The sequence below is a fragment of the Candoia aspera genome, chromosome 4, assembly GCF_035149785.1.
Source record: "Candoia aspera isolate rCanAsp1 chromosome 4, rCanAsp1.hap2, whole genome shotgun sequence".
Lineage (NCBI taxonomy): Eukaryota > Metazoa > Chordata > Lepidosauria > Squamata > Boidae > Candoia > Candoia aspera.
In genome coordinates this window covers 103,628,795-103,698,810 of record NC_086156.1, presented here as the reverse complement: position 1 = coordinate 103,698,810, position 70,016 = coordinate 103,628,795, and the positions used below count along the sequence as shown (strand labels likewise).

The 70,016-nt window shown below is 45.4% G+C and overlaps 5 protein-coding genes across 7 annotated transcripts; 1 reads left to right on the top strand and 4 right to left on the bottom strand.

The window, feature by feature from the left end:
* The first annotated feature begins 9,540 nt into the window (after window positions 1-9,540).
* On the top strand, window positions 9,541-10,482 carry LOC134496793 (olfactory receptor 10AG1-like). The gene has a single exon (XM_063302505.1). The coding sequence runs from the start codon at window positions 9,541-9,543 to the stop codon at window positions 10,480-10,482; it is 942 nt and encodes a 313-aa protein (XP_063158575.1).
* Window positions 10,483-14,899: 4,417 nt separating this feature from the next.
* LOC134496792 (olfactory receptor 5V1-like) lies at window positions 14,900-21,543 on the bottom strand. The gene is made up of 2 exons (XM_063302503.1): window positions 21,520-21,543; window positions 14,900-15,853 (listed from the first exon to the last, which is right to left on the bottom strand). The coding sequence occupies exons 1-2, from the start codon at window positions 21,541-21,543 to the stop codon at window positions 14,900-14,902; spliced, it is 978 nt and encodes a 325-aa protein (XP_063158573.1).
* A 10,660-nt stretch (window positions 21,544-32,203) lies between these two features.
* LOC134495792 (olfactory receptor 10AG1-like) lies at window positions 32,204-33,831 on the bottom strand. Its single transcript, XM_063301448.1, has 2 exons — window positions 33,753-33,831; window positions 32,204-33,305 (listed from the first exon to the last, which is right to left on the bottom strand). The coding sequence occupies exon 2, from the start codon at window positions 33,279-33,281 to the stop codon at window positions 32,331-32,333; it is 951 nt and encodes a 316-aa protein (XP_063157518.1). The 5' UTR covers window positions 33,282-33,305; window positions 33,753-33,831; the 3' UTR covers window positions 32,204-32,330.
* A 446-nt stretch (window positions 33,832-34,277) lies between these two features.
* On the bottom strand, window positions 34,278-44,768 carry LOC134495791 (zinc-binding protein A33-like). 2 transcript variants are annotated; one of them, XM_063301447.1, is made up of 6 exons: window positions 43,948-44,768; window positions 41,040-41,135; window positions 39,694-39,930; window positions 38,882-38,904; window positions 37,774-37,835; window positions 34,278-35,717 (listed from the first exon to the last, which is right to left on the bottom strand). In XM_063301447.1, exons 1-6 carry the CDS (start codon window positions 44,380-44,382, stop codon window positions 35,167-35,169), a joined length of 1,404 nt encoding a protein of 467 aa, XP_063157517.1. In that variant the 5' UTR covers window positions 44,383-44,768; the 3' UTR covers window positions 34,278-35,166. The 2 variants fall into 2 exon arrangements, with proteins under 2 accessions (XP_063157517.1, XP_063157516.1); XM_063301446.1 differs by having other exon boundaries at window positions 37,711-37,835; window positions 43,948-44,625.
* Window positions 44,769-47,284: 2,516 nt separating this feature from the next.
* Window positions 47,285-65,399, bottom strand: MAPK7 (mitogen-activated protein kinase 7). Of its 2 annotated transcripts, XM_063301444.1 has the most exons (7): window positions 65,193-65,399; window positions 62,997-63,219; window positions 60,535-60,700; window positions 58,141-59,279; window positions 53,739-54,640; window positions 52,030-52,157; window positions 47,285-50,766 (listed from the first exon to the last, which is right to left on the bottom strand). In XM_063301444.1, exons 2-7 carry the CDS (start codon window positions 63,214-63,216, stop codon window positions 50,613-50,615), a joined length of 2,709 nt encoding a protein of 902 aa, XP_063157514.1. In that variant the 5' UTR covers window positions 63,217-63,219; window positions 65,193-65,399; the 3' UTR covers window positions 47,285-50,612. The 2 variants fall into 2 exon arrangements, with proteins under 2 accessions (XP_063157514.1, XP_063157515.1); XM_063301445.1 differs by lacking the exon at window positions 65,193-65,399 and having other exon boundaries at window positions 62,997-63,284.
* Between the last annotated feature and the right edge of the window lie 4,617 nt (window positions 65,400-70,016).

The following is a 70,016-nucleotide window of genomic DNA, read 5'->3' as shown; positions in this document are numbered from 1 at the left end:
AATTATGACTTCTGTTTCAAATTGGTTAATTATTTTAAAGACAATCAATCAGACTGGACATTTGTAAGCATATATTTATAAAGTTGCACCTTTTAGAGACAAGGTCACATGGATCTTGTGTGACGTGTGAATAACAGTATGGGGTGGGGGAAATGAAATTTGAGGGAGGGAAACTGCAACGGAAAATGGATATGTCCAGGGGAAATAAAATGTTTACCCTGCTACCTTTTCTTATCCTTTTTATTACCTCCCATACAGAGTCTTAAAACCATTTAATTTCAACTCATTCAGAAAGCATTGCTGTGCCCAGGACATATATCCGTGCATAGGGGTATCCTGTTCCATACATGTCACCCAAAAGTTAAAGACAGATCTTTTCCTGTGACTATTCTGCATCCTTTTCCAATGAAAATGGAAGATTCTTGTAGGAAACCATTTTGGTGGAAAGGAGAAGAGCCAGAATAGTTACAGTAATCCTGAGTTTAGAAATGTGATTGAAAACCTGGTGGGATGCCACAGTAGAGTAGTGGAGTTGCAACAAGGTAGAGTGAAAGTCAAGCTTCTGTGCAACAAGGCACTGAGGAAGGCGGTGAGCCATGTGCCTACAGCCAAATGAAGAAGGCAAACCTTTTCGTTCATGATGACCGAGTATCGCAGAGGCTTTCATAAAGCCAAAGAGAGATCACAGACAATGATGGCAACTAGGAAGTAGAACTGTAACAGCCAGCAAAGGAAATGGAACTCCGCTCCATTAAGAGATTCTCTAGCATTTCCAATAAAAAGAGATTTGTTAAAGATGGGAAAGCTTTAGGCAACAATAACAGAAGGCCATATAAGCATTCCAAGAGATAATTATTTTATCTATCTATCTATCAAATTTTTATCACCGCACATCTCCCCCACAGGGGAGACCCTGGGCAGTTCACAATAAAAACAATTAAAATTTCAATAAAATCATAAATAAAACCATTAATCAGTCAGCATGAAATGCAATAAAATCCAAGCCATGGCGGATCTAATTCAAACCATAAGAGCATAAAACTGGTTCCTGCAGAACTAGGCAATCAACCAGCCCCAAGAATGGCTCTTCCCCTCCCTATTCCAGGCAAGGTGACAAAACCAGGACTTCAGCTGTTTTCTGAAGTCCAGGAGGGAGGGGGCTAACCTCACTTCTGTGTCATGATCACCGTTGCGATGCTTGTGACATCGCAACGGCTCGCATGACAATGCAGGGAAATGGGTACCGGGCGGATTAAGGAAAAAGGCAACTAGCTAACAAAAGAGAGCAACAGGTGCTGGCAACAAAGTATCAACTCTAGCCAGAGGTGCAGAAAAGAGAGATACAATGTTGCAAAGAAGGTAATTGACAAGACCAGACCACGAGGCATGCCCAAGCTGTCAAAAGTTTACGAACCTGATCGCCCGGCAATGAGCCATCACCGGCCAAAGAAAACAATCAAGAAAACGCCCAGAGCACAGGAGGGGCTCCACGACCCCTCACCTACTGGCAACAGAACCAACGGGGCTCGGGGTGCACCCGAAGTAAGAAGGGGTGGAGCACTGACTGGTGTGGGCTATTTAAATCCCGTTCCGGCGCGCTCCACTCACTCTCAGCTTTTTCCAAAAGGCATTGCATTCTGTTCGATCAATAAAGCCAGAACCTAAGCCCACGCTAGCGTCTGTGTCTTTACTGGTTAGCAGGCAGAGCCTGACATAAAGCTGAGAGTCACCAAACCAAAGTCGCCAAGCTCCACCGGACGAAAATTTTTCCGTGGGAGAGACCAACTGGCGAAAAACGGAACCGGGGACAGCGATGGAGCCAGCACTTCACACCAGAGGCGTGAAGGATGGCCCACAAGAGGCAGAGGCAACCCGACAGCTGCGGGAGGCAGCACACCCGAAAGGGGACACGGACACCCTCCCTGCCCACACCGCGCCCCAGTTCCAGACCTGGAGCTCCAACCCAGATGGGAGTACCCCGACGGAAGACGAAGTTGGGGACCAGCAACTCCTCACTTGGGCCGGCGGAGCAGGACCCTGGACGGGAACACCCTACTCCACCTGGAGGCTCCGCCAGCCCCAAACGCCCGAGCAGGAAGGCGCAAGACTACGTACCGGACAGCATCTGGCAGCACCGACGTCGGATGACCAAGGCACGCCAGACAGGGTCACAGCCCTGGAAGTCAGGGTACGATACCTGGAACACCTGCTCCTGTCCCCGACATCGGCAGATGAGGACATGACCCTGAAAGCCAAGGTACAAGACCTGGAACATATGCTCCAGCCCCTAGCAACAATAGTCAGTGAGCGCTCTAAGACTGAGACAGCACAGGGGGCAAGAGGGAACCGGGGCAACATACGCACCCCACCAACAACCCCGAGCGGAAGGGGCCAAGCATGAGACTCTGTCGCAGGGCTTCACGGCCCCAGGCCAGTGGGAGCCATCCCTCACCACCCACAGGTAGGGGACCCGCAAATTGGGAGGTTCGCCAAAGACTTCCCCGTACAATTTGATGGAAACCCTATGAAACTGTCCTTCCTAACTAATGTGAGGGACTACATGGCCCAATACGGCCATTGCTTCAACAGAGAAGCTGCTAAAATCTCGGTGGTGGCCACCAAGCTCCAAGACAGGGCTGCGGACTGGTATGTGCAGATGTCCAAGTCCAGAGCCCCAGCCTTGGCCAATTTCCACGACTTCCTCGCCGAGTTGAAGCATTACTTTGAGGACCCCCTGGCGAAGGAAAGGGCCAAGTGCACACTTCAAGCGCTGCGCCAGGGGAGAAAAACGGTGGCTGACTATGCCCTCGAGTTCACGGTACTCGCAGGCAAAATCATGGAATGGTCTGAGGCCACCCTGATCGACATGTTCAAGCGTGGCCTCAACCGGGAGGTGCTTCAATGGGCACTCTACAGGGACGACCCAGCCTCCCTTCATGGGTGGATTTGCCTAGCCGGAAAAGCGGAGCACGCTCAGCGCACGTTCCTGCTTGCAACTGCAGAAGACAAAATCCCGCCCAGCGCAAGAGGACCAGTCCCACAACCGGGTCCAACCTGGCATGCAGACGAACAATGGAGGCTTGCCCGCAGGCAGTGTACCAGGTGTGGGAAAACGGGCCACCGAGCGGCGGACTGTCTCACAAACAGGACAACGGATCGCCCGCCCAGACCCACACCGAAGACGCTGCACAAGCCATCCAACCCCCCCAGATGGCTGACAGGAGTGTTAGCAACCCCGGACGAGGACGCGAACGCCTACCTCGCAGGGGACGTGATCGACGCCCAAGAACAGCCAGCGGAAAACACTCCCCACCTGCTCTAAGCAGCACCGCTGGGCAGGTGGTGAAGAAGGGGCGCAACAACCCCAGGGTGAGTGACAATTGCTCCATCCTGGCAGGGACAATTGAACTCTCTTATGGCCCTAGAGCCATTGCGGTCGAAGCTATGGTGGATTCTGGGTGCTCCAGAAATCTGATCCACCCGGACATTGTCGCCGCACTAAAACTGCCCTGTTCCCCCCTCCCTAAACCGCTGGCATTCCATCAACTAGACGGTTCTACAGCGGGGGGGAGACCGGCCACCCAGAGGACCGGAAAGGTCACCCTGACAATGGGCACCCACAAGGAAGCAATAAACTTTGTGGTAACCCAGATAGGGAAACCCATAGTAGTGCTGGGGATCCCCTGGCTAGCACGCCACAACCCACACATAGACTGGAGGACACGCTCCATCAAGTTCAAAGACGGGGTCTACCAGGCACCAACACCAGACAAATCATCTGCTCCGACGGTGGGGAGGGCAGAAGTCGTTGACCATACCCACGACCCCCCCACCCCCAGAAGGACTGCCGGAGCAATATGCAGACTTTGCAGATGTCTTCGGAGAAGAGGAGGCAGACCAATTACCCCCCCACCGCAAGACGGACTGCACAATTGAACTGCTCCCAGACATCCCATTACCCAAGCCCAAGATCTACCCCATGACCCAGAGAGAATTAGCAGTGCTGCGGGAATTCTTGGACAAAAACCTCTCCAGGGGCTTCATAGAACCAGCAAACTCGCTGGTTGGAGCACCCGTCCTATTTCGGGAAAAGGACGGCACCCTGAGACTATGCACCGATTACCGTGGATTAAATTCCGCTTCCCTATCCAACAAATTCCCCCTACCCCTCGTAAAGGACATGCTAGCACACCTGTCAAAGGGAAGGGTGTTTTCCAAACTCGACCTCCACAAGGCGTATTACAGAATCCGCATCAGGGAGGGGGACGAGTGGAAAACGGCATTCAACTGCCCCTTCGGCTACTTCCAATACAAGGTACTGCCATTTGGTCTTGCGGGGGCCCCGGGGTCTTCATGCAACTCATCAACAAGGTACTACATGAACACCTATTCAAGGGCGTACTGGTTTACCTGGATGATGTCCTCATCTACATGAGGACGCAGAGGGAACACGAGAGGTTAGTGAGGCAAGTCCTCACTAAGCTCCGGAAAGCCAAACTCTATGCTAAGCTGTCCAAGTGCGAATTCCACAAGTCACGCTTGGACTACCTAGGGTACAGAATCTCTGACAAAGGCATAGAAATGGACCCCACGAAGGTCCAGGCAGTTTTGAGCTGGGAACGCCCACGCACCAGGCGCCAGCTTCAAAGCTTCCTCGGGTTCACGAATTTCTATAGGTCATTTGTGAGGGGGTTCGCGGAAATTGCCCTACCCTTAACCGATTTGCTCAAGACCAAAGGCGTCAGGGAGACGCGCAAGGTAAAAAACCCGGGGGCCGTACTTAATTGGACTCCTGCCTGTCAATCCACGTTTGACAGGCTAAAAGCGCTGTTCACAGCGGAGCCAATTCTAGTGCACCCGGACCCCGAACGGCCTTTTGTGGTGCAGGTGGACACCTCTGACTTCTCAATAGGCGCCATCCTGCTGCAAAAGGATTCTGCGGGAATCCTGAAGCCATGCGCCTACCTCTTGAGGAAATTCTCGGAGACAGAGAGGCGTTGGCACGTATGGGAAAAGGAAGCATTTGCGGTCAAAGCAGCACTGGAGGCTTGGCATCACCTTTTGGAAGGGACGACTTGCCCGTTTGAGGTCTGGACAGACCACCACAACCTCGAGGCACTCCATACGCCCTGGCACCTCAGCCCCAAGCAAATACATTGGGCTCAGTTCTTCAGCCGGTTCAACTTCCAGCTGAAGTTCATACCAGGCAAAAAGAACTTCCTGGCAGACGCACTCTCCCGACTGCCTCAAGATGCAGAGCCTATCTCCGACATTGTAGGGACGGTGCTTTCCGATTCCCAGCTGCAGATGGCGGTGGTCACCCGGGGTCACACTCGGGGACAGCCTGCCCCCCCCCCGCAAACAAATACGATGCAACCCGCCCCTAGACGCAGGCAACCTCAAATACCAGGTGGACTACGGGCAGATTTTATAACGGCATTAAAATCTGACCCCTGGCTCCTCGCCAACCCCAACAAGGTCACCATGGACCAGGACCTCACATGGGCGGAGGGAAGGTTGTATGTACCCGACTCACAACGGCAGGCGATCCTCAACAGATCGCATGATAGCAAACAGGCTGGTCACTTCGGGTTCTTGAAAACCCTACACCTGACTCGGAGACAGTTTTGGTGGCCATCACTGAGGAAGGACGTCAAGATGTATGTGGCGTCCTGCCCAGTGTGCGCTATGCCCAAGCGACCGGCTGGCAAACCCCAGGGGCTGCTGCAACCCGTGGCTGAACCCTCTCGACCTTGGGATGAAATCTCAATGGACTTCATAGTCGACTTACCACCCAGCCAAAAGAAAACGGTCATTTGAGTGGTAAAAGACTACTTTTCAAAACAAGCGCATTTCATCCCCTGCACCTCGATCCCGTCAGCCCAACAGCTGGTGAAACTGTTCCTAGTCCACGTGTACCGCCTACACGGCTGCCCCTCCCGCTTGGTGACTGATAGGGGCACACAATTTACCTCGAGGTTTTGACGGGCTTTTTTGAAACTATAGGTACCCAGCAAGCCCTGTCAACCTCCTGGCATCCCCAGACGGATGGATCCACAGAGATCCTTAATGCCACACTGGAGCAATTCCTCCGCTCCTACGTAAACTATCACCAAGACGACTGGGTGGACCTCCTCCCGTTTGCAGAGGTCGCATACAACAATGCGATACACCAAAGCACGGGAAAAACCCCCTTTGGGGTGGTGTTGGGTCGGGGGTTCATCCCCATCCCTGAACTACCTCAGCCTCCGTCCCCAACCATGGCCGCCTATGATTGGGGTAAGAAAATCACCTATTCCTGGCCGGTCATCAAGGACACGCTTAAAGAAGCACAAACGGCATACAAATTACAAGCGGACAAACACCGGCACCAGCAACCAACATTTCAGGTGGGGGACATGGTCTATCTATCCACCAAATTCATAAAATCGCTGCAACCGTCGAAGAAGCTGGCCCCCAAGTTTATTTGACCATTCCAGGTGACACAAATCGTGAACCCAGTCACAGTGCACTTGGACCTGCCCCATAATTTAAAGAGACTGCACCCGGTATTTCACTGCAGCTTACTCAAGCCGGCAAGTGATCCCTCCCGGTGGCACCCACGCACGCCCCCTTCACCAGTGATGATAGACAGGCAGCAACACTTCGAAGTGAAGGAGGTACTTGACTCCCACAAGCGGCGGGGTTCCCTCCAATATCTCGTAAAGTGGAAACACTTTCCACACCCGGAATGGGTTGCTGCCCGTGACGTCCAGGCTCCCGACCTGATCCGCACCTTCCATACCGCCTACCCTTCCAAACCCACAGCTTAACCTTCCCAAAGGGGGGCAGTATGTCATGACCACCATTGCGATGCTTGTGACATCACAACGGTTCGCATGGCAATGCAGGGAAATGGGTAAAAGGTAAAGGTAAAGGTTTCCCTTGACGTAAAGTCCAGTCGAATCCGACTCTAGGGGGGCGGTGCTCATCTCCGTTTCTAAGCCTTGGAGCCGGCATTGTCATAGACACTTCCGGGTCATGTGGCCAGCATGACGACTCAGAACGCCGTTACCTTCCCGCCGAAGCGGTACCTATTGATCTACTCACATTTGCATGTTTTCGAACTGCTAGGTGAGCAGGAGCTGGGATTAACAACGGGAGCTCACCCCGCCGCGCGGTTTCGAACCGCCGACCTTCCGATCGACAGCTCAGCGGTTTAACCCGCAGCGCCACCGCGTTCCCAAAGGGGGGCAGTATGTCATGACCACCATTGCGATGCTTGTGACATCACAACGGTTCGCATGGCAATGCAGGGAAATGGGTACTGGGCGGATTAAGGAAAAAGGCAACTAGCTAACAAAAGAGAGCAACAGGTGCTGGCAACAAAATATCAACTCTAGCCAGAGGTGTGGAAAAGAGAGATACATTGTTGCAAAGAAGGTCATTGACAAGACCAGACCACGAGGCATGCCCAAGCTGTCAAAAGATTACGAACCTGATTGCCCGGCAATGAGCCATCACCGGCCAAAGAAAACAATCAAGAAAATGCCCAGAGCACAGGAGGGGCTCCACGACCCCTCACCTACCAGCAACGGAACCAACGGGGCTTGGGGTGCACCCGAAGTAAGAAGGGGTGGAGCACTGACTGGAGCGGGCTATTTAAATCCCATTCCGGCATGCTCCACTCACTCTCAGCTTTTTCCAAAAGGCATTGCATTCTGTTCGATCAATAAAGCCAGAACCTAAGCCCACGCTAGCATCTGTGGTTTTTACTGGGTAGCAGGCAGAGCCTGACATTCTGGGGGAAGGATGTTCCAAAGGGCAGGAGCTGTTGCAGAGTTCCCAAAACTTAGTTAGAACAAAATTAGTTCTGAATCATACTATATTTTATTAAATTTGGACAAAGATGGGCTAATTCCCAATCTGGCCTGCTCCCTATCCAGATGTTCCCAGTATCCATAGCCAGCATCACTAACTGGGTATTTCAAAGCAAATTTGAAATATAGATTGAATATTAATATTTCAAATAGATTGAAATCCCTGAATAGTTCATAATACTTCTGTCATTGAACAGGAAAAAATGGTCTAAACCTGATAAAATTTCATTTATTTATTTTTCATTTATTTGGCAAATTTATATGGCTCCCCATCTTAGCTGAATAAGTGTACAGCTAACACAGGATGAAACCCATAGGCAACACCAATTCAGAAAAAATAATTGAAGCTTCCTACAACATAAAACAAAAAACCCATATGAGGATCTACTAAGATCCTGCCCCAGAGAGTGAGGGAAGAACCAGGTCTTCAAGGCCTTCAGGAAGACCAAGAGGTTTTTCTTCCAGGTCCAGGTTGTCCTCTGGTATTCCATTACCAAATCCCCAGGATGAGTCCTTCGGCTTCTGTCATGAGACCTTGTTAGAGAAAAAGGTCTCCAGTCTCTCTGGAATTTAGGATCCTCTAGGAGTCCACTGGCTCCTTCAGAGTCTTTGATGTGGGTTGCTGTAAACACCCTCCATAATATCAACCTTTTTTTTTTCCAGAGGAGAGACTACATGAGGACTCTTCTTTGGTAGAGGAATCTCCGGGATCTTGAATTGCCAGTGAATATTACAGCATTTCAGGCTTCCCTTAAGAAGAAATAATCCCATCTTTCTAAAATAATCAGACAAGGATTGACAAAGTAAGATCAATACCTCATAATTCACTGAAGGTCATGTTTGATAGTATGGTTCCTCACATGGTGCAACTTCAGGAAAAGAAGTTTTATTTTCAAAGGATATTCAGTGGAACATTAATATGCTTTTTGTCAGAGAGAGTTTTTCGTCAGCTTTTCACTTATGCTTTAGCACTTAATTCTTTTGAGCCTTGGACACATCATGCCTGAAGTTTCTGCACATTTTGATGTCCTGACTAGATGGAAATGACAGTTTTTCATGTAAGAGGAATGGCTGATCATTGATGATATACAGTAGAATGGAAACGAATTGCATTTAATGGGAAATTAAGCTGCCTTTGGTCTAAATCCTTTTTTTCCAATCTACAATCCTTCACCTACATTAGCACTGCTGAATTGCCAGCTGGAATATTAGGGCAAAATTTCAGATATGAAAAGTATGTACTTCTAAGGAAATCTGTAAAAATGGTTCTAATTCTTATTGAATTTTCATTACTGATAGACTCCCTGAAATAGTAACAGAAATGATTAGACAGCAGACCAATTTAAAAAAGCGAAAACAAAAAACTCCTTCAGGGACCAACTGAAATTCTGAGGATTGAGGACACTTCAATTTTGAGAAGAGCTTCTAGAATGGTTGTGTGATTCACAAAGATGATACAATCATACATAAATTCACACAACACTGAATTAAAATTGCAGGCTTCCTTTCCTGCTTCCAGGGACCTAATCCAAGTTACTACTTCTGAGTAAATATAGAGGAAGCAAGATATAGGTATCTAGTTTGAGAAGCCTATATAATTGTTAATAATTTTTCAGGAGACTTTTTAAATCCTTTATTTAATGTTCCTTTTCTGTTTTCAGGCTACTATGTGGATGATACCATGAAAAAACACAACCAATCCTGTTTGACTGAATTTGTCCTGCTGGGCTTCTCAGATTTCCAGACTATGGAAGAACTTCTGTTTTGTCTGGTTCTCATATTCTACTTCATGGCCTTGATGGGCAACAGCTTGGTTTCGATCCTCGTCTTTCTCAGTCCCACCCTTCACACCCCAATGTACTTCTTCCTCTGGAACTTGTCCTTTCTGGAAATCGGCTACACCTCATCCATCAGCCCAAAGATGCTAGTGAATCTGTTATCAGAGAACCAAACTATATCCTTTTGGGGTTGTGGATGTCAAATGTGTTTCTTCCTTCTCTTTAGTGTCACAGAGTGTTGTCTTCTTTGTGCTATGGCGTATGACCGCTATGTTGCCATTTGCAAACCCCTGCAATACCCTTACATCATGAACTTCAGGGAATGTGCTAAGCTAGCTGCCATTTCATGGGTCTTTGGGATTTTCGTGGGTTTAGGAGAATCTATTTCAATCTTCACCCTTCCCTTCTGTGGGTCGAATAGAATCAGCCATTTCTTCTGTGATCTTATGCCTGTTCTGAGACTGGCTTCTACCAATACTTACAAAAATGAAGTGGCCAATGCCACACTAACTGTGGTATTTGGCCTGGTTCCCCTTTTGCTCATCCTTTTTTCCTACATCCTCATCATATCTACCATTCTCATGATGCCAATGGCCAAGAAGAGGCGCAAAGCATTTTCCACCTGTTCCTCACATCTCATTGTTGTTTGCATTTTCTTTGGAACCATCATTGTTACCTACATTCATCCCAACTCGGAGTTTTCTGTGGACAGTAACAGGATCCTTGCCCTGTTTTACACAGTAGTGACCCCAAGCTTGAACCCCATCATTTACAGCTTGAGGAATGAAGAGATAAAAGCTGCTTTCAAGAAATCAGTAGCAAGAAAATGGGTCTTCTTTAGTTAATAGTCCAATATAATAATCCAATAATAATTGATATAATCCAATTATATCAATCGGTTTAATTTCTTCAACAAATCACCATCTCACCCACATACTTATGGGATAGAATGAACTCTAGAAAATGCCAGTGGCTGATGTTACCCTTAACTCTGGAGTGACTCAGATCTGGAGAGAAATTTATTTGAAGAAGGGAAGAGCCCTGAAAGGAAGTCTAAATTTATTATTCTGGTAGAGTTCAAGTAAACGGTTGACTGTCAATTTCCTTAGAACAGCGGTGTCAAAATCAGATAGAAACAGGGGCCATAAGGGTCCCTGTGGGTCGTATATTGACTTTGAAAATCACACGTTTATATATTTCTTTTTTAATTATTGCATCAACACAACAATCAAATAGGAACTAGATATCACTAAAACATAGAAAAGAAACAAATGTGTATTATTATGAATCTGACAATTTGTTTTCAATATTTGGGTGTATTTATATATATTTGCATGTATACAGCATACACACACACACACCCAAATATATTTATTTTCCTCCCACCCCATTCTGAGCTTCCTCCTTGCCCTGCCACCAAATTATTGGGCAAACTACCTCCACACCTCCTATTCCTATTTATCACCTCCCTGCAATGCTTCCTCTAATTTCTGACATCCTATGTATGGAAAAAAATGTCTTGTGCAGCTTTTCCCAAACCAAATACAAATTAGTGTGCCACAATAGAAGAATATGAGTATTTTGCAAATACATATAATAGTGACATATTAAAATATTTATGTATTTCTTACTTCAAGTATAGAAACTAGAAAGTATGATAGTATGTCATATACATGCTTGAAAGTTGGGTTTTCAAGTCATTTGGACTCCTGGCCATTCCTCCCTGCACTTTTCTTAGCAGTGTCACTGATAACTGCAATCAATTATTTTTTAAGTTCCTCCCTCCCTCCTCTTTTGGAATTTGATACTGTAATGAAGGAAAAATTAAAAAGAAGAAAGAAAGAAAAGCATTACACAAAAAGCATTTCTTTTGTTTGAGCCAGTTTGGTCTAGTGGTGAAGGCAGCAGGCTAGAAACCAGGAGGCTGTGAGTTCTAGTCCTGCCTTACGCATGAAAGCTAGCTGGGTGACCTTGGGCCAGTCCCTCTCTCTCAGCCCAAGAGCCAATCAGGCGTGGTAGGAGAGTTCTAGTCCCGCCTTACGCGTGAAAGCCGGCTGGGTGACTCTGGGCCCAACTCACCTCACAGGGTTGTTGTTGTTGTGGGGAAAATAGGAGGAGGAAGGAGCATTAGGCATGTTCCCCACCTCAAGTAATTTATAGAAATAATAAAGGCGTAAAGGCCGGAAAATAAACAAATAAATAAATAATAAATAATTTTGAAACACCCCCTCTCTTTCATTTTCCCCCCATTCCTTCCTTCTTCTCTGGATGTATTCTGAACTTCTTTCAACGTTAATTATTATTAATTTTAAAACTGAAAATTTTATAAAGCTAGCAACTATCCATGGACCTTGTGCAGCCTGAAACTCAACAGAGATGGATTCAACCTTTTCTGAAGGGAGGAGAGAAATTGATACACCCAGCTTTGGAGCGAGGTGCTCCTTCGTGCGCCAGAGGCTGGTCAGCTGCCCATCTGCCGTCTGGGGAAAGGCACAGACACGCCGCCTCAGCCTGAGGCTGCTGTAGAGGCAACTGAGAAGGAACGCCTGTCTGTCACATGGTGCTCCGCTCAGCCTGCACCGGGCAGCCCCAAGCAGTCTTTGCTGCTGTGAGTAAGCCGAGGTGGCGAGCTTGCGGAGGACCCCTCGCAAATCATGAGCCCGGAGTTTTGGTGATTGGGGACTAAACGTATTATTCTTTAGTTTTAAAATGTGATAGTATCTATGTTTTGTTGTATTTTTATTTTCTTATTTTCTTAAATATTACCCAATTGCCTTTTAATCTGGTTCGGGCCACACTTGGGAGCGTTTGACACCGCTGCCTTAGAAGGAAGGCTGCCAGGCAGTTCAAGGTATTGCCGTCTCCAAAACGGGGTTTGATTCGTTTGTCCGGTGTGGCCGGGCCAATCGCCACGCGAGACAGGAGGATTCGAAGTAACTCATTTATTGAAGGCCTGCAACAAAGGAGGGCTCCCTCATGAAAAGAAGCTGAGCCCTGAACAAACAGGTTTCCAAGCTTTTATACCTGACTTTTGGCACGCTCTAAACTGATTGGCTATAAAGTCCTCCAGCTCTGCAAGGTGGTTGGTTATAAGGTATACACGTCATAAGGTGATTGGTTGCAAGATATAGACACATCGCAGGATGCCTAGGTACAGTTGGCCTCGCCTTGGAGTTATGATTTTTTTTTTTTTTTAAAGGTGGGCTAGTTACGTGTTTGCAGTTAGCTGTTCCTACCACCTTACATGTACTCAGTTTCAATTGCTACAGTTAACACATCTGCATTTGCCCTTATTCCCACCTGACTCCAATTCAGGATGTTCCCCCTTCCACTGCACATGTCCAGTTTTCCTGTCCTTCAGTATGCAGAGAAAAAGAGGCAGTGTGAGGATTAGGAGACTAAGGTCAGATGCAAGGAGGCTGAGGCCATAGAGGTCCACTACAATAACAATCCACAGGTGTCAACCGCTCCTCCCACTCTTGGTCCTTTGGGGTGAACAGGCAGCGGGACGAGGCCGAAGATCACGGCTGTGGGACAGCTACTATGTGCCCGTGGTATGAGACTTCCAGTCAGCAGCTGCCAGCGTCCTAGGAAATTATGAGACTTTCCTAGTATCTATAATAAATACGGTCTGGGTAAAACCTGACAGGCAGGTTGAAGGTTGGATGACATTAAAAAGAGAGAACGGAAAAGGAGATGATCAGTATCTATAGAAACCAGAAGGAAAGGGACTCTGCCAGCTCTTGTAATTAATCAAGCATTTGGAATAAAGCACAAAGGAGTCTGGATGGTGCGTTTCTTAAAGAAAAGAAAAAGGGCATTCCGTGTTCATACAATGTTATTCTTAATGTTTTAATTCTTCAGAAATAACTGACCCTCTGAATAAAGGTGATAGAATATAATAAGCCTTCCGCTCCACTCAGCTTCTCTGAGTTATTACGTTATTAGGAGTGGAACTGGGAAAACAGGAAATAGCAATATAAGATCCCTTTGCAGTATAATAATTTGTGTTTGGGGCATTGGGGTTTCTCAAGTATATCTATTCATCCCCAAAAGAGAGAAATTTGCTTTCATGAAATTATTATTATTAAAGATATGACTTTCCCCTCCATCAAGGCAAGTACAAATAACTAGTAACTTATCACCTTCTCTGATATTTCCACAAAAGATCTCTTCTTCCCATATCTAATCTCTTATCAATATGTAGATATAGGTATAGATATAGATATATATCCTCTTTACTTTTTTCTTTTCTCTGTGCACTTTTTGTCTTTTTGTCTTTTTCTTAGTTTGTATTAGTTTGTTTACCCTTGTATTCGCAGACTTGAATAAAAATTATTATTAAAAAAAAGAACAGTTTCATGTACCAAGTTCTAACATTTATTTCAAGTAAAAGAGATGAAAATGTACCCTCTCCCAATGCAAAAAAAAAAAAGCTACCATTAGAAAAGAAAACATGCAGTGGATTGGTCCCCAGGGCAACAATGTTCATCAGCACAGAAAGTACCAGACAGTCTTAAAATTCTGATGAGGAGGCAGGTTCATTACAGTGCGTTTTATGCTCTTGATGTGACCTGCTTATTATTTATTTATTTATTCTTATCAAATTTGTCACCACCCGTCTCCTCTCACCAGAGGGACTCTGGGCGGTTTACAACAAGAGTAATCAATTAAAAAATAAATATAAAATACAACACAATATATAAAAATGTAAACACCATTAATAAAAACTATGAAGATAGGAGTAAAAATAACATCCAAGTGGAACTTTATGCTTTCATTCCATTCAGGTTTAGTAATGTTGGTGGCCAGAATAGTTATGGTAATCCTGTCTAGAAATGTGACTTGTTGTATAGTTTACTAGACAACCCATGACCTGTTGGGTCGTCATTTCAGAGCGATTTCCTTACCAGATTCCTCAATGCCTTCAACAGTGGCAGAGCTTCTAACGTACTTCCTTCACTGGAAAAGTTCTTAAAAATTCAGGGAGACATTCAGAGATGTATCTGCCTTGAAAGTAGCCCATGTCGAACTATAGCCCAGTCAAACATCAGGAGTTGACCACAGGAAATGTTTTATGACGTTTTGTATTACGTCATGTTTTATGATAATTTTTATGTCATAAAATGCTTTATACAATTTGCCAAATTCTATTCCTCCTTGTCTCAGAATTCTTGACACATCTTAGGATCAGATAAACTAAACTAAGCTAAAAAAAAATACTTTTCTCTAACAATCTGATTAAATTAAATTCTTCCAGTGTTAATGGAATCGATGAACGATTAGACGCTCAAGGGCCCTTTTCACTTCTTTGTTTCTAAGGCTATAAATCAAGGGGTTTAACATGGGAGTAATCATCCCATAGAGCATGCTCACTAACCTATCCTGATCTGGATGGTGGCTGGAGGAAGGCCTTATGTATGTGAAGATAGTGGCTCCATAGAAAAGACAGACCACTATTAAGTGGGAGGCGCAGGTAGAAAAAGCTTTACGCTTCCCCTCGGCAGAACGGATCTTCAGAATGGTGGCAATAATGTGAGTATAGGAAATCAAGGTGATTAGAAAAGCCCCCATGCCAAATACACCACCCACAATGAGGACAACCATCTCAGCCACATAGGTGGAAGCACAAGATAAGGCCAACACTGGTGGGATGTCACAGTAGTATTGGTTGATTCTATTGGAGTTGCAGTAAGGTAGGGTGAAAGTCAAGGTTGTGTGCAACAAGGAGTTGAGGAAGCCGGTGATCCATGTTCCTGCAGTCATCTGAAGACAACGCTTTTTGTTCATGATGACCGTGTATCGCAAAGGGTTGCATATGGCCACATAGCGGTCGTAGGCCATGACAGCCAAGAGGAAGACCTCAGTCCCAGCCAGGGCCACCAGGAAGTAGAGTTGTAACACACAGCCAGCAAAGGAAATGGAACTGCATTCTGTCAAGAGATTCTCCAGCATCTTGGGCACTGTTGCTGTGGGGCAGAAGATGTCTAGCAAGGAAAGATTACTGAGGAAGAAATACATGGGGTTGTGCAACTGAGAGTTGGCTCCTATGGCAAGGAGGATGGTGCCATTGGCCAGTAGTGTGACTAGATAGATAAGCAAAATGATGAAAAACAAGGAGAAGCGGATGGCTGGGAGGTCCGAAAGTCCCATTAGAACAAATTCTGTCACTTTGGTCCTGTTCTCTGTTCCCTTGCTCAGAGAGGAACACTCTCCCTGTAAGAGATTGAAAGAAAAAGAGATGTACCGTATAAGACATGTGAAAAAGTAGGAGTCAAAGACAACAGAAGGCCATATTTCCATCCCAAGAAATAATTCTTTGTAAATCATGCTACCTTTTATCTATTTGAGAGAAAAATAGGCTGATCCCCAGTCAGACCCTCCCCAGATGTTCCCAATATCCATAGTTGGCAATACTACCTGGATATTAGAAAGCAAAAAGTAGAATAAATGCAAAATGTAGTAATTTAAAGCATCAAACTTTCTTTCTTGCAAGGACAGAACAATAAGCAGCTCAGATTTAAAACATATTCAAACAAGAGATTAATCCCAAGTAGATATTTGTTGAAAGGGTCTGAATGAATAAAACCATCCTTGCTTGAATCTGACATCCTTCTTTCAGGAACAAAAGCCAATTTGATGTATAGGTTTCTGTATCAGTGGCTTTAAATCTATTTGCAATAAGAGAACTAAATACAACTGAAATTACATGTTAAAGTTGTTGAGGTTTTCCTACTAACGATTAAGACTGCTATTGTAGCTAATCATTTTGGCCGGGTGAAGAGGTTGTATTTGATTGACTCCTTTCACGTGCTTGATGCAAATCGCCCGGGGGGAGGATCCTGCCCAGACTTGTTTCTTACTTCCTTTTTTTTCCTCTCTGCCGGCATGTAGCAAGCCAGGAGAGCTAAGTCCTTTAAATATGTTTTGCTTTTGTTTTGCTTTCTGTAAATAAATTATTTTTATAGAAATGCCTGGTGTGTGTGACTTTTCTGATCTCTCCTGGGCTAAAGGCTTTCCCAGCATTCTGCCAACAGGTTATGTCCCCAGTAAACAGCCCAGTAAAACCCAGAGAGAAAAGAGAGATCAGCTCCACACCTCATGCACTATTTAAAGGCAGGTAGCAAAGACCTGTGAAGATTTTCTTTGGAGCCGCCTGGAGATTTTCCAGCAACTGCCGGTCTACAGGACAAAAAAGCCAGGTGAGGTGACTTGCAAAAGAAGGAAGAAGCCATGGCTACCTCCCAGCCCTCAGCGATGCCTCTGGAGTGCCTATCAGAGACCAACTATTTGAATTGGGCCCTGAAGATGGAGATGTATCTTCGCAGAGAGAATCTTTGGCTGCCAATTGGTGAGCAAACCCCCAAAATCCCAGTGCTGAATGGCTGAGACAGGATGAGCGGGCTAGAGCCACCATTATCTTGGGAGTTGAGGACAATCAGCTAGTCCACGTGCGAGGCATGCAGTCTGCAAAGCAACTTTGGGATGCTTTGAGAGACTTATATGTAAAGGCAACAGCAGGGAGTAAAGTTACTCTGACGAAAAAGCTGTACAGAGCCTACCTTGCAGAAGGAGATAGCCTTCCTGAACACCTGCATTATATTCAGCAGCTCTTTGTTGAGTTGCAGGAGAGAGGAATGGAATTTACACCTCTCACAAAATCCTATATCCTCCTGTCCTCACTGAATGAAACGTGGGACACGCTGATTTGTACCCTGGAGGCTATGCCTGAAGCAGACCTCACCCCATCGTATGTTACACAGCGCTTACTCGCTGAATGGGAGAAGAGAGAGGAAAGATCCCCCCCCCATCTCTTCTGGAAAGCTGCAATACCAGAAAATGAGGGAAAAGAAGGGAAAGGAACCTGAGGCCACAGCGCAGCGATGCTTCACCTGTGGTTCAGCTGGACATTTGCAAAGAGACTGTGCCTTGAGAGCCAAGAGTAGAAAGACAGAGAAGAAGAACACAAGGGCAACACAGAAGAAGGCTCTTCAGACAACCCAAATTGCACAGGTTGCCGAGAAGGGTAATTCTGATGTATGGGTGTTAGATTCTGGGGCCAGTTGTCATTTAAGTAATTGTAAAAGCTCTTTTGTGTCACTGTCTAAAACTGAAAGACAAAGTGGATCTTTGGCTGATGGATCTGTCACCAAAATTATGGGACAAGGTGACTTGTATTTATCCTGCTTAGGAGAAACTGTAAAAGGAGTGTTGTATGTGCCAAATTTACAATCAAACCTTTTATCTGTGGCACAATTGGCTGCAACAGGGTATATCATAACATTTAAGAAAAATGGTTGTGAGTTACGAAAAAATGGGAAATTGTGTGCTACTGGTATGTTAAAAGACTCCTTGTACATTGTGCAAAATGCAAGGAAGCCAAGCTGCAAGGCTGCTGTTGGCAAGTCACCATATCATAACCAATGTGTACACCTGATGCACAGGAGATTTGGTCATGCTAATTTCAAGTATATAGCACAAATGCCACAGCTGTGTGCTGACCTAAAAACCCTGTGATAAATACTTAGACTGTGTAGTTTGCAAAGAATGCAAAACACTAAAAGCTCCTGTGAGTAAGCACAGTGACAGAGTTACAACTAGACCTTGATTGGTCCTTTTGCTCCAAGTCTTGGACAAGCAAGGTAAGCAATGACCACTGAGGATTTCTCAAGATACACATTTATCTACATCTTAAAACAAAGATGAGGCATTTGAGAAATTTAAAAGTTTTGTGACATGGGCAAATGGAAAATTCCCGAGGCCTGTATCTGCACTCCAATGTGATAGAGGAGGAGAATACCTTTCTCACAAATTCAGAAGGTTCCTAGTGGAAAAGGGGATAGAACAAATTCTTTTTAACCCTTACACCCCTCAGCAAAATGATGTTGCTGAAAGAAAGGGCAGAACCTTGCAAAATGCGATGGAATGCATGTTAAAAGATTCACGATTATGTTTTAAGTACTGGGGAGAGGCCATATCTACTGCCACTTATGTACAGAACAGGTTGTATAACTCTGTGATTCAGGACACTCCATTCCATTTGTTTTATGGTGTGAAACCAAAGGTAAACCATCTTAGAGTGTTTGGTAGCATTGCTTGGGTTCACATTCCAAAACAGCAGAGAAGGAAAGGAGGCCCCACAACAAAGAAAGCCATCTTTGTTGGCTATGAACAAAGCCAAAGGAGCTACAGGTTCATAATGGGAGAGAAATTAATAATTAGCAAAAGCGCTTCTTTTGCTGAACAAAACTGGGGGAGATTAAATTCTAGCTCTCCAGTTGAACTGACCACCACAAGAGAACAGCAAGGACTTGCTGATGGTGATCTTTTGCCTGATGAGGACATTAAACCAGAAAAGCAAACCGAAGATCTGTCTGATGAGACAGATGCTTCTCAGGAAAGTGATAGGAGTCAAAATTTAAGCCCTGTATTACCTCGCAGATCTCAGAGGAGTAATAAAGGCGTTCCTCCATCACGTTTTCAGGCTGAAACAGTAAAGGCTTTTCACATATTCACAGAACCTGAGTCTTTAGAACAAGTGAATGCTTTACCACCAGAGATTGCACAAAATTGGCATTCTGCCATGCAACAGGAATTAGCATCCTTGAAAGAAAATAAAACATGGAAACTGGTAAATCTACCTCCCAATGAACGCTGTCTGGGTTGTAGGTGGGTTTTCAAACTGAAAAGGGATGCTGATGGCAAAATCCAAAAATATAAAGCAAGGTTGGTTGCAAAAGGGTTCAGTCAAAGGAAAGATTTAGACTTTGACAAGACTTTTGCACCAGTTACTAAAGGTGAATCAATTAGATTACTGTTAAAAGTTGCTGCACTAAAAGGAATGTCAGTTAACCACTATGACATTCAGACTGCATTTCTCTATGGTGATTTAGACCACAAATTATACATGCAGCAACCCCCTGGCTATGAAAAAGGGGAGAATCTAGTCTGTGAACTGCAGAAGTCAATCTATCGGTTAAAACAAGCTGCTAGATCCTGGAACCAAAAAGTAGATGAAAAACTGCAGAGTTTTGGTTTTGAAAAAGGAAAAGCAGATCCCTGTGTATATATGAAGGAGGACAAACAAGGCTGTATGTATCTGTGCATTTATGTTGATGATTTGCTGCTGTTCACATCAACAGAAAAACAAAGGCTTGATTTTGAAGCCTGCATGAAAAGCCTTGGAATTATAACAACCTAGGTTTGGAAAAACACAGGAAGAAGAATGGTAGCTTTCTGTTAAACCAAAGGGGAGATAATGGTAAAGTAATGTGAATGGAAGACATATAAAGTTGTCAGAGAAGATTGGTTTGCATCTTAATCTATAGTGTAAAAAGGGGAGTGTTGAGGTTTTCCTACTAACGATTAAGACTGCTATTGTAGCTAATCATTTTGGCCAGGTGAAGAGGTGGTATTTGATTGACTCCTTTCACGTGCTTGATGCAAATCGCCTGGGGGGAGGATCCTGCCCAGACTTGTTTCTTACTTCCTTTTTTTTCCTCTCTGCCGGCATGTAGCAAGCCAGGAGAGCTAAGTCCTTTAAATATGTTTTGCTTTTGTTTTGCTTTCTGTAAATAAATTATTTTTATAGAAATGCCTGGTGTGTGTGACTTTTCTGATCTCTCCTGGGCTAAAGGCTTTCCCAGCATTCTGCTAACAAAAGTAAAATTGGAAAGACTCCACTTTCGTGGGTTCTTTTGAGAAGTGGGCGTTGGACTCATTAATTCCATGTTTGGAAAAACAATGCCCTTTCATTTTGACATGCTTAATCCGGTGGGATTATGAGAAGTTCTTAATAAAAGGAATAAAACCCTGTATTAAAACCATCAGGCAACCCTGGAGTCTTATGCACCCTCATAATTCAGATGGCAACCTCTGATTTCTCCATCTCTCTTGGTCTATTAAATCCCATCCCAATCTGTTCTGATCATGATTGCAGGTCAGTTTGTTCCAAAATCAGTCAAATTTTCATTTGGGAGCAGTACATCATTCAGTAGAAAAATAAAGTTTTATTTATTGGAGGATTTTTTCAACCTGTTACCTTTTATCTATTATGAAATATTTATTTCAGTCTGAACCAGTTGCTCCCATCTATGTTTCAGAATAACCCAGCATTAATGCATTGACCTCCAACAACTGGCTTAAGTCTTTGCATCTTATTCCCGGACTCGCGGGGGAGGGGGAGTATTCCTGAAGACAGTTTTGCAGAGGAGTTTGCTGGCAGGAGCAGGGGATCTGAATGAATTGCCCAATAAGGCAGCATGAAAGCTTTGAGAAAATTCCCCCTTTCAAAACCTTTGGGACTTTCTGACTCAGAAAAAGAGACCAGATAAGGAAATGCATGGTAGACGTATAGAAAATCATGAATGGTGCGTGGACGGTGCAAAATATAGTGAATGGGGTTGAGTAATTCAGCTACATTAAAAAGGAATGTGGTGTCTGGAAAGGTAGAAGGACGTTGGTACCACATGATGGCCATCGAGCTGGTGGACTTGCAAAGAGGATTGGGCAAACACTTGGAGGAGAAGGCTCTCACAACCACTAAATGTGAGCATTCTCTGCTACCTTTCACAGTTGAGGAGTAGAGGTGAAAAGAGCTTCTCAGAGGCTTTTGGTTAATCAAAACCAAACCCTGCAGTAAATAGACCTTGGTCAATTTCCGTGGTGGTCTTCTTCTATTTTGAATTCTGACCAAGATATCTGTGTCTGCAAGCTTCTGTTTCAGAACCTTCCTTGAACCTCTTCTGTTCCATCTGTTCCTGCTGGGCTTGGTTGGTCCTGGCTGGGCAAAATCCTAGCTGCCACATTTCCTCCCTTCCTCCTTCTCACTCAGCCCTAGCCCTCACAATGGATCCATAAGGTCAATACCCCCCAGTACTCACTCTCAACGGCTGCTGCTTATCCATCTCCTTAGCCCTGAAAGCCGAGAATTCTGTGGAGTCCTTGGTGCTCTCTGAGCTTGGTTGCTTGCTTGCAGACTTTTCATTACCCAACTACTGTAGGCAACATCAGCAGTGCTAGTGGGGTTTGCTCCCTGTTTATGTACAGTGGCTTGCCCTGCCAGTGTTGTTGGGGGTGTGGTTTTCTCCTTGATAGTTCCTTGAGTAGGGTATTGTTTTCTGCTTGGTTGTTTGTCTGGGGTTGATCCCTGCTTATCTGGGTCTAGGCACTGGAGAGGAAGTGTTCTGGCCTTTAGCTTTTTTACTGTCTCTTTTGAATGGTGTGTAAAGCTGGTTTATCCCTATGTGTCTATTGATGGCTGATTTGTCTGAGTGCCAAGCTTCCAGGAATTCCCTAGCATTTTTGGACTTAGCTTGGGCTAGGATGCTCACAGTTTCCCAGTTGAAACTCTGGTTGCGTCTGTCCATGTGTTGGGAGGTTAAGGAGTTTTCACTGTGTCTTCTGGCTGCCAGTTGCTGTCCGTGGATGCGCTCTGCTAGTCTTCTGCCTGTCTGTCCTACCTAGTGGCTCTTACAGTCCTTACACTGTATGTTGTAGATGACTCCTGTTGTTTCTGAAGCCAGTTCAGCGGCCTGCTAGAATCACTGAAATGAAGCAGAGCTTATAACACAGCTTAGAAGCTGGCACAGAAAAAGAAAATTATCTTAGATAGCTTCAATGACCATGCCAGAGAAACGCAGGTTATTGCTCTTACACATTCAGCCCTCCCAAGCGTAAAGAATCACACGCTTAGACATATTAGGTTAAGAAGTAAAAAGAAGCTTACTGACTTTATTCTTTGTTGTTCCTGCTACATCCATCTTGGTGGAAAAGATGAAGTTCTTTTGTTCTTCTTTTCTTTCTAATTACATAGTTTGCCCTAAACTCTCAGCCCTACAGCTGCCAAGAGCTGTGTGGAAGAAAGGGGCAGCATCCCTCATCAAGGCCCAAGCACATGGCCCTGATGAAGAGAGCAGCATCCATGCTGCCTCTCCCCGGGTGGAGAAGGGGGAAAAGGAGAGAGAAAGACGGAGTGGCAACAAACAGCTTTCTCAGAGTTGCTTTTGTGGGGCAACTTAATTTACATGTTAATGAGGCATGCTGGGTTTGCCAAAACTTCCAACAGTTTCTTCTTGGGCTACTGGATCTTTTGGTTTGCTTAAGATGTTCTGGAGGGCTTTGGTTGGTTTGTGTGCTACGGTGATGCCGTGTGGTTGTAACAGAATCCTGTGTGCTCTGAAAACACACAAGGGGGAGAGTCATCCTTTCTGGCACCAGCCAAATTTCCTCCGTGAAGTCTGCAGTGCAGTGGGAATTACAGAGGCTGGGGAAATGGAGACGCTAAAGCTTTGTCAGCAACTGTGTTCTTTCCAGAGCAAATCTCAGCCAAAGAACTATTTCTCAGAGCAGCAGGAGAAGGTCCTGAGTTCAGAATGATATTCCCCCTCGTGCCGCTCTTCCTGACATGGCAAAGTGCTGCAACAGAGAAGAAAGCAGAGCAAATCATGCCAAAGTTTAATCAGGCACAGTTGGGGTTTATCAGCAGCTGGTTCATACCATGGGCTAAACTATGGTTTATAGTTTATCAGTCATGATGCTTATAAGCCATGGAGGGCCCGATCAATTCCAGATCAAGATGAGGCCTTCTTTCGGTTTCCGATGGCCTCATCACTTTGCCGTTGAAGATTTGCTATGAAACAGGATTTGGAGTGGAAAAATGAAGCAAAACCCCGATATAAATTGGGGGTGTACAGCCAGTTTGGGGAAACAACAGCTTTTTCCTACAGACTAAAAGCAGGGTTAAGCGTTCTGTTTTTGTTTTGTTTTGTTACTGAACAGGGGCATCTGCAGGGTTGGTTAAAAAGGCAAGATGCAGCCATAACCACATGCTCTCGGCCCCTTTCTAACATCATGGGCACATAAAAGGGAGGCAGGGCTTTGTGCAGCCAGATCTTGACATTTTTTGCCCACTCCCCCATGAATGGAGTCTCTGCTATTGAACTATTTTAGTGAATAGGAGTGAGGTGTTGCGTTCACATAGGGCCCCAAGTGCTTCTCCCGAATCCCTTTTGAAGGAGGAAGAGCCTTTTTAAACAGAATGTTTTCCATTTCACCTACATAAATTAAGCTTGCACCAAGAGTTCTCTAGGGTATTAACTCTGCAATTGCTGTTTGTTTTTTCCCAGTTGAAATAGTAGAGCAATAATGCACCCAAATTCCACCACTATTTTGCATTTTGTACTCTGAAGACTATTTTTGTTTGCTTTGTTACTGTTATTTTGTCTACTTTATTGTATAAACTGTGGTGGACTGGAGAAGGTGCTGGACCAGGAGTGGCGGGGTCCATGTTCTAGTCCTACCTCAACCATGGAAGCTTCCTGGGTGACTGGGCCGGTCCATTTCTCTCGGTCCCAGGGGTGAGTAGTTCAGTGGTGAAGGTGCTGGACCAGGAGTGGCGGGGTCCATGTTCTAGTCCTACCTCAACCACGGAAGCTTCCTGGGTGACTGGGCCGGTCCATTTCTCTCGGTCCCAGAGGTGAGTAGTTCAGTGGTGAAGGTGCTGGACCAGGAGTGGCGGGGTCCATGTTCTAGTGCTACCTCAACCACGGAAGCTTCCTGGGTGACTGGGCCGGTCCATTTCTCTCGGTCCCAGAGGTGAGTAGTTCAGTGGTGAAGGTGCTGGACCAGGAGTGGCGGGGTCCATGTTCTAGTCCTACCTCAACCACGGAAGCTTCCTGGGTGACTGGGCCGGTCCATTTCTCTCGGTCCCAGAGGTGAGTAGTTCAGTGGTGAAGGTGCTGGACCAGGAGTGGCGGGGTCCATGTTCTAGTCCTACCTCAACCACGGAAGCTTCCTGGGTGACTGGGCCGGTCCATTTCTCTCGGTCCCAGAGGTGAGTAGTTCAGTGGTGAAGGTGCTGGACCAGGAGTGGCGGGGTCCATGTTCTAGTCCTACCTCAACCACGGAAGCTTCCTGGGTGACTGGGCCGGTCCATTTCTCTCGGTCCCAGAGGTGAGTAGTTCAGTGGTGAAGGTGCTGGACCAGGAGTCGCGAGGTCCATGTTCTAGTCCTACCTCAACCACGGAAGCTTCCTGGGTGACTGGGCCGGTCCATTTCTCTCGGTCCCAGAGGTGAGTAGTTCAGTGGTGAAGGTGCTGGACCAGGAGTGGCGGGGTCCATGTTCTAGTGCTACCTCAACCACGGAAGCTTCCTGGGTGACTGGGCCGGTCCATTTCTCTCGGTCCCAGAGGTGAGTAGTTCAGTGGTGAAGGTGCTGGACCAGGAGTGGCGGGGTCCATGTTCTAGTCCTACCTCAACCACGGAAGCTTCCTGGGTGACTGGGCCGGTCCATTTCTCTCGGTCCCAGAGGTGAGTAGTTCAGTGGTGAAGGTGCTGGACCAGGAGTGGCGGGGTCCATGTTCTAGTCCTACCTCAACCACGGAAGCTTCCTGGGTGACTGGGCCGGTCCATTTCTCTCGGTCCCAGAGGTGAGTAGTTCAGTGGTGAAGGTGCTGGACCAGGAGTGGCGGGGTCCATGTTCTAGTCCTACCTCAACCACGGAAGCTTCCTGGGTGACTGGGCCGGTCCATTTCTCTCGGTCCCAGAGGTGAGTAGTTCAGTGGTGAAGGTGCTGGACCAGGAGTGGCGGGGTCCATGTTCTAGTCCTACCTCAACCACGGAAGCTTCCTGGGTGACTGGGCCGGTCCATTTCTCTCGGTCCCAGAGGTGAGTAGTTCAGTGGTGAAGGTGCTGGACCAGGAGTGGCGGGGTCCACGTTCTAGTCCTACCTCAACCACGGAAGCTTCCTGGGTGACTGGGCCGGTCCATTTCTCTCGGTCCCAGAGGTGAGTAGTTCAGTGGTGAAGGTGCTGGACCAGGAGTGGCGGGGTCCACGTTCTAGTCCTACCTCAACCACGGAAGCTTCCTGGGTGACTGGGCCGGTCCATTTCTCTCGGTCCCAGAGGTGAGTAGTTCAGTGGCGAAGGTGCTGGACCAGGAGCAGGGAGTCCACCCTCAACCACAGAAGCTCTGTGGGGACTTTGGGCCAGTCCATCTTTCTCTCAACTTAACCTTTCTTCCAGGGTTGCTGTTGTTGGAGAAAAATGGGAGCCCTACAGATCCCATCTTTAGCTCCTCTATGTAGGATGGGCTATCCCAGATCCAACAAATAAATAATGTATTGTACATGCCAGCACAACTGTCAATAAACTCAATTCACTTTGTTTATTTGCTTTTCAATTTCTACATTCAACTCCCCGATTCTTTATTTGCAGTAGATGCTTCAGCAGCACTTTGGAATCGGTTCTGGATATAGCAACTGCCTCTGGTCCCACGGCTGCTGTTCTATTTTATTTTAGACTTTTAATTACATGGTGCCAGGCTGGTAAGAGACTTTCAAAGACTATGTTGCATCATTTTCAAAGTGTGCACAGCCCTGATATTAAACTATATGAACCGGGAAGTTTCAAAAAAAGGGACATATAGTAAAAGAAACCACAATGTTTTGGTTTTTTTCTCACATTCCCTTATTTTTATACATATACATCTAATTTACAGAGTTACATGAGCGAAAACAAGAGATGGGGCTATTCCCCCAAATGGCTGATCATATTAATTTTGATATGGAGGGAGGAAAGGATGAATGAAGGTCACATGGAAGAATGCAATGAGCAGAACCAAGGGCAATGATCCTGCATTAAGGATTGAAAGCCAGAAGGAGCCTGGCAGCACCTTTTCTGACTAGCAGATTTTATCAAAAGGTCAAAGCTTCTGTGAAATGCAGCTGACTTCATCAGATGCATCATCATCTTCGGCCTTTTAGTAAAACTTTCTAATTTGAAAAGGCACCACCCGACTCCTCCTGATTTTCTGCCACCATGGATGAACACAGTTCTTCTCCTTCAGGGACTCGCTTGGCCGGAAGAGTAAAGAGTTTATCACAGGAAGAGCTACTCCTGAGAGGAGGCAGGTGGATAGGTGAGGACTATAGAAATCAAACAAACAAACAAACTTGCTACAGTATGTTTTGTGCATTTGTTGAAATGCCTTCCAACAACAGTGATTTGGCTCCATTGTTAGTAACTTTTACTAATGGTAGAGTCCCTCTCACCCCATCCCCACCACCAAGCTCAGCTCCTGGTAGCTACAGGAACACACCCCTATCATTTTCTTGACAACAACACAGAAGTGTTTTGTCACTCTTTTTAGACTTTTTTTCACTTTCCCAGTCCATCTTATAGCCCAGCGATTTCCTAGTGGTCTCCCATCCAAGTACTAACCAGACCTGGCCCCATAGATTTACAAAATCAGTTCCCGTAGCCTAGGTGCTGCCTCCTGCTGTGCCCATTCACTTTTAGCCAGTTGGTAAAAACTCTACACTCCTCAACCAAACTTTCACACCACAACGTCATTCCCCGATTTCAGGAAGGTCCCTTGTTTTATTGTAATTTCTGCATTTAGTATTCAAACGTTTTTAGTATTTAGGCTAAAGTACCTTGAACAATGACAGAGTAGCAGGACAAGTCAAAATACATTAATTAGGTGCTGCTTTTCCTTGAATCAGAATTAGGGTTGCGTTGGGTATCCATGCAGTAGCAATTCCAAGGATGACTAAATTACATATCACAGAACGTAAAACAAAGCTTGCTGAACCCACCATTCCACCTAGAGCTATTTAGGAATTAACACCCTCTTCAAAGCTCCTTTCACTTCCTTGTTCCTAAGGCTATAGGTCAAGGGATTCAACATGGGGGTAATCACCCCGTAGAGCGTGCCCACCAGCCTGTCCTGGTCTGGATGGCGGCTGAGGAAGGCCTGGCGTAAGTGAAGATCGTCGTCCCATGAAAAAGACAGACCACTATTAGATGAGAGGCACAAGTGGAGAAGGCTTTGCGCTTCCCTTCAGCAGGACGGATCCTCAGAATCGAGGAGATAATATGAACGTAAGAGATCAGAGTGACCAGAAATGCCCCCACTCCAAAAATTCCCCCAAGGACAACCATCTCGGCTGCATAGGCAGAAGCACACGATAAAGCCAACACTGGTGGGATGTCACAATGATATTGGTTGACTTTATTCAGTTTGCAGTAAGGATGTGTGAAGGTCATCACAGTGTGCAACAAGAAGTTGAGGAAGCCGGTGATCCACGTGCCTGAAGCCATCTGCAGGCAAAGCTGGTCCTCCCAGAGAGATGCACTGGGGAGTTTTTTTCTGCATTTCTTTTCTCTACAGTCCCCAGCCAGATCCAAACCCTTTTCAAACTCAGACATTCTTTTGGATGTTTTCTTTCCCCAGGCCAAATTTGGTTCCATTCTGTTTTTGGAAAGTTAGTCTGCTGACTGACAGACCCTTGATCCTCCTTTACTAATATCTTTCCCGCGTTCCATTGAGTTGGAAAGAATAAAAATGATGAATGGCAGCAACTCAGTGCTTGTGGGGGAATTGTGTCCATCTTTCTGAGGAAATAAGCGGTGGAAATAGAAACATCCTGCAGGAAGAGGAGGTAGGATTATGTCTCCTTTTGTGGCCATTTTGTGACAGTCCCCACAACTTTCTAAACGTTCCCATTAGCCCAAAGGTTTGGGGAGATCTGTATACAGACGTAATGTGAGTTATTTGGTTTCAGATTGGCTTAGTGTATGACTCTATCTGTAATAGTTTCTAAACATGCTTTACAATTTTAAGTGCTGTGTGAATAATTATGGTGCATTAATTAAGCACAATTTAACAAAACATGGCTCAGTGCCATGTGTCCACTCTGTTTACATATAAAAGTTTTACAGCTAATGAACTCCAAGGGCTAAAGAACAATGAGGAAAGAAAACAAAGGTAAATGATGCAAGTTCTGTTTATCTTGGTGAACAAATCTCAGCAGGCATTATTAAGTATAATGAAATTAATGACAAGATCCTCATTTCCTCTGACATTGGAGAGTTTCCTGTAAGAGACTCAGAAGTGTAACAAGGTGAATAATGGTATCTCCTGAGCCCCAATGGCTCAAAGTCATAGATCTTCTCTTGGGCTCCATCAGAGAGAAGGAAGTGGTGTTCCTCCTCTATAGTCCCACCCGTACTGAAGTAGTACCTCCATGGCGAGGACTGGACTGCTCTTTGAGTACACCTTGGCCCGACTTGGGGGGTGGGCAACCCAAGGTCCTCGGGGTGCACGACTCCCCTCTGTTGCAACCCTTGGAGACCACACTGCCACATTTTGGCAGGAAAGCACCAAGCCCAAAAGTTTGGGGACATCTGTATTCAGACGTAATGTGAGTTATTTGGTTTCAGATTGGCTTAGCGTATGATTCTATCTGTAATAGCACCAGGAAACCATTGCCATTTTCCACCATTTTTCAAAGGAAAGCTGTATTCAAAAGAAGTGTAACCCGATTGTTTGGCTGAGCATTCCAGATGAAAAACCTCACTCCCCTTCCAAAACAGAATAAAAGTGGTCATGGGAGGCAGGTCAGACACACACGCACACACACATCCAGCGCACCCACTTGGTAGGTCATTTAAGAAGAACGAACAAACAGCTGCCAAAATATTGCTTGCCTGTCCCTGACATGACTGGATGGTCAACCTGCACAACTCGGAAGAGGTTCAGACCATTATTGCTTCAGGATGATCTGAATTAACAAGCAAAACTAAGTATCCCATTGACAAAGCGTCCACTTCAAGGGCAATTAAGCCAGTTGAAAGGAGATTTTCATTCATTCATTCATTCATTCATTCATTCATGCCCCCATGTAGTCTCTTCAGTTGGAGACCACAAAGCCCATCCGAAACCTGACACTAAATTGTAATCTTTTTATGTGACAGAAAGGAGAAATTACTAAATACATAGGAAGTCATTGCATTAGCTGTATGACATTACCTAAATGTCAAATCAATTTAAACCTCGGACCATGGCCTCTGGCAGATCATCCAAAGGCCAGGAACAGCCCTCAGCTCAAAAAAGGGACCCATCCATGAGTATTGGTAGATAGGTGGGTGATGAATGTGTTGACCGAATATATCTGGAACATCTACAGCCTTAGACCATTTTTTCCAGCTGGCCCTCCATAACTGGGATTATGCTGGGTGGTTACATCTTTCCCAGCTCCTTCACCTCCAAGCAAAATAACAGGGGGTGAACTACAAATCTTGAGTTATGTATTGGCTGATCTGGTTAAAGACAAAAATGTAACAGAGGACTGAGGGCTACACTCCTCCTAAATTTTGTAGGAAAACTGACAGCATGAGAATGAGGAAGTTTCTTTAAAATGAAGGATTGTAGGAGAAATTTCCCAGACATAGCTTTAAACCAGAAACCAGGACACAATGACATTGATGCACAAATTGGTTTATTGACAGCACTGGGGCAAAGACAGACATTAAGAGAGGATGGTTACAGTCCCCTTTCTGGACTTACAGAAATGAGAGTGACTGGGCACAACAACAAGCTTTTTGACTGGTAGAGCACATCATCTATCCAGTGAGGTCAAGGAGGCAGTTACAAAATAATGGGCAGGATTACCCAGACAGTGGGGGTTTTGAAAGAACACAAAGGCAGCATTCCAGGAACTGAGTTGATTTCTAGTGGGTTACTTGATCTCAGACTGTCCTTGTTTCCCAGGATATACTGTTCACCTCCTAGTATCTTTCCTCAGCCAATCAGCATTCCTTGGACTTCTAAACAGTTTGATGGCTGAGCTGAGAGTTTAGTTTCCCAGGAAAGTGTATTGGGGCACCAGGCAATTTAGTGGCCTAAAGAGCCACTGTATAGCTGAGTTAGCACTTTTCCCCCCCAAAAAGACGTTTTGGGGTCAGGGGATGTTTGGCTTGATCTGCAGCATTCTATGTCAGGATGCAATGCAACACCCAGTGTGATACACAAGGATTCTTTTAATTTTAGAAAGGTTCTTCTAATTTAAAAAATGCCTTATAGCAATCAGGGTTGAAAGTGTAGGTTGAGCAGATGAGGATCCAGTATCTATGCGCCCCTAAATAATGAAGACTCCCTCAAATCAACCTGAGCTCCTGATGATCACACACTTTAACGGATTTATACCCCACCGTTCTATCTATTTGACAGTCAAAGCAACTTACAGCTTTAAAGAAAATACACAACACTAATTGCCACATTAATACTGTTACAGTCCAGACTAAAACTAAGCATTAAAACAAATAGATGAAGTTTTCTTGGCTGTGAAACAGGAGTGGTGTGTCCCTGCTTTCTTTCAGGATTTCTTTTTTTTTTTTGGCTTCCCACTCCAGCCTACAGCCGAGACTTCCCAATGCTTCTCCATCCATAAGCTGATGGCTGATCCTTTAACTAGGTGGTGCCACCTGCCGGGGATACTTCCCTCCAGTGTTTCTGTAGACCACAATGTTTATACTACCATCTCCATTTGAACAAAGCTAAGAGAAAGAGTATGTGCATGGGGGTGCCTACAAGACCTTTCAAGAGTGCAAACTTAATATTCACTTCCATTCTGCAGAACAAGGGAAAAGACCTATGGAAGAAGAGGAAGAGGAAGAGGAAGAACCAAAGTACTTTCTTTCAGTCATTGACCAGCTTTACATAACCGAAAACATAGAAATAAAATGAGATACCAGCTAAAATAAGAGAAACAAAATGGAAGACAAAAGGTAAACTGAACACATGCAGCACAGGTGAAAGTCTCTCATTTCAGCTAAACTACGTTGAATCCTGAGGAGGACAAAGGAACATCCAGTTACTCTAAAATGCATCCTGTCTATTGGACAACAAATAAGCAGATGAAATGTTCACAAAAATCTACAATTTAGCCTAACGGGGCACTAAAGAGAGAGGATCATGCATTTTAACAAGGAATAATTGTCAACAGAAGTGGGATTATTCCAGGGTTGTGCTATTTCACAATCGATTTCAGAACAGGGATACAGAACTCAGGGCCTCCAGATAGTCTGCAACTCCTTCCTCACGATCTCACAGGGCTGGCCAATGGGCTACTAAGTGTAATTCAGAAACCTCTCAAGGATCACAGGTTCCCTATGCCTGTTTTAGACCCATGGGCTGGTGTTCATTGGCTGCTTTGCGACTGATTGACATCTGTGCAGATGTTAGCTCAACCACTCCGACAATTTACAGAAATGGGTTTCAAACAGCCATCCTTAAAAATTGCCTGGAACAACTCATACAAGGTTACTAACAGCAGATTAAATCCTTCTCTCAGAGGGCCAGTCTGGGCCTTTGTTCCTTTTTTGCCCACCACTAGGGCTAAAATCTCGTGTCCAAAAAGCTTTTGCCCACTACGGACACGATCGATTGGTGTGATAGCCTCGTTGTGATTATGGCGTGAGTACATACATTTGCAGAGGTAGCTCTCAGCCATTGATCAACAACCCTAAAACCCCAACCCCAACCCTAACTCCTGCTGGTTGGGGTGGGGAGTGGGGAGTGCCAGACAGCCAAAACAAGTACATGTAACTGATTGGTGTAAGAAACACTCACAGACAAAAACTTTTGGTGGACAAAAAAGGAACAAGGATCCCAACGTTCATAGCTAGATTACAATCATTCAGATTACTTTTCTTGCCGAGGAGTTAACAACTAACCAAGATTTATACTCTCTTCGATTGGTGTTATGTACTTGTCCCTTACTTGTCTCAGTAGAGACACAAAAATATAAAAATGTAGGTGATAACTAGTTTTTGTCAGGAAAAAATATTCAAGGAAGGATTATGTGGATAATTGCAGGAGGTCACAGGATGCCGAACCATTCCAATAACAATCACTTTTGTTCTTCCGAACAGCACAATTTGTTGCTCATCGTTCTTCTCAGAGCCACCTTCACCTCCTTGTTCCTCAGGCTGTAAATTATGGGGTTCAGCATGGATGTCACAACTGTATAGAACAGGGCCAACAGCTTGTCACTCCCAGCCGAATAGCTGGATTTGGGCCGAAGGTATGTGATAATGCCTGACCCATAAAATAGCGAGACCACAATGAGGTGAGAGGAACAGGTGGAGAAAGCTTTCTGACGGCCCTCAGCTGATGGCATCTTCAAAACAGAGATGACAATATAGACATAAGAGGTAAGGATCAGCAGGAAAGGTGCTGTAATAAAAAGGAGAGCTACCATATATACAGCAATTACATTTCTGGAGGTGTCACCACAAGCCAGTGTCAGGAGTGGGGGGATGTCACAAAAGAAGTGGTTGATCCTATTGGGGCCACAGAAGGTCAAGCTAAAGACATAGTTGGTCTGACCCAGCCCCACCATCAGTCCCACTGACCAGGAGGCTACTGAGAGCTGGACACAGACCGCTGGGTTCATGATGGTGGAGTAACGCAAGGGGTTACAGATAGCCACATAGCGGTCATAGGCCATGGCTGCAAGGAGACAGCATTCTGTAATTCCAAACAGGGTGAAGAAATACATCTGGGTAGCGCAGCCCCAGAGAGCTATCTTCTTCCCATGCTCTGACATCAGGCTTGCTAGCATCTTAGGAACAATGGCCGTCGTGTAGCATATTTCTAAGAGTGAAAGGTTGGTCAAGAAAAAGTACATGGGTGTATGAAGGGTCGGACTGAGCCTGATCACAGTGGTGATGACAGTATTTCCAGCAAGGGACACGGCATACATGGATAAAACCAGAACAAAGAGGATCGCCCGCAGTTGTGGCAGTTCAGAAAACCCAGCAAAGATGAACTCACTCACCAGCGAAGACTGATTGGACATAGTTCATATCAGATAATGACTCATCTGCAAACATGAGAGACAACAAAGAATCACCAATGATAAATTATCCATTTCTCTGTTTGCTGCCGCTGTTTAATACAAAGATGAACTTCTGTCTCCTTGCTGGTGACACGCTCTAACCTCTCACGCTACCTGTAGGGTAATGCATAGAAGTAAGAAAAAAGGAGAAAACAAGGGTGGTGCATGTATGCATGCACACAGACACACACACACACACACACACAGAGCCCAATTGTACTTTATTCACTATATTTTGTTTAAAAGAAACCATGGCTTGGTGCAACGTATGCATCTAGCCATGTCTGAACCTGAATAAACCTGAGCTTCATAAACCTCCCAGTTCTTTTTAAGTCCTAGGACCATATTTGGGGAATTCCTGCTAGTGACAAAAAGAAGACAAATTAAGCTTTAACTTCAGTTCATTCTACTGAATTTTGGAGGAAAACTTACCATAAACGATAAAGCCAAAAGTGCCAGCTTATAGATTCCACCATAGGCTTCTCTCAAAGTTCTTTGGAAGGAAGGACTTGGGTTACAGTCTAACTTTGGTCTAGAGTGGAAGATCTCTAGATTAAAACCATTAGACCATTAAGCAGAATTGGGTGGAGTAGAGGAAGATAGAAATGGTAGTAATAAATACATTTAAAATCTTAAGCTGATTATGTTTATTTGGGTACATAAAATATTAATGTAACTTATTCTATATAGCCAGTCACAATTTCCTACAAATTCCAAGTGAATCACTATGAGGTTCTCCAGATGCACCTCCGCATGGAATGTTTGCCATCACAAGCAGTGAAGTGCACAGAATTATTCCAGCCTCTTGGAAAGAAAAATTGATTGTTTTATCTGAGATTCTATCAAAGAAGCAACTCTCAAATTGGCCTTCACGAGCAACTGCAAACAACACAGCTAGAACCCGTTGGAACCCAAAATCCTTTTTCTAAGGATATTTTTAAATCTTGAAGTTATATAAAAAAAATTAAGACAACATCTCTCTGTTCAGGATCACAGAAAGTTGCTCTTACCTTTGAAAACATGATCCAATCTATTGTCGGAGAAGAAAATCCCAGGCTGACTCAACCGGTGTCTTCCTACATTGCTTCATTCCCCATGAGGCTTCATCAGTAAACAGGTGTCCTTCCTCTCCCAGAAGCAATCGGCTATGACATGCCCCCCACTCCCGCCTCTTGCTCCCTTAGATGCTTTTCAAAACACAAAGTCCATTGTCTTTTGGCAGTCAGAATGTTGTTATTGTTTTCTTATTGTTTGACTTACAGAGGTGGAAAAATCTACTTCTAGCATTTCCTTTCAAGGAGAATGAGCCACAGAAGTACCTGCTGCCTATGAGAAGCTTCTCCTTCTCAAAATGTCTTCCAAATGAAGACATACAATCTCCTAAACACAAATTTTAAGGCACTAAATACTCAGTGGGGGGAAAACATCTGCAAGGAATGCTGGTTCCATAAAATCAGAATGTGGAGGCATAGTTCACTGTCATAAGTGAGTAAGAGCACAGGGTTTTCAAACAAAATGCAGGCTGAAACCCGCCTGTTAGTATAGTCAAGAATTAGGAAATCTAGTCTGCAGAAGAGCATCCATTGTAGGTAGTCCTAATCTCAAAGCTTGCCACAGAGACCCTCACAACCTGCGGATTGATTAAGCTTGACTTTGTGGAAACCTCATCTCTTCTTGAATGTTCTTCTCCAGATGTCCTTTGGAAAGTTCAAGCCAACTGTCATGTGGCTTCATGAATACACTCAGTTCCACCAAGCTTCAACAACATGACATGATAGGCATTTTCAGACTATTCACAACTGAAATAAAGTCAAGGCAGAGCCCAATAACTCTTACGCAGTTCTTGCTAGATCCGTGGGGACAGGAGACGGAGAGGTTCACCATTGAGGCCATCTTTGTTGACCCCAGGGCTAAACATGGGGTACAGGCACTCGGAGAAGACATCCAGAAAGGTGAAAATATGGGTCATGGTGTCAGCATCATAAAAAGAGACCTGTCCCCCTTCATAATCCAAATAGACCCCCACTTTCTGAGGCTTGGTCTTGAGAAACAACTGCCTGGAGGGAGAGTCAAGGGCCTTGTATTCATTGCCATTCCGTAGCCAAATGGCCCAAAAACCATTGCTGGGCTTGACAGTCACCTTAGCCTCCTTCCTGTTCACCGACTCCTTGGCCACCCCAATATCCCAGCTAGTTTTATTCCCAACTTCTACCTCCCAATAATGGCGTCCTGAAGTAAAGCCCTGAGCACCCAACACACATACAGACTTGCTAAATCTTTCAGGACCATCAGGGACCTCTTCTTCAGGGTTATCTTCCACATGCACAGTGTCAAGATCCTTGGAGAGCACAAGGTTGGGATGGTTGGTGGCAGGATCCAAGGTTATATGGGAGGGGACTGTTGGGATAAGAACAATAAGGGGGTTATCTGTATTTGCCAGCTCAGCTTTTGAAATCTTCCCCCAAAAAGATGTTTAAAAAAGCATGTCTATGCCAAGCAGACAACTCAGTTTCAAATCAGTTTTCAGCAATGCCAACCAAGAAATCCTGTTATTTTCATACTAAAAACTAGCCATATTTCAATGAAATTGGGACACAGAACCACCACACTAACTTTATTAGTTGTTGTTTCTCTGGACACACACATGATCTTTCCAGCTGTCTGACTGATGAGCTGCTCTTAGTAGGTATGGTATAGAATCCCAGTTCCCTGAAGGCATCTTTTCCAAGTTCTAAAAGTGGATTTCTTCCTGCACTGCTCTGCTCTGAAGACATTTGAAATAATCCTCTAATGATGGTGTGCAAGTAGAGGTCAAACCACTTGCAAAAGAACAAAGGAAGTCCACTTCAGCAAAGGTCAGGCAGAATCAGCAGAACAGTTCTCAGCAAAAAGCATTTTCCACAATAGAGGTTATATGATCCCTGCGTGGCTAAATGTTTTGCAAAGCGCGAGCCGGCTTGGAAAAGCTCTGAGTTTTTTGCCAGCTTGCAAAAGCTCTGAATCTAATAAGTTCAGCTTTGGGGCAGCTTTGAACGTTAGTAAACATTACAATCCCCTCCAAAAAAGATGGAAACAAATTCTGAAGTGGGAAGGAAGGTGGGATCTTGCAATCCTTCCAAAGAGCTGGGAGTAGTTACACCTCACTTGTACCCATGGACCTTTTTCACCTTGGTCCTCATCATTCTTTGAAATAGGTTAAGCTGAAAGATGGTGCCAGGCTGAAGGTCCGTCTTCGAGCCTGCTGTCCTCAACCTGGTTTCATCCAGATGTTGGGCACTACAATTCCCATCATCCATAAGCCTTAAGCATACTGTTACGCTCTTTGGCAGCTGCCTAAACATGATGCTTTCCAGGCACAATTTTTGCAGAGCCCACTTGAGCAGCATTGAAAAGGATGGGGTTACAACTCCAGCTACTGAACCATTTAGATCCAGTGGGTGCATTACAACTGAAACGTTCTGATTTCCTTTCTAACAGCTTTCCTCTGATCTGGAAAAGAGGTGTGTCTTTTCACTGATAATGGAGAAGCTTGCATCTGGCTATTTATGTTACTGTCATGTTCACTGTTTCAATGTGCCCTGTACATCGTAACGTTTCACATGCCATGGTGCTGACGCGCGTTTCTGTTGGGAGGGAGCTGCTGTGCAACCTTGTGCCAAGCTCTGTGTCTAGGTTCATTTCAATGGAATGTGTTTGGGTTATGGACTCTGCTCAAGGACGTTTCCCGCGGACCAGCAGAGGCTGTTAGGAGCACCTGGGATTGTGAGCCTGGGAAGATTCCACAGGGGAGGGATCTCGTTTGTACCGAGGGTTTTTTAGTTTGCATTTGGCGTGCTTTTCCCATTCTCAGCTTTCTTTGTGATCCTGCATACTATTCTTTAATAAATCAGATATCTTTATGAACCTGTTCATGAGTCTGATGGTGTTTTAGGACAGGCAATCATTACAGTTACAGCCTCCCGAATCCTTATCGGCCTGGGAACCAACCATAACATTGGTTATCTGCAGTTGATGGGAGCTGTACTCCACAATAGAGAAAGAAGCCCATTTTAGGCAAGGCTGCAGCAAACTACCAGGCTGAGCTGAGATTAAAAGCCAAGCCTCCCGGCTCTTAGTTTAATACCATAGCCCAGCGTTCCTCAACCCTGACAACTTTAAGATGTCTGGACTTCAACTCCCAGAATTCCCCAGCCAGCCACGGCTGACTGGGGAATTCTGGGAGTTGAAGTCCACACATCTTAAAGTTGCTAAGGTTGAGAAACACTGCTGTAACCATTATGCCACCCTTACCATGATCCAGAGTTGAAATGAGTTGTGCGCTATCAAATCATCACAAAAGAATTCACTCAGCTTTGCTGCAATTTTCCTGCTGTTCCCCCATGATACTCACAAGGTCTTAAGGCCAGCAACATCTCTCTCCAGACCATGTACTGAATAGGCCCTTTGAACTGACCTAAACTGAAATCACGAGAAATCACAGGCAGCGGACTTCCTTTGTCTTCCCTGGGACAGTCTCTGCAAAGAAAGGAAAACACAGTAAGATCTGTAGGATGCTGTGGCTGGCTCTTGATCGCCATCTGGTGGACTTATCTGGGAATTTCTGAGGCTCTCTAAGTATCCCTCCCAGCCTTTCTCAACCTTTTGATCCTGGAGGAACCCTTGAAATATTTTCCAGGCCTCAGGGAACCCCTGCATATTCAGGTTCAAATATAGGCCAGAAGTCACAAAATTATTATAGTCATTTCATGGGTAGGCCTGTATATGTGCATTAACAGTAACAGTGTTCTTAAACTAAAAAATAAAGAATGAAACTTAGCTCTTTCATGTGAAGTTGCCCGAATTTGAAATAATTTTTAAATAAACCATGATCTCCCAGGGAACTCCTAGTGACCTCTTGCAGAACCCCAGGCTTCCACAGAACCCTGGCTGAGAAACCCTGATCCCACCTTTCCTTGGGGGGGTTAAAATGATGCATTGGAACCTTTTGTTGTTGTTGTTCCTTTGAGTCAGTGTTGACTCTTGGCGACTGCCTGGACAAGTCCCTGCAACTTTCTTGGCAAGATTTCAGAAGTGGTTTGCCATTGCCTCCTTCCTAGGGCTGAGAGCACACAACTGGCCCAAGGTCACCCTGGCTTCGGGCCTAAGACAAAAACTAGAACTCACGGTCTCCCGGTTTCTAGCCTGGTACCTTTACCAACTACAGCAAACCGGCTCTACTGAGGAATCAGCCCTCATTTTATCCTCACAGCAGTCCTTCAGGGTTGCCCTGAGATTTGTTTATGACTAATATTTTTGGGCAGATCCTGGAATCTGGAATCAGAGGCGAGAAGGATCAGCAATGAGAACTGCCGATGTCATGCTGGTATAGTCTCCTACTGATTCAAGAAGGAGTGCAGAGCAGCTCAGCAGAGGGGAAAAGCCCCAAGCCAGACAAACAGCAGCAGACTATATTGTAGTTACTATAAATAAGCCAAATTAATGTTGCTTAGCAGAAAGCCCACCCAAGTTATAAAGGACCAACAGAGCATAAGGAAACTGGTTGAGCAAGAAAAGATACTCACTTTCCTATGAAGGCTTTGATATCCTGTGGAAGGAGATAGTAAGAATGATCAGAGAAAGGCCAGCTGTTAAGAATACTTTCCTGTCTTCCTTGGCCCATGGACATTTCTTAAACTGGTCCTCCAAAATTCATCTAATGGAAGAAAGAGGGATGCAACCAACTTTCCAAATGAATCATAGAATCCTTGGGCTGGAAGCGTTCTTGGGGATCTTCTAGTCCAATCCCCTACCCAGGGCAGGAGTTCTCGTACCGTCTCACGTAAATGGCTGTCCCACCATTGCTTGAAAACCTCCACTGATGGAGCCTCCACAACTCTAAAGCAGTTGGAGGCAGACTATTCCACTGTTTAATGGCTCTCATGGGCAGGAAATTCTTCCTTATTTTGGGCGTGGTTCTCTCTGTAGACTATAAAGCGTCCACCCACTGGTTCTTCTCCTACCCTTGGGGGTTAAGGAGAACAAACCCATACCCTCTTCCTTGCGACAGCCTTTCAAGCATTTGAAGACTGCGCAGTGGAGAGTAAATATTCCTTTTTGCAGGAAGATCACACAACTGAGCCAGGCTTGGTTAGATGGCAACTTCCGGAGGTCTAGAGATGCTTTGGAAAGAAAACACTGTGTTGGCTTAAAGACCGGTCCTACCGTTAGACACAACATGGCTGTGGCCTGATTGCAAGACTGGAAAGCCTTGGGTCAGGTTCAAGGAAGGCTCTGCGTGTGATCTTGAATGGTGGAAATACAAGAGAAAGACATATGCGCGTGCGCACAGAGAGAGAGGAGAGAGAGAGAGAGGCTGCTTGAGAAATGCACTGACCTGAAGGAAACTTTCAGGATCTGATTCCTCTGCAAGCCGAGCCTGAATCTTAGCTATTTGCTCATCGGCCATGTGGATTTGCTCTTGGCTATTCCGCTGGTTCCTGTCCAGTTCGCTCAGAAGTAGCTCTTCCTCCCTCCGGATCTCTCTGATCAGCGCTGCCTCTTTCTCCTGAAGCCACTGGTGAAGCTCCGTGAACTGGGCAGAGAGGTTTTGCTCCAGTCGCAGCCGCTGGGCCTTGGGAGGGGAGGAGGAATGTGTGAGATGCCCACAGTCTCTGGCGCCCAGAAAGCCCCTTCAGCTTGGCCTTTCACGTAGTTTAGCGCAAAATCATGTCAGGTCTCCCTCTAGTCAAGCTCAGCTTCTGATAACGCGGACTCATCGGTGACATTTCTTTAAATAGTATTTGTTACCTTCTATAATTTTTTTTAACTTGCCAGTCTAACCTACAGTCCTGATATTTTCTGGTGGTCTCCTGTCTAAACACTAACCAGTGACAACTCTGCAAAGCCTTATTCTTATCTATCTATCTATCTATCTATCATCTATCCATCCATCCATCCATCCATATCTATCGCGTTTATTGTTGTTTATTCGTTCAGTCGCTTCCGACTCTTTGTGACTTCATGGACCAGCCCACGCCAGAGCTTCCTGTCGGTCGTCAACACCCCCAGCTCCCCCAGGGACGAGTCCGTCACCTCTAGAATATCATCCATCCACCTTGCCCTTGGTCGGCCCCTCTTCCTTTTGCCCTCCACTCTCCCTAGCATCGGCATCTTCTCCAGGGTGTCCTGTCTTCTCATGATGTGGCCAAAGTATTTCAGTTTTGCCTTTAATACCGTTCCCTCAAGTGAGCAGTCTGGCTTTATTTCCTGGAGGATGGACTGGTTGGATCTTCTGGCAGTCCAAGGCACTCTCGGAATTTTCCTCCAACACCACAGTTCAAAAGCATCAATCTTCCTTCGCTCAGCCTTCCTTATGGTCCAGCTCTCGCAGCCATATGTTACTACAGGGAACACCATTGCTTATAGATTGTTTTTTATTGTTATTTTAGAGCAGTATTTCTCAACCTTGGCAACTTGAAGATGCGTGGACTTCAACTCCCATAATTGCAAGTCTGGCTGGGGAATTCTGGGAATTGAAGCCCACACATCTTAAAGTTGCCAAGGTTGAGAAACACTGATTTAGACTATATGATATCTATATCTTTGTAACACTGAAAGATTAATCTGGCACTTGCACATTATCACTGCCACTGTTTTCATCTGTCTACTAAAGCACTACCAATGGTTGAGCATGTTAACAAGATGCTTGATATGTACAGCAGCATGGAAGATTGGACTCACTGTGATTTCGGGAGGTTTCTGGGCCCTGTGCTCTTGCACGTATCTTTCTGCTTGAATTTTGGATTCCAGCAGTGTTTGAGAAGCTGTTAAGATCTCCTAGATGGAAGCAGAGACACCATAAGGTAGAACCAAAATACGGTAACTCATTTGCAGCTATTGCTCATCTAAGGCCATTGGAAGCAGATGCCAGAAAAGCAAAGGGCCAGCCAGCAAAGTAGAGACAGTCTTTGTGCTGGGCTCCAACCCCAGATCGCCCTGGGACTCCTCATCAATGGGCCCCATCTCAAACTCTGCTTTCCTGCCCATTTCTTCTCCAGCTTTTTCAAGAATTGGCAACCCATCTCGGGTAGCAATACCCAGTGGCTAATCGCCACATTTCTGGGTGAATTCTAACAACAAATAGTTCAAGAATGTTGGCTCAGGCGATTGAGGGAAGATAGACAGGGTTGTCCACCAACTCCTTCATTAAGCTCTTTCGTAAGACTCCCATCTGGAATTTATTGCTTCTTTTCCACCTCCTGTTCAGGGTAGGACTAAAGAATTTTATCTGCATTTCCTTTTCCGATCAACACCAAGAGAGGACAGAGAAAGTTGCCAAATTCTGCACAGGGGCCTGCCAGATTTGGCAAATGATGATTGCATTGAGGTAGTTTAGCCTGATTATTTTGGCTAACATAAAAAGGGGATTTACCAAAACATGCACACGTAACCTTTTTGATTACTATCTCTCATTAATGACTGAAATCAACATCGATCAGCGAATGTGGCTGTGTTTGGCTTCTTCCCTGGACTTGGAACTGTTTAGCCTGTGATCTTTTTAAAATAAGGAATAAGCGCATAACACCCAGCAAGTTCTCACTTAATGTTTAACACGCAGCAACGGGGAAGAGGTGAATGAAGCGAGTCCAGATCGCCCACAGATGAGCAAACTGCCGCCAGCACTGGGTGTGGTGGCCAAAGGGTAGTTTGCATGATGAAGCTCACACCAAGGGAGGGTCACTAAACCACATCCGAGGATTGCTTGTCTGGGGTTGCAAAAGAAGAGCTCAAAGCTTGTGAACAATCACTTTTTAAAAAGGAGGTAAAGGATGAGCAATCAGTTCATGGGGGGGGGGGGGTGCATGTGAGAAGCATATTAATAAACCAATTGTGGGACCGAGCCCAATCAAGTTGCCGTGTTTCAGACTGGAGTTGAGGAATTCACAGTTCTGCTACATCTGATTGGTGTGTAAAAAAAATCCTAGACATATGGAAAGGCAGTGCAGAAGACCCATCCTCTTTTCATTATACCTGCTTTCTGAGTTAACAGTTGTTTAAAGCGGGGGGCACTTAAACAGGCAACTCCAGCCTGCAATGGTACAGTCCTGTTAGAACTACACTATAATAATCTGAATGCACATATATAATACAAGAAAATGTCGCACAGAGTCCCCTTTTCTCCCTCCTCCTCCTATCCCTAAATTCCATTATGGAAAACAGGAGGGAGAGAGGGAGGGAGGGAGGTTGCAATTTCCACAAGGGGAGGCTAACTAAGCCACTTTTAAATAAACCTCTGCTGAGCTGCACAACTGCACAATGAGCTCCAATCCTAGAACGATTTCCCCCAACTTGGGGCCCTCCAGTTGTGTTGCAGCTCTACTTCCCAGAAAGTCTAGTCCAAATGCAGTTCGTTTCAGAGCTACAGCCCTGTCACATCTGTCTGTCACCATGCTGAGGAAGGCATTGGTAGAGTTTAAAACAAGCATCTGGTCCCAAATGTCGCACAGACGTTGCAACTCTAAACGCTGTGGGGGTGAAGACAAAAAGGTATTTCAAAGCACGCAGGGATGCAGGGGCCGCACAGTCCTGGGAAAAGGCGCTGACGCTTTAAAAGCTTCTGCTGCAAAGCATGTGGTTGCCTTCAAATGGAAAGCGTCGCACCACCCTATCGAAGAGGACAAGTATCTGGCAAGACTTGAACATGGGTAGATAATACCGTATTGACCGTATTTTACTTTTAGATTCTTTCTTTTCAAATCACCTACGTAATAATTCAAGATAGAAGCTGGCATGTAGCAAAGCCAAAGACCAGCCTCTTGGTTGAGAAGAATGTCTGTCAGACCTTGGTAAACCGTAAAGTTTTTCTGCAAAACAGTAAAAATGGGGGTTGGCAGCCGCTCGGTGCTTGGTGCCGTTGTGTCTACTATTCTGCAGAAAAGCAAAGCAACAGATAGAAGGCCGTGGGCTGAAGGTTGAGGGGAGGAGAGAATTTCAGCATGTTGCCTTCTGGAAAACAGTGTTATGCAAGTGGTCACACTACCTTGACAGTTGTTTTGTGAATCAGCAATCCCACCCGTGCACACACACGTTTTGCAAGTGTCCACAACAGGCCCACAAAACGTTCAGCATACTTACCAGCTCCAAAAGTTTGCCAAGCCCCAGTTCAGAACAATCCCTACAGCATGATACCCTCTAGTCCAGATGCTGTGGCCAGCCAGATGTTTCTGGGAAGCCCACCAGCAGAACGTCCCCAGGCACAGATATTTGGTGGCACATAATTTCTACGTATCATGAATCCATCTAACCATTGTTAGTGTGACTAGTGGCCAGTGATAGCATTGTTATCTTCTTGAATATGTCTACAGGCAGTCCTCGCTTAACAACCCTAATTGGGACCAGCAGCTCCATTGCTAAGCAAAGCAGTCATAACTTCAAGCAGTCACTAAATGAATGGTCATTAAGCAAGGACTACCTGTACTTCCATTTTAAAAACTAAACTTGCCTTCACTTCCTTAACTCCCAGTTGCTTTCTCTTGCTTCCTTTCAGTTAATCTGTATCTTCAGCCATTCATTTTACATGGACATCCCCAAGAACATCTGTTATGGGCCTCTCTTTCTTGTCATCAAGTCCACAGCCCCCTCTACTGACCTTGAAGTGCTCCACAGCTTCAGCCAGAGGGAGACATTGGTGACCCCAGTGATCTGGTTGCAAAGATCTCGCCAGGCACCCATCTTCAGTACAAAAAAGCTTGTCCCCCTGTATCTCCTCATTATCTTCATCACCTTTGGCCTCCTCATCCCCAGCATGGACCACGAGAGACTCCTGGGCTTTCCAAGCGAGCTGTCCCAGCACCCGATTAGCTGTAAATTTGCCACCTGGAATCTCATGCCGACACTCTGGGCAAGTAGGGAGTGGTGGCATGTCCTCCCCAGGGTTGGTAGGGATCTCAGCCCAGAACCGGGTGATACAGCCCTGGCAGTAGTTGTGCCCACATTCCAGCATGACAGGATCTGAAAAGAGCTCCAGGCAAATAGAACAGCTCAGGTCCTCGGCAAAATATTCTATGCCTGTTGGGGCAGCCATGGAGAAAAGAAAACAAGCAGGAGGATGTCCTTTCTCAAATCAGAAAAGGCTATAATTTATCTCCTATTTTGTAGCCCCTTCCAGTCACCTCAGAAGACTTCCTTATGCCACTTGCTCTTCTCAGTTGCTTTTGATGCCAGTATTTTATCTCTAATTTTCTTCTCTGCTTTGTTACCTCCTCAGATCCTGATCTTTGTACTACATGAGTCATCCTCTCTGGGTTACTCTCAGTTGGAAAAAGAAATTTGACATTTGCTGCAGTTTCTGGGTTTTCTTTCCTTCTTCCTTACTTCCTTGTTTTCTTTTCATTCTCGACTCCTTTTAAAAACATACTCCAGCAGTAATAAAACCCATAATTTAAACAAAATTAAACAAACAACGATAAAGCCCTTCTCCTTTGCCAAGCTCCTTCCTGCTTTGCTTCTCAAAATAAGATTTTCTCAATCGACTCTTCTTGCCAGCCAACCCTGTCCAGCCAGGACAGGTCTCAACACTTCTCAAGGCAGCAGATGGGTTGTTTTTAAAAGGTCTCCCACTGGAACCACACCTCAAGTCTGATCGTTAAGTCTCTTCCTCTTTTGACAAAGTTTTGCACCACCCTGTCTACAAGACTGCCTCTTTATACAAACCTACAAATATATCACAGTGGCCAGCCAGGAATGTGAGACTTCTAAATGTATTCATAAACATCTGGCAGTTCAAGAGCACCAAATTGTTTCTATCAATCAGAGCAGAAAACAGAAATGAGAACAAAAAGTATGCTTTGGAACTGTGGTGTTGGAGGAAAATTCTGAGAGTGCCTTGGACTGCGAGAAGATCAAACCAGTCCATCCTCCAGGAAATAAAGCCAGACTGCTCACTTGAGGGAACAATATTAAAGGCAAAACTGAAATACTTTGGCCACATCATGAGAAGACAGGACACCCTGGAGAAGGTGCTGATGCTAGGGAGAGTGGAGGGCAAAAGGAAGAGGGGCCGACCAAGGGCAAGGTGGATGGATGACATTCTAGAGGTGACGGACTCGTCCCTGGGGGAGCTGGGGGTGTTGACGACCGACAGGAAGCTCTGGCGTGGGCTGGTCCATGAAGTCACAAAGAGTCGGAAGCGACTGAACGAATAAACAACAAATGCCCACCCCATGAACCCTCTTGCCATTGGGATTCAATGGTTCAGTAATGAAAAGGCAGGAAATTCTCTCATCTGGTGCCAGTCCTTTTAATGTATTGCTTTTAGGCAGAATCCATTCTTTATTTTAAGCTTCTTTTGAAAAGATTGGGAGAACAAAAACAGGAAGCAAAGGTGAGGCATGAAGTACTCATGAAAGAATCATCTCTATTCATTACCAAGTTTTAAATTCTATTATACAAGAATGAGAATTACACCTTTATGAGAGTTATAACTATTGGGGATCAAGGATGTACATTCCCAGAAGTCGTACAGGGTTTTGTCCTAAAGCGATCTCATATATTAACCTTGCAATAAATATATTTTTAGAACATGGATTTATCTCAGGTTTGGTTTTTTTGCTCATTTGTTTTTAAATTGCCTGGTTTTTTGTCTCTGCTTCTCAAAAAGGAAAAGAGGTGACAAGTATGTAGCAAGCACCATGATCTGAAGATGTCTGGAAATCAATACTTTCCATAACTTTCCTACCCTGGTGTTCTTCTGATATTTGGATCACAACTCCCATCACCCTCAGTGGCCATACTAGCACAGAATCATAAGAGTTGTAGTCAAACAATTCTCATGGGAGGAGCCTGCCTTATTCCAAGATGTTTAATTGCTAGAGGGCAGTTTTTCAACTACTTTATCCTTCCTTCCTTCCTTCCTTCCTTCCTTCCTTCCTTCCTTCCATCCATCCATCCATCCATCCATCCATCCATCCTTCCCACCCACATAGTAAATCACTTGATTCCGTGAGACTGAGCAATATTGAGAAATACCTGAGCTCAGCCAGCCAAGGTGCAGATCAGTGAAGCTTTGCACGCTAAGTCTGACCACGCATAATAAAGCCAATTTTTCCAGCATGCAGAGCTCAAACCAAAGTATCGCCCTGCAGTGCTTTTGAGTGGGAACCCAAAGAATTGCATTCCTGAGAATTTTGCACCAAGTTACTTGAAGCTGCCAAGCTTTGAGTGTTTATCCTGCTGTTGCGTCAACGCGGATAAAAGGGCTCCACCTCAAACGTTGTAACACTTCAAAACATGAGTCACTTCCAATTGCGATCTTATTGGCATTCAAAGCTTTGGTGGGCAAATGTACACGGTTTCTCTGAAATGAGAAGCTTTAGTTTCTGAGTAGGCATCATATTTAACATACAGAAAAGGCCCAAAGCAAGGGATTTGGGAGCCCTGAGTGAACCCCTTTGCTTTCTGTCCATAACTTGTTGAGGAGCTGGGAGGAATATTTATTCAATTTATATCCTTATTTGCTTCCAAGAACTTGGCTGGGGAATTCTGGGAGTTGAGGTCCACACATCTTAAAAGTTGCCAAGTTTGAGAAACACTGTTTAGACAGAGACTGATCAGGTTAATGATATCCCACTGGATGAGGCTTTAGTGTCAGTTCAAACACCCACCTAAGACAATTGCAGACAAGCCTTTCATGACATTATTGTCCTCTACCTCCTGTAGGGACTGTTAACCAAGATCCAGACAAGGTCTCCTTCTATTTGGAACAGGAACATTCTTGATGTTACTCTGCTTCTTCCATCTTTTTTTTATTCATCAAAGAATGAACTAGAGTATCTCTGGAATGTATCAAAGACCAAACCCCCAGGAGATTATTAAGCTTGGCCATAGAGAAGTACCACGAATGAATGAAAAGATCACACTCTGTGCTTTTCCAGGTAACAAACAGCCCAGCAGAAATCTGGGACAGAAAGTACAACATTGTTCTGGCATTTTATAAATCACCATTTTAATAGAAAGTTTAATGAACATTTCTTTTTTTGTTTTTCCTAAGACATCACTGGAGAAAAAAAAGTACACCACAAAGGCACCACAGTTAACGGACACAACTCTCAAAGCACTCCAAACAAGTTTCACCTACTAATTCAAAACTGCACCCAAGGCTGAGTCCCAAATCTGACCTCTGGATCTTCAGAGGTGGGTTGTGTATTGGTCCCAGAAGCACCCACAGTCTCCATATATCAGCTTTCAAATCCACACCTGACAAACACACACCCATAGTGAAAGGCAATCAGGTGTGATGTGGGATTAGTGTAACAAACTGGCCTTCTAAGTATTGGGGGGGTGGGGGTGAGGACACTCTTTTGTTACTTTTGAAGCAACAGGGAAGTCTGACCAACTGATTCCAGGTAATTCCAAGTTAACTGGAGAGCGAATGGTTTTACTAGCAGGACTCTACAAACTGGGGAATGAGGCTCTCTACTATACAAAATATGTATTTCCATAGAGCAGGATTTCTTAAATTTTCTCTGAAGACCCCTTTCTACTTTTAAAAATTATGGAGGACCCCCCAAAGAGCTTTTGTTTGTATGGGTTATATTGATCAATATTTGCCGTATTAAAAATTAAAATTGATGCATTTGCTGCCGCTACTGCTTCCCATAATAGTTTGATGGGATTTTAATATTATATTTTTCAACAGAAGCTGGCAAATAATTTTGATTCTGAGGACCCCTGAGAGGGTCTTGAGGGAGAGTGTTAAGAAACACTGTTGTAGAGGAACACAACAGCTCCTCTCCACCCAAGATTTTGGTCTAGAGACGTGGGGGCGTGGGGTTACAGTAAAAACCTTCTAAATGTTAAGGTAAGTAAATAAAGTCTTGGGACAGCCACATCCAAAGGAACAAATCTTGCAAAAGCATTTCTAGGGGTCTTTGATCATTGCTGTTTTTTCAGCAATACAAATACCACATCTATCCAAAAGCAGGTCCCATCAAGTCCAGAGAGAATTACACTCAGGTAAGATTCTCCTTCTCACATCTTTGATGGACCATGCTTAACCATGATTCATTGAAAAAAAAAAAAGCCCTTCACAATTGAATGAGTTGGCTCAACATGCTAAGCTATGGTATTTAAGCTGCAATAGGTTCCCACAACCAGAACCAAACCACAGGATGGCTTGACTGTTAGATGAACCTAACCTTGAACTGGAGGTATGAGAAAATTCAGGCAGCTCCACAGAACACTTGGTCACAAAGTCCCCTATGGAGTAACCCCTGCACTGGCAAGATGGCAGCTTAAGAGATTCAGGGTTTGTTAACCAAAGCTCACCTACCTGGCATACCCAAGCAGAAACATTTTAACCCAATTTGATATGATGAAAGATACACACACAAATACATACACAAATACATACACACACATTATAGTGGCAGGCCATGCTAGTCACCAGGTTGAATATGCAAGCTGTCCCCTCTACGAAGGTAGACCACGCTGGCCTTATCAGGACTACTATATTTGGGCCACAAAACACTAGATGACAGTAAAGGGAAACCAAAATTCTCTGCTGACACTTAGGGGTCATCCAGGTTTCTGCAGACAAGATATGGTAGTGCCAGTCTTACGGAGACATTGTTACATGGCCACTGTCCAGAGGCACGTTCATATGGCAAGTGGTAACCAGGATGCTGGAACAAGCCTTGCTCAGCTACCTTGAACACACAGAAGGCTCTAAAAGAGATCCTGGTACAGCAGACACAGGGCAGAAACTGTATGAATTGGAGGGAGAGGTTGTCACTTCCCTCAGAAATAGACAATACTGCAGGTAATGGTAGGACAGTCACACCCCACACAAAGTAGAAGAAAGAGCTGCGCAATCTCTGTCCTCAAAACCTTGAGTGTAGGCACCATTCAACATTGCATATCTTCACTTTATAAGCAGAAGGTTGCCTTGCTTCAGGGCAATTACTGTCACTGTAACACCAACAAAGGAGAAAACCTACATTTCTAGGACTTCTCTCTCCTCCATCATAATTTCAAAGGCTTCTTCTGCATGACAATATGGCACCTTGAAGTGAGGCCAAGGAAGCCCTTTACACTTATGTCTCTTTTCCATTGGAATCTGTGGGCCTTTCTGTTCTCTCCCCACATCACCACTTAAGACAGCAGTTTCCACGTTCTCCAGAACATTAGTTTGGGCAACCACAGTAGTAACCAAATAACAGAACAGCAAAAACTGTAGCGTATAAGGCAGAAGCTTCAATTCTTGGTATTTCCAGTTGAAGAAAGTCAGGAAAAACCTCTCTCTGAGATCTTGAAGAGGTATAGCTGGTCAGAATACAGCATATGAGGTTGGATAACCCACTGGCCTAATCCAAGACAAGACAGTTCGTTTGATCCCCAGAAGTTTATAATCCATCTGTTTCACAGTGCAGGACAAAGCATGCTATTAAAAAGAAACTTCCCCACCTGTGCCTTCCAGATGTACATGAACTTCAGCTTCCATAATCCCTAACAGCCACAGGATTATTTAATTATTAGATTTATATCCCCACCACCACTTAATTTTGTACAACTCAAAGTGATGTCCATCAGGCTCCCACCGACTTTCCCCACAATCCTGGGAGGTGGGTTGGGCTGAAAGAGAGTGACTGCCCCCAAGTCACCCAGCAAGGTTTCCCGCTTAACGGAGGACTGAAACTGACGTTTGAAGGGAGAGCATATCTAAGAGAGGACTGAAGGAAAGACTAAGGAAGCTGAAATCCAATACACTTGGACACACCGATTTGAAAAAAGTTGCCTACAGAAGAAGGCTGGATTTGATACTTCTATGTTTCTCTTTTTTATGAAAAGACCTGGAGAACATGTTTTACATGAATCCTGCCCTTTCAAAGAGCTTTCAATATTCTAAGCAGAAAACATTATCCATGCTTATAGGCCATGAGGTAAGGAAAACACAGTGTGGGGTCAAGGAAGAAATTGACTGGACGCCTATTTCCAAGGCAACAGATAATGCTTCCTTTAGTGTTGTTGCCAGAGGCCCTTCTGGAGCAGTTTTCAGTCCTGTGTCTTTCAACGTACCCGCAGAGGGCAGTGTGGCACCAAGTCCACCTCAACTCTTATTGCAAAAGGCCTCCAGTCTAAACATCAGCCCAGTCCACCTTTGCTTTAAAGCAAAATAACAGAAATGCACAGGCACTGTGGTGACATTTCCAGCCCAAGTCATCAAGAAGGGAAATCGCCTTGATCTTTCACATCCACTCTAACGTTTTTAAAAAAGAGACCGAAGAGGAAGACGTTGGCCAACAGCATCTCTGCTTCTCATGCATCTTGGAGGTCTGGAATGTCAGAGAGGATCATGGGAGAGCCCAGCTGCAGTTCCTGCTGGAGGGACTCCATGTCGGCAGGGTTCATGCGATGGACTTCCAGCCAATCAGCGAGAAGGGAGGCTGACAGTGGAGCAGAGTCACCTTGACTAATAAAATGAAGCATGCGAAAGACAGAGAAAGAGAGACCAGGAGAAGTGAGATGGGATGAAGACAAAGCAATGGACAAAAATATGGAACTCTAACTATTCTAGATCAGTGTTTCTCAACCATGGGAACTCTAAGATGTATGGACTTCAACTCCTGGCTGGGGAATTCTGGGAGTTGAAGTCCACACATTTTAAGAGTTGCCATGGTTGAGAAACACTACTCTACATAACATTCTAGAGACTTTCCAGATAAAATTCTCTTTTATGGCATGAAGTGAGGGGAGATAAAATTTAGTGACAGCTTCTGCAGTATGGCTTCTGGTGGCACCCAACCCACCTTAGCCCTCAGGAACTGCTTTAGGAAACTCAGAGGGCTAGGAGAGAAAGCAGAGATGCATTTGAAGAAATCAGAAGACAAACTTATTATTGGTTGGTTGCACAGTCAGCCAGATGTTTAGACTGGATTTGGCATTTTTATCCACCTACCGAGTCTATGATTATGATTATAATTATTATTTTATTCCACCTTTTTTTTAATTTGGTCAACTCAAGCCAGCGAACATACCTCCTGCCTCCTATATTCCCCACAACAACAACCCTGTGAGGTGGATTGGGCTGAGAGTGCCTGGCCCAAAGCCACCCAGCTGGCTTTCAGGCCTAAGGGAGGCCTAGAACTCACAGTCTCCTGGTTTTTAGGCCAGCACCTTAACCCCTACACCAAACTGGCTTTCCAAATCTCACCAAATATAGGAACAAAGGCCATTACAGAATGGGGAACAAACTTAACCCATCCAAAATTGCCACACTTGGAAATCATGCAAAACCTGCCACCCACAAGATGATGCCTTCCAGATACATTGGGTCTCATCTCCCATAATCTTCATGAGACCAGCTGGACTTTGTGGGGGTTGAAGATAAACTCATCTGAAGGGGAGCAGGTAGCAAAAGGCTGATTTCAACTAAACAATGCTATTTGTCAGATCTTACAATTGAAACCCAGAAGCCCTCCTCCTTGGCTTTCATCTACTAAGAGAAGGTTGCCCTGTCTTCAGTGTTATCAGAGCAGGTAAGCCAATAGATGAAAGAGGACCTCTTTCACTTTGTCTACTAGGGCCATGTTACTACCTGCTGCCCATCAAGACGCCAGTTCCACCTAAAGGCAAACATCTGTTACTTGAACACACCTATTCCTCCCACCAATTCTACGGCACACACTTGTCCCTACAAAGCCCCAACAAACAGGATACAGGAAACATCTCTCACCTCTCTCTGTTCTCCCCCACCATGTCAAAAGACTGATTCAGGAATTCTTCCAGGTCAAATCCAACCCCATAACCAGCACCACTGCCTTTGGGTGTTCCAGAGAAGACAGGAGGCAGGAGATCTTCCACCTGGAGTGAAGAACCACACAGAGATTAATGTATCACTGCCAATGTCTTGAAGACAAGGGACTCCGCACAGCCTTATTCCTGCATTATTGTTCAACTGATTGTTCAATGGCCCCTTGCACCATGGACAACCCATGTCACTAGAACCCTCCCCAACCTGATACCCTAAAGAGATATCCCATAATCCCCCCAGTCAGCACTTTTTTTAGATATACTGTTTGAAAATCATTGGAGTTAAAGCACATCTGGAGCACATCAGAAAAAGGAAAACACTGGCATTTTACCAGTCCAAATAAAGGGGGGGAGGGGGAGTGTCGGTTCAAAGAAAGTTAGCTGCACTTAACTACAATCACAAATCAGAGGAATAAACAAGTTTAGACTAGCTAAATTCCTCTTTCAGTGGGAGTTGATCACAATTAACTTCTCCAGATCTGATCCAGAATGAGCTGGCTCAAAATCATCAAATGGTTTTATTTGAGGCATTGCAGTGATTGGCACACATAACAAAGATTATTGTGCTCCTTTCTCATGCTACAGAATGACTCCTGCTCTTCTCTAAAAGCTCATGCAGATCCGACTTCCTGTAGACCATCTTGCAATCCAGGCAGAGTTGTTGACAAAAATTCTGACACCAAGGACTTTGCATGGAACTCTTCTTGACCTACTTTCCTGTCCGGACACACCAGTAAGAAAAACACAAGTCATTAAGAGAGAGGGGAGCATCTTCAGAGACAGAGATGTAATGCATAAATTTATTTAGGTGACCCTGATTCTTCATCCTCCATTCCTGGTTCACATATCCCCGCCAAGCATGATGCTCATCATTCATCCCTTGGAAACATGCGAATCAACGCATACAAGCATACTAGAGACAGATTGAGTTCCTGGATTTTCCCCATGGTTAGCACATGTAAAACAAGTAAGCATTCAGAGGCAAGTAGATGTTGTGAAACCAGTTTTCTTTGGCTTGAGTGAAAGATTACCCAGAAAAAATGTTGTGGATTGATCAAGATTTTTAATCTAAAACTATCTAAGGTTGTGATACATCCACAGCCAAGTCTGCTAGCTCCTTCATCACCCAGGACTCAGCAAACTTTGCAGGCACCAGGCAAAGTTACCAGATTTGACATCAGTACCAAAAATATTTTTTTTAAAAAAAGCATTAATACACACCCTAAAAATGATTAATATCTTTTCAGAGCTCAAACAAGTAAACAAAGCTCTTGCTAGATCTTGGTCTTGCTTTTTATTCTGCAATCAGTGACTGCCATCTAATGGAGTTACCGGAGACTGACAAACTGGCAAATGTACACAGCACAGTCTTAACATCTAAGATTATGAGCAATTTGATCCATAAGAGAAACACTGCAGTCTGCACAGAACATGGTGGGAATCCAACTATCAAGCATCCTACAGAACCTGCATTAAGTTTACCACGAGCGTCTTCTAGAGACACCAAGGGCTCCCAACTCTTGTGGTCTTTGGCAAGGAATTCCAGGACAGGGCACAAACATCAACTGGCCAACTACCCCAAGCCATGCACCCTCCTAGGATCAAAAAAAAGGACCCCTCAAAGGCCTTTACCTGAGATTTTGACAGCTGCTGGGTGACCACGTTGATGTCAGGAGACTCCGAAGATAGTCCTGATGCCACCTGGGACTGAGGAGACCCTCTAGCTTCTTCTCTGGTCAGCCCCTGCGGCGGCAGTTCAGACTTCCCCATCCCAGGCAGGAACAGAGGTTGATCCGTCCCAGCTCTTGCCACAAAGCTGACCACCGGTTCTGGCAATGGCCCAGAGGGTGCCACCTCAGGCTGGCCGACAGGCAGTTGCCCAGGAACAGCCCAGTTCTCGGGCTGGGAGACGCTACGCCAAGCATTGAGGGCCGTCACGCCATACGGACCTTGGAAGATCTGGCTTGGGGCATACTTGACGTTCAGGAGGCACTCAGACTTGGCAGGGATGGCTTTGGGGCAAGCCGGGGTGGCGACCACGAAGGGGGCAGTCTGCGCTGGGAAGAAGCGAACAATGTTGGCGTTGGAGGCCTGGACTGATGCTAGCTCAGTCCCCACTGGAACGAGAGTGAGCTTGGGGGCAAGGCCAGGCCCTGCTTTGTCAGAGAAAGCAAGGAATTCGGAGGGGGCTGGGGTGTTACAGGAAGGGGTAGAAGCGGCACAGCTCGAGGGCTTGGCAGCAGGAACCAAAGGCAGGACGTGACTGGCAGTGGTTATCTGGGGCAAGACCACAGACCCATTTTGGGTTGGCTTGTTCTGGGTGCGGTCTACCATCTTGGTCCACCTTTCCAGAAGGTTCCGGTCGTTCTCGGTCAGCATGTCCTTGTGTTCCCGTTCCTTCTCCTTCTTCTGCTTCTCTCGCTCCTTGGCCCGCTCCTGGCGCCGCTTACGTTTCTCCTCTCTCTCACGCTGGCGTTCCTTTGCCGTTACTGGTCTCCGGATATCGGGAGTTTCTGGGACAGAGGAAGGTGTATCTGCAGGACAGGAGGAGTCGGGGTGTCCATGGGGGAGGAGACAAAAAGGTCGAGATGGTGGTTGCCATCACATTATCAAGGCCGCACTTTTTTAAAAAACATGCATCGCAACCCACGTAAAAAAGGGGTGGGTCTTAGTGGAAACCACCATCTTGAGTTTTCTGACACACACACACACACACACACACAACCCGGATGTGTCCTAACAGCCAGGAACCACGCTGAGACAAGGAATGGGTCTCTAGTGTTTTATTACTGCTACGTTAGACAGAAAATCCTAACAAACTGAAGAAGCGTGGGATAAAACCCAGACAGATGAACCCCAAAGGTCAAGGCAGGTCTGTTCTGTGTCTCTTTGAATGGCTGCTTAATTCCTCAGTACTACGCATGCGTTTTCCCCCCTGGATCAGGGCCCCCTCCTGCTCGCCATCAGTACTCATGACAGGATGCTCTTGAGCTGGTTTATGAGATACAACTGCAGGGTGAACAAAGATACAATTCCCACTGTTGCACTGAGAACTTACCACCCTTACTATCAGTCTCAAACGCAGCTTCAGTTTCACACCCATATTTACATCTTTTCATTAAAATGCCTGGAAGCTCACATTTTTGGATAATAACTGAACTATTTTGTAAGGTCCTTTACGGTTCAGGTGAGCCTTCTTCAACCTTTGGACCCCGGAGGAACCCTTGAAATATTTTTTAGGCCTCGGGGAAAACCTGCACAGTCAGGCCCAGATGTAAGGCGGAAGTTACAAAATTATTATATTCGTTTCATGGGTAGGCCCGTACACATGCATTCAGTGTGTTCTTAAGCTAAAAATAAAGAATGGAACTTACCTCTTTAATGTGAAGTTGCCTGAATTTGAAATAATGTTTTAAAATAAATCATGATCTCCCAGGGAAACCCTAGTCACCTCTTGAGGAACCTTCAGGTTCCGTGGAACCCTGGTTGAGAAACCCTGGTTCAGATTTTAAATTCCTGTATTTATGGTTCACGTTGGGAAGACCCACAGAACACTTAGCCTAGACTTCCCCTCCTGATATCCTCCAAAATGGCTGTGCTGGTTCAAAAGGTGGGAGCTGCTGTCCATACCTCTAAAGATGTTTGGAAAGGGGGGCCTCCAATCTCCTCATCTGTTCCCAGGTTTGCCCAGATTAATTAATGTCCATGATAGATAGCTGACATTTATTTTTCATCTTACATGCTCCTCAAAAGTGAAAGCCAGTGTGGTGGCTTTAAGGTGCTGGATAAGATGTGGTGGTTAAGGGGAGACCCAACTTCTAGTTTCCCCCCATACCCAGCCACAGAAGCTCAACCTCTCAGCCAAACCCACTGTCAGACCCACACAGACACAAACATACACACCCTGCAGTATTTAATCAAATGGAAACACATTTTAGACCCTGAATGGGTTGATAGCAATCATGTAAATGCACCTGTCTTAACCAAAAAATTCCATGCCAAACACGCCCAGAAACCATCCCCTTACTAACTACTGCTTCCCCTCTTCTTTCCCCTCCCCATTCCCTCTGTTTCCTTGCATTGTTTTTTTTTCGGGAGGGGCAATATGTCAGACCCTCCGATCAAAAGGTTCACAGAACCCCTTATCGGAGCATCTTCCACCAGTCTCTTATCACTGGTAACAGACTTCGTGTCGCCAGATGGGAGGGGGTGCCGGGTTGGAGTGTGAACTGGATTGTTATGGCTAGGGATTTATGGCATTAGTACCCCAAGGCCATGGAAGGGAGATACATCAGAGAAGCCACCTGGATTGGGAAGGGAGGTGACATACTCTAGTGGGAAGAGGGGTAAAGAGTAATTAAGTGAATGTAGTTTTAAGTGTAGGTTTGAGTGGGAATTCTCCATTTGCAGCTTTCTTCTTGTACTGGTCATTTTGCTTCACTGAAACAGTAGAAAGAGCTCGGCCTCACGACTGTCATTGTATGAATGCTTGAATGTGCCAGTGCTTACACCCACCTCACAAGGTGATTGTTTGGGGGACAAAAAGGAGGCAGCACTATGTACACCACCTTGAACTGAAGAAAAAGTGGGACTAAATATAATGCATAAATAAAAATATCCAGCTGTGGCCCCTAATGGAAACTGGATGGTGAGCAACTTTGTGGCCCTTCAGATGCTGCTGAACAACAATTCCCAGCAGCCCCATCTAAGACATATAGGTATCACATTACACACAAAGAGGGTGATTCAAATAGCTGAAATCTCACAAAAACAGCGAATCTCACAAAACAGATGAAGAGTCTGGCCATCTATATACTACTAAATCTCTCATGTCTGTTCATTTGTAACCTTTAACTGGGCAAAACGGTATGACATAGGCCAACCATTTTTGACCCAAGGTACCTCAAATGGGCAAACTTACAGAAAGCGTCCAAAATCTGGGACCCATGACTCCCATGGAACTGAAATTTGGCACCTGTCATAAAACATTTCCTGATGTTTGACTGTGCTATACAGTTCAGTATGAATGACATGGGCTATTTCCAAGGCAGAGATACATCCCTGAATGTCTCCCTGAAATTTTATGAACTTTTCCAGCACTATGTCAGAAGCTCTGCCACTGTTGAAGGCACTGAGGAATCTGGTAAGGAAATCTCTCTGAAACAATGACCCAACAGGTCACGGGTTGTCTAGTCATATTTAAAAATTAACTTAAAATTAATTTTGGGGTCCTGCACACAACTTCAGTATGTCAAGGGATGTCCCCATAGTCCTGGGCCCCCCACTGCCAACACTCTTCCCTCCCCTTCCACACCACACTCCTTTCAACTCTGGAAGAGCCCCCAGGTCAAAGAAAAAGGGGGACCAGATTAGCATCACTGTTCAAACAGCAGACCTTTTCACTCAGATTCTCCCAAAGTTTCTAAGCATTTTCTACCCAGAGAACTCCTGGTTTATAACTCAGGAATTACCAATTATCATGCTCATGCAATATCCAGAATCCAACCCCAGCTGTATCTACTGAACCTTGGAGAGCTGGCAATTGCTACCAAGTCCTTTTCAAAGCAGGTTCTAGATTCTACACTGATACTCATTTCTTAGTAGCTTAATGATATGCTACCTTTCTGTCTGGAAAGAACACTCAAGGTTGCTTTGTATTTAAAACAAGAGTGACAGACATAAAAAAGAAGGAAAAACAATTATAAAGCCAGAAAGGTGAAGATGTCTGGATTTGTGTATTTCTTTATCGCAATTATTTATATCTTAGTCTTCAGGGCTACATCTCCCCAGAGCAGTTTTGAGCAACATAAAAAATTGCTAAGAAACATACAATAAATATTGTCTTTTTTAAAATTAAAAAAAAAGCCTCAAGATTCTTCCCAAAGGCTAGCTGATTTTGATTGAAATTGAAAAGCTTTCCTTTTTTTAAGAAAGCTGGAATAGATCCAAGAGAAGCAGGTTAAATAGCTCAATTATTTCCAACCCACAGGCCTCTCACAAACAACTTCCCAGGGCCAAACAGGGGCTATCTTACCTTTGTTTTTATTCCGGAGCGCAGACTGCAAGATGAGGGCTTTCAGAGCAGCCTTGGTATCGTCCGAGATGGCCCCTTCCCGCTTCGGTGGGGCAGCAGGGGCCTCCACCTCAGCCTTTACTTCCGGCTGCGCGACAGAGGATGGCATAAGAGGAGAGGCGAAGTCAATTGTCTCTGCTGGGTAGGGTACAGGAGAGGCCATCGCGTAATCACCATCTCCGGCCCTTGGAGAACCAGCGCTGGGCATGTCTATGTCATTGCAGCGCAGCAGCAGCGCCTGGTTGGCGGCATCATCCCCGCAGCCGTCCACAACTGCTGGCCTAAGAGCGGGCTTGAAACTGATCTGCCGCCGGATGCCTTCCCGGCGCTCATGGAAGTCCTTGATTTCGGCCACGATGGCTTCCTTGATTTGTTCCTTGGTGAGCACCTGCTTGTCAAAGTCGAAATCAAAAGCCGGGACGCAGTCTGGCTCATCATCTGGATCGTGATACTTCGCCAAGAACGGGTGGTTCAAGGCCTCCACGACAGAGATGCGCTCGCGTGGGTCGAAGCGGAGCATCTTGGAGAGCAAAGACAAGGCTTTCCGGTCGGCATTCTGGTAGAGGCTCTCCCACGGCACTGGCTGGCGGGATGGCAAGCTCTGGATGTAGGCACGCACCCGGTCAGCACCAATGGAGTGGACCACTTTTGCAGGAGGAGTGCCCAGGACGGTGATGATCAGCTGCAGCTGGTGGATATAGTTTTTCCCGGGAAAGAGCTGCTTCCGCCCGAGCATCTCTGCAAAAATGCACCCCACGGACCACATGTCTATCGCCTGTGTGTACTCGTGCAGGGACAGCATCAGCTCGGGAGCTCTGTACCAGCGAGTGGCCACGTACTCTGTCATGAAGTACTTGTATTCAACCGGCTTGGTGCAGAGGCCCCGGGCCATCCCAAAGTCACCGATCTTCAGCTCACAGTTCTCGTTGATCAGCAAGTTGCTGGGCTTGAGGTCTCGGTGGATGACGTTTGCCGAGTGGATGTACTTAAGGCCTCGGAGGAGCTGGTAGAGGAAGTAGCGCACATGCTCCAAGGTGAGAGGCTGTGAGGAATGGATAATCTGGTGTAGGTCACTCTCCATCAAGTCTAGCACCACATACCTGCCACGGGAGAGAAGGGCGTAAGTCAGTAAAAGAGTGAAGCTCCAGTGCTGCTCATGGGCAATACTTGCTGAATAATCTTGGACTTCTCTTCGTCTCACATGCATATACAGACACCCAACCTTCCCTGATGGGTTTTTGTAAATATAACCCTGTACGCTGCTTGAGAAACAAATGGTAGCACTGCGCGTATATTGATGCAATCAGCCTTCTTACGTGATAACCCAGAAGACCATCCCCTCCGACGTGGAGAGTAGAAGAACCATAATAGGTGGCCTTCGTACATTTCGTTCCTACCTCCTTGAGTTGAGAAGGCATACATCCTATTTCCATTCTTTCTGTCCACAGCCACCCTGCAAAGCAAGCCCAAGAGAGACCAACTCATCTAAGGACAGCCAATGAGCCCTGTCTCCTTTACAGCCTGAAAAACTAGGGAGGGTCTCTTTTGAGCTTCTTGCCCTACTCACTATCCAGCCACAGGCTATGCTATCTCTTATCTGACCATTCCCTAGGCAGCATCTCTTGGCCCAGTCTCCCAAGGTCTTTCCCACAGACCATTACAGGAGGCTAGGGCCTTGGTTTGATTGGCTGGGAACTGTGCACATCCTACAGATCCTAGGTCTGCTCCACTGCCTCTTCTTCGGCCAACCACCTTCATCATAGTCAGCTATAATGCGATCTCCTGCCTTCCACAGCGATGAACCATCTTTTGTTTCAGTGCACTTCTACGCACTCAGCCATGAGAAGATTCATGTAGTTAATTCAGTACAGAGCATGGAGCTAGAGTCTGTAGTGAGATGTTTTCTTGGAAAAACCACTGAGCCACTGAGAGCCCATTCAGCTCTGCAGAAAGTTGAGTAGTATAATCCTTACTGGATTGTCTCACAAGTTTCCACATTATTTCGGCCTGGAGAAAGTTGGTTGTTTAAGAGTAAGAGTCCAGGATTCTCACTGACTTAACTGGTTTTCTACAAAAAGAGATGAGCTGTTTTAATTTTTTATCTTTTAAAGCCTACTGGAATTTCAGATAGGGTTAGAAGGCACAGCCAGGACCAGCTAAAGCAGCGTTTCTCAAACTTGGAAACTTGAAGACATGTGGACTTCAACTCCCAGAATTCCCCAGCCAGCATGGGAGTTGAAGTCCACATGTCTTAAAGTTGCCAAGTTTGAGAAACACTGAGCTAAAACTTTCCCAGCCTAGTCGTTGTATTAACCAATCACCAACCCAAGCAGTCAGAAGCACGCATCCACTTACACGGACTTGAATTCAGCATAAGGCACGGAGGGTTTCAGGATATCCTTGATGGCAATGATGTTGTCATGCTTGAAATGCTTCAAGATTTTTAGCTCCCGGAGGGTACGTTTGGCATTCATCACCACGTCAAAGGCATTTGGGATCTTCTTGATTGCCACCTGCTGGCCTGGTAAGCGGAAAACAGGGCAGAGAGGTGAGAGGTGTATCACTTGCATTCCCCAAATCACAAATTTCCTTCCCAGTTCACAGGTATGTGATTCCAAAAGTTCTCAAATGCATTCTGACAGGCGCTGGGTGTTTTTTTTCTAATTGGGTTATACACTGCTAAGTTATCAATCTAATGGATTTTATTGGGGAGGGGGCTTGAGGAAGGTGCATGTTTTCTTAGTGCACCTTGCCACGCATCTTTATGATTGATGTAATAAATAAATACATAAATTAATTCACTTGGATTCGTGGAGGGTCGGGCAAAAACAGCAGCCCAGAATGTTTTTGGCAGGCTTGGCTCTCTTGCCAGCTAGGTTATATCTGAATAGGGATAACCTGGCTGCACTATTTGAATTCCTGCCTAGATTCCTACAATGCACACTAAAAAGGGTACAGTACAGAAAGGGGATCTGGTGCCAAAACCAGGAGTTTGACTGGTGATGGGAAAGACATACAGGAAATATACCACTCCTATTCTGAAGAAAAGGGGACGCGGTGACGCTGCGGGTTAAACCGCTGAGCTTGCCGATCGGAAGGTCGGCGGTTCGAAACCGCACGGCGGGGTGAGCTCCCGTTGCTCGTCCCAGCTCCTGCTCACCTAGCAGTTCGAAAACATGTAAATGTGAGTAGATCAATAGGTACCGCTTTGGCAGGAAGGTAACGGCGTTCCGAGTCGTCATGCTGGCCACATGACCCGGAAGTGTCTATGACAACGCCGGCTCCAAGGCTTAGAAACGGAGATGAGCACCGCCCCCTAGAGTCGGATTCGACTGGACTTTACGTCGAGGGAAACCTTTACCTTTACCTTTACCTTATTCTGAAGAAAAGACAGCAGCGACTGCCAATGTTTTTGATCTGATCTTAAGCTGTGAGAGATGATACAAGGGCTCATTTTTACGACATACTTAACTAGGCCAGCTAAAAATTCAGTGGATTCATTCACACAAGATGCTAATTTGGGGTATTTTTAACCTGGGCTCTTTGGGGCTGGAGTGGGGGGAAGTATCTTGCGGGAACTCAGCTTGTTCAGTCAATTTATATTCCACTGTATTGCATGAACCCATAAAATGGGTCATTCACTTTCCAAAGTAAGTTATTACACAAATCCAACTAGTAAAGTCCCACCTTTCCTGAACCACTGTTTACAAATGAACCACACACAGCTGGGTTCGAATTCATACAACAAAATGAACCAAAAGTAAACAACTAAATTATTCCTTAATTCCGACAGTTTCTGAAGCCAAACATTTTATGGAGTTTGGGACCTTGACATTTCTGAAGGTCTTCTCTGCATCTCAGTGTATCTTCTAAAACCAAGTCTCCCTACTTCCCAGTGCCTGGCAAGCCTTCACCAGCCTGGCAGCAACCAGTTCCTTTGGAATTATATTTCCCAAAATTCCCAACCAGCATGACGAAAGAAGTTTGAAGCTGTAGTCCCAAAACAGCTGGAAGGCAGATGGTTGGGAAAGGCTGGCTTAGCCCCAGGCATCAAGTTTGAATGTGGCACAGGCAAAATTATTCTGATGGATTTTCTCTTAAAAGAAAGTTTAAGGCCCGGTCAGAAAATCCCTTTTAAGGCAGTGTCACTCTCAATATATTTATAAGATGCATATGCAAGCAGCATAGAACTTAAAAAGTTAACATCAAGGTGCTGGCCTAGAAACCAGGAAACTGAGAGTTCTAGTCTTGCTTAGGCATGAAAGCCGGCTGGGTGACTTTGGGCCAGTCCCTCTCTCTCAGGGTTATTGTGTTGTGGTGGGAAAGATAGGAGCCAGGTATGTTTGTCACCTTGAGTTGAATACACACACACACACATATAGACACATACACATACAGTTGCTATGAGTAAATTACAGGTAGTCCTCATTTAGCAACCACAATTGGGACCAGCAACTGGTTAAGCAAAGTGGTCACTCAGTGAAACTGCGACTGTGCTTATGATCTTACTTCAGCTTTCCTTCGCTTTACAGACCTGAGAAGGTCATAAGTGTGAGGATTGGTCGCAAAGTTACTTTTTCATCACTGTCGTAAATTCAAACGGTGGCTGTACGAGGCAGTCGCTAAACTTGGACTACCTACGTGCATTATTTTTTCAGGGTACTACACCCAAACTTTGCAGAAAACACAACATGGAGAACAGCAGGAAATATATTACTGATACAAGTCAAGGAGAATTCTTCTACACTCCACCTCCATGCAGGAGAGAAACCACACAAGATCTCAACAGCCACCCAGCAGAGCGATGCCTCACCCACCTGTGTCCCTGCGCCGTGCTGAGCTCACCACGCCATAAGCTCCGGTGCCAATTGTCTCAATGACTTCATACTCATCCCCCACTTCAAAGGTGACATCAAATGACCGGGCCTTCAAAATGGCTAAGTTCTTGGCTGCCACCGTGGCCTGATGGGTTGGCTCCTGCTTGGGTTGACTTTGAGCTGCTTCCTCACCCTCTTCTTCCACTGGTGGTTCGGCCATGGTCTATCATATCCACACATAGACACAAAGAGATAAACATGAATTATTAAATCCTGCTGTCCAGGACAATTGTTCCAAGGAGTTACTGTCCAGTGCCCAATTCCCCGCTCTCTTCTTTGCTATGGTGCAGGTGAGCACAGAAGGCAGGCCTTAACAGTGGTGGCACCCAGGCTGTGCAAGATGACCCAAGAAATCCATAGAGCTTAGTGGCTGATGGACAACAAATGGATTTAGGGCAAATTAGAGTAATATATGCCTTATCCGAAAGCCAGTTTAATATGGTGGTTAAGGCACCAGACCAGAAATCAGAAAGCCTTGAGTTCTAGCCCCACCTTAGTCAGAAAGCTGGTGGGTGACTTTGAGCCAGTCACTCCCTCTCAGCCCTAGGAAGACGGCAAGGGCAAAACAATTCCAAAAATCTTGCCAAGAAAACTGAAGGAACTAATTCAGGAGTCAAGACCGACTCAAAGGCACGCACACAGACAAAAACTGTTGTCCACTCTTTGGATAAGCTCTTTGTTCCTGTTGTTTTAATTTATTGTTTGTGGTTTAAAAATCTATTGCTACCATTTTTATCCAGGAATAATAGTCTCCATCTCAGAGTCCTCAATGATTACAGATGGGCTTCAAGACATACCAGATTTTAAATATGTGCCAACTTTGTTACAATCTAAGCACAAGCTGAAAACGCTGGTATTCACAGCACTTCAAAGCTTGGACTAATTTCTCCTGAAGTATTCACTGACTGTATTATTTGATAGGCTTTAGGGTTACATGTTTTGGAATGACGGAGAAAACATAAGCATGTTATATCAATATATGAAACATATAATTGAATATAGTCCATTAATTGTTTTTCCCTCCTCTCTGTAACTGGCCTCAATTAGGCATCTGTGCAGATTGTAACAAGAAGCCAGAAATAATGAAAAAGAACAAAAGAGGAGCAAAGGGGGGGAGTACAATTAAGAGCAGATAACCAACTTCCACAAGAGAACATGTGTAAATTATCCAAGACAAACTCAAGTAACTTGCAGGATAATTCAACCTACTCAGCATCCTTACGAAGTAAAAAGGAAGGTGGATACAACGCCTGAGGATAGGTGAAAGAAAAGTTCCTTTTTCTTTCTCCCCTTTTAGGAATGGGACAGCAAAGAACTCGGGGCAAGTAGCCTTCTGCTTAAATCCCTCTGGGAAAATAAAATAGGGCAGTTTAATCTGCCAGCCCTGAAACTGACAGGAAAGGATATATTATGGGATGGACAGGGCTGGGCTGGATCACAGGGGAAAAAAGGGAGTCATGGAGTTCTTCTCCCACCTATCAAAACAGCTGATCACAGAGATTTCGGGAGGGGGGGATAAAAATTAGCCCCGCCGCCGCCGCCGCCCCAATCGGTTCCCAGGATAGAGCGAGGCTCAGAAGCAAGCTGGTCCGGATTTGGGGAAAACGAGGGAAAGTGTTACTAGGCAATTTTACGGAGCAGAAAAGGAAAACGGCGTCTTTGTGGAAGAGAAGGGTCAGCCTGGAATGGTAGTTAAGGCATTTGCCCGAGACTGGGAAAACCCAGGTTCAAATCCACCCTCAGCCATAGAAACTCCCCGGGTGACTTCGGGTCAGCCACGTTCCCTCCGCCCAACAGGAACAGAGAATGAAGGGAGCCCCGAACCACCTTGAAGACGGGATATAAAGGGGACACGATGACAGCAATGGGGACCATTATGGGGAGGAGATGGGCTTGGGGTGTCCAGGGGGGCTGAATAGGTCCGGACGGAGCCCTGCGGCGGTGGGGAGGAGAATAAGAGGGAGGGAAAAGGGCTGCTCCCCCTCTTATGGGGAGGGGGCAGAAGGGGGGGCTGAATGATAGGCTGGAGAGGCTGCAGTGCAACGGGGAAACTCTACCCCTCGCCAACCCCTCCCAGCCCGAACCGTCTTCCTTAACGAAGAAGGGAGGGACGCGCGGGAGAAAGAGGCTCCCCACCTGCCAAGATGCGAGGAAAGGCGCCGAAGGTCTGCAGAGATGGACAACAGGGGCGGTTCCCTCTCTGGTCCGCTACCCCCTGACGACGACGGCTCGTCCGGCTGGTCAAGAGCGCCCGGATGTTACGAGTCCAACTCCTCCTCAGCCAATGAAAACGCGGGCGGGCGTGGCCACGAGGGCGCAGTGGCCCCGAATGAGCTCCGGCCTCCGTATCTTTCTTGAACAGAATGAGACGCTCCAGCGAGCCAATCGGAGAGCGCGGAGAAAAGCAAGGGAGCCAATGAGAGCGGGACGAAAATATAATATTAAAATACGAGTGGGGCCATTCTGTAGCATTCTCGCGCCGTACGTGGAGGTGGGGAGCTTCACCTGTTGCCCGTCAGCCTGCTATTGTGGCGGGCTGTGAAGTGAGCACCTGCGGGGGAGACACGAATCGGAGGCGGAATTCTGCATGCATTACTCCACCCCACTCTTTCGACATTGGAAAGAGAAATACATAGCTTCAATTATTCAGTGGACTGAAGACCGGATATATCGTGATTCATGAATGAGTTGCTTGCAGATGAGGTATGGAGGATTACAACAAAAACGCTCATCCTTTATTGAAACAGTCTTATAAAAGCACGTCGGACAAGCCCTTATATTTTTGCTGTTCTTTTTTCTTTTGCTTCATTTTTTTCTGTTTTATTTAATAAAATAAAGGCCATTTTTATTTATTTGTGGGCCTAGCATAACCTATCCATAATTATGGATATCCATATAAATACATTTATTTCACGTACAACTGAATGAAGTCCCATGCCCTGCGTGGAAGGGAACTTGAGTGGTGCCAAGCTCATACACTCTTTTCCACACTGGTGACCTCCAAGAAGTTGGTCTTCAGATGCTGCTACCCTCATCAATACTGTAGGCTACCAGACATTATAGCACTTTGAACTGAACACATTAAGAGGACATCTGGTTGTTGAAGGTTTGGCTTAAACAGCACAAGTGAACATCCTTCCAGACCTTTCATGTGGTGTCAGCTTCCCTAAGTGTGCAAAAGACACTTTTGAACTATCCAAAAGAGGTAATCACTGGCTGGCTTCAGACATTACGCTGCACCATAACGTGGTTCTGTTGGGATCTGGTTTAGTTGGCTGTGAACCCAACCACTGTAGTTTGAAAGTGGGTGTGAGGTGTGCTTGCAGCCCATTGTGGCTTATTGAACAAAAAACTAGTCTGGCTTGGCGCACCATGGCTTACCGCAACACTGGGCACAGCAGCACACTGTTCTGCTCATGAATATGAGATGGGAAATGAACATATGGGAAAGAGGTAATCAAACCATGTGACATCTTAAGAGAGTTGAGCTAGGATACAGCCAAGGACAAATCATACCTCCGCCAACCTACTGGGCAATTCTGTGAACCTGCATCAGTGATGATCCAATCACATCTGAGCAGGGGTGGGTTCTAATGAGCCATATTTAGGGAGGGTGGAATATTCTTTGGACGATTCCAAATGTTGATAAATCCAGTCACGATACAGGAGGAGAAGGATCCCTAAAATAACGTGCATGAAACATATTGTCTACTAAAATCCTTCTCCTCTATAAAACCATTAGTCCAAAATCTAAAATGATCTAATCACAGTAATGATTGAGTCTCTGCAGAGATTGAAAGGCACAGTGGAACAAAATTCACCACTCTCAGAAAATATTAAGTGGGAAAATGGCTTTGAATTCATAGGAGCCTAATTCAATTACTTCATCCCATTCAGGAAAACTTTATTTTTCTCTCATACTTCAAAACTGCCCTTGGCACATTTTGAAATTCCCTCCAAATTTACAACACTATGCCACACCAAAGCAAAGAGACTTTTTTTTAATTGTTAAATTTTCTTAAAAGTAACTGACAAAAAAAGAAATCAATAATGAAGTTGCATTAGTGTAACTCACTCACACAAACATATACGGGCAGGCAAATCATTAAACCATGCTACAATACGTTACAAGTAGTCCTCACTTAACAACCATTCATTCAGACTTACGACAGTGCTAAAAAAACTGACATACGACTGGTCCTCATACATATGACCATTGCAGCATCCCCACAATTTGGGCACTTGGCAAATGGTTCACATTTATGACTGTTACAGTATCCTGTGGTCATGTGATTGCCATTTTTTACCTTCCCAGCTGGCTTCTGACAAGCAAAATCAATGGGAAACTGTGATTCACTTAATGACCACATGGTTTGCTCAATGCCCATGGTGATTCACTTAATGACTGCCACAAAAAAGGTCATAAAATTGGGTTGGATTCGCTTAATGACTTCACTTAGCAACCAAAATTCCGGTCCCAATTGTGGTTGTTAAGTGAGGACTACTCGTACAAGGAGTTTCTTATTTACAAAACTAAAGCACAGAAATTCAAAAGCTATGAGATGGAAGATAGGTCTTCAGGACTTACACCCAAGAGCCAGTTCTAATCTTGATTTCTCCAGAGTGATTTGGATTGGGGCAAAGGAAAACAGGATAAAGACATCGAAACAGAAATATAATTTGGAAGCCTGCCCCCCTTCCCCTTCCTCACTGTAAGGTGGCAGTTGAACTCAGTTCATTTGGAGAGTTCTGCCATGAGTCCAAGATGGCTGCATCTGAATCCCAGAACTGAAAGAAAGAATCAGGGCCCTGGATTCTATTCTGCCGTATGTATGTTTTTAACCACATCAGATCCTCAGCAGGTATAAATGTAACACTCTGAGTTTCCAAAGCGTTTTTAACCCAATGCGTAAAATGTCTACTGCTCCATAGCCATTTGAATCTGGCCAGACATACCTTCTAGCAGATGATGATAATTGTACTAGAACAATATATTATAGTGGCTCTCTCACAGCAAGGACCTCGGCACAAGCTTTTTATCATTAAGGCAGAAATGTGGATTAGGCAGCATCCAAGCGGAAAGGATAAGACTGTGTTCAAATTAAGCGTCTTATCTCTCTCCACCCTGAATTCCCACCTTTTCACCACTGGCATCCTCAGGGAGGGTCAAAAAAGGCAAGATAGCAGTCCTGGACAGTGGAACCCAAACCCCACCTTTTTTGTCCATGCGCGTAAAAGAGGTGGCGCTTTGCTTACCTTGCCACAATTGTCAAGTTGCCTCTTCTAATGCCCCCTGCCAACCTACGACATTCCTTCCTATGTCCTGCAGACGTTCCAGATCAGCACAGTGCACAAAGGATTCTGCGTCCCTTCCAGGGGATCCGCGGAAGGCAGTGCAGACGCCAGAGAGAGTCCAGGTGCCCCTTCTTACCAAAAGATTACCCACAATCCATGCATTTGTAGGGGCACTCCCTGTGTGCTGCCTCTGATGCTGAATGAGATTGGCACTTTGGGTGTAACTCTTGCCACACTCCCCACAGATGTATGGTGGCTCGAGAGTGCGCACCTGCTGGTGGCGAGACAGACTGGAGCTGCGCCCCAAAGCCTTCCCACAGTCCACGCAGGCATAGCGACGCTCCGCACTATGGACTCGCCTGTGATCACGACTTTTATACGCACAGCGATGGAAAGATTCACAAATACCTACAGTGGAAGATCAGATTGTGAAATTAATGGATTTGGCTCAAATGGCTAAGTTAGCAGCATTAATAAGAGAAAATACTGTTTCTAGATTTATCTCTGCTTGGCAACCACTTTTAGATTACGTGCTTGTGTCAGAAAGAAACGAAGCTTTGACTTTGGGTTTTAGTGATTAAATGGTTTGTTTTGCTAGAAATAACATTACTAAGGTTTAACTGGCAAGAGATTATATTTGTAATTTTATCTATATCTGTATTGGGGAATGTCGGAAGTCACTTTCTGTTAATGTTTTCTGTCTATCTGCACCTTTATAGTTTCTTCTTTTTTCCTTAGTTCTACTTTCTAGCTTTTCTATATTTCCCATTTTGGATTTTAGCTATACTTTGAAAATTAATAAAACTCTTATAAAAAAAAAAAACCTATGGACTCACCTGTGGGCCAGGCTGTCAGAGCTCCATCCCAAGGTCTGTCCACACGCCTCGTGTTGGTAGGTCTGCTAAGTCACGGGATGGTGCAACTGAGGGTTTTGGCCCAGGGTGGCAACCTCAGTGAAAGATTTGCCCCAGGAGCAGCAGACGGAAGGTCGCTGACTCCGGCACGCGGCTCAGCGTTGTTCCACCTCCGTCAGCTGGGCAAAGCACTTCCCACTCTCTGCACCGCAGTGGGGCTGCATGCCACCTTCCGCACAAGTGACGTAACACCAAGCCAAGTCAGGCCACTGGGCAAAATGCTGGCCACGCAAGGGGCAGGCAACGGGGTGCTCACCCAGACAGCTTTGGCAGTGCCACAGGAGGCCAGAGCTGGTGCAGAACTGTCAGCCCCAGTCCAGACTAGCGTATCTTTGTCCCCCCTTGTGCGTCTGGAGATGCCGGAGTAGGATCGGCTGGCCAGCCAGCAAAGGCTTTCCCATAATACTGGCAAGGAAAGGGATGCTCTCCTGAGTGGATCTACCAGTGATGGGTTAAGGTAACCCGGTGCCAAACAGCCGGCAGCAATCAGGACAAGAAAACGGTCACCCGCTGGCGAGAGTCAGTTGATGCTTTGTCAAGACTGGAAGCTGGGCGCAGGCCTTTCCACATTCCCCACAAACGCAGGGCCATTTGCTGGTGTGCAGGGCTCACTGGTGGCGAGCCAAGGCCGACCTGACCCCAAACACTTTGCCGCACTCACTGCCAACGCATGGACGCTCCCCCCCATGGGCCCAAAGGTGGTGGATCAGGGTGGAGGACTGCCAGAAGCAGTGCCCACACTCTGTGCAAG

Coding starts and splice junctions, on each gene's coding strand:
- LOC134496792 (XM_063302503.1), bottom strand. CDS start 21,543: ATGGATAAGCAGCAGCCGTTGAGA. Junction 15,854..21,519: donor ATAAGCAGCAGCCGTTGAGA/GTGAGTACTGGG, acceptor AATCTCTTACAG/GGAGAGTGTTCCTCTCTGAG.
- MAPK7 (XM_063301444.1), bottom strand. CDS start 63,216: ATGGCCGAACCACCAGTGGAAGAAGAGGGTGAGGAAGCAGCTCAAAGT. Junction 60,701..62,996: donor AGCACGGCGCAGGGACACAG/GTGGGTGAGGCA, acceptor TCCGCTTACCAG/GCCAGCAGGTGGCAATCAAG. Junction 50,767..52,029: donor GTGGGGGAGAACAGAGAGAG/GTGAGAGATGTT, acceptor TCATTTTATTAG/TCAAGGTGACTCTGCTCCAC.
- LOC134495791 (XM_063301446.1), bottom strand. CDS start 44,382: ATGGCTGCCCCAACAGGCATAGAATATTTTGCCGAGGACCTGAGCTGT. Junction 41,136..43,947: donor AAGCTGTGGAGCACTTCAAG/GTCAGTAGAGGG, acceptor GCTTCCATCTAG/GAGATCTTAACAGCTTCTCA. Junction 38,905..39,693: donor ATCCTGAAAGTTTCCTTCAG/GTCAGTGCATTT, acceptor CTCCTTCCACAG/GATATCAAAGCCTTCATAGG.
- LOC134495792 (XM_063301448.1), bottom strand. CDS start 33,281: ATGTCCAATCAGTCTTCGCTGGTGAGTGAGTTCATCTTTGCTGGGTTT.
- LOC134496793 (XM_063302505.1), top strand. CDS start 9,541: ATGAAAAAACACAACCAATCCTGTTTGACTGAATTTGTCCTGCTGGGC.